General features: G+C 41.5%; 4 protein-coding genes and 1 pseudogene across 10 annotated transcripts in view; 2 read left to right on the top strand and 3 right to left on the bottom strand.

Annotated features, from left to right (window-relative positions):
* dennd6aa (DENN/MADD domain containing 6Aa) overlaps window positions 1-8957 on the top strand; it is a 21721-nt gene extending 12764 nt beyond the window's left edge. The window contains exons 15-20 of one of the 4 annotated variants that reach the window (XR_004632964.1): window positions 836-925; window positions 1213-1376; window positions 1803-1905; window positions 2595-2669; window positions 4313-4544; window positions 4701-5237. Coding sequence is in view for 1 of the 4 variants with exons in the window: in XM_034695603.1 (XP_034551494.1) it covers window positions 836-925; window positions 1213-1376; window positions 1803-1905; window positions 2595-2669; window positions 4313-4444 (564 nt within the window). In the remaining 3 variants the exon portion in view is untranslated. Of the gene's footprint in view, window positions 1-835; window positions 926-1212; window positions 1377-1802; window positions 2670-4312 lie in introns of all 4 variants that reach the window. The other 3 variants (XR_004632963.1, XM_034695603.1, XR_004632962.1) reach the window with 3 other exon arrangements.
* A 3666-nt stretch (window positions 8958-12623) lies between these two features.
* On the bottom strand, window positions 12624-23171 carry LOC117821395. 4 transcript variants are annotated; one of them, XM_034695624.1, is made up of 5 exons: window positions 22734-23160; window positions 20173-20583; window positions 16866-17161; window positions 14956-15083; window positions 12624-13326 (listed from the first exon to the last, which is right to left on the bottom strand). In XM_034695624.1, the coding sequence occupies exons 1-5, from the start codon at window positions 22903-22905 to the stop codon at window positions 13116-13118; spliced, it is 1218 nt and encodes a 405-aa protein (XP_034551515.1). In that variant the 5' UTR covers window positions 22906-23160; the 3' UTR covers window positions 12624-13115. The 4 variants fall into 4 exon arrangements, with proteins under 4 accessions (XP_034551515.1, XP_034551544.1, XP_034551533.1 ...); XM_034695653.1 differs by lacking the exon at window positions 22734-23160 and adding an exon at window positions 22648-22667; XM_034695642.1 differs by lacking the exon at window positions 22734-23160 and adding an exon at window positions 20682-20810.
* A 1820-nt stretch (window positions 23172-24991) lies between these two features.
* On the top strand, window positions 24992-34267 carry LOC117821413 (ADP-ribosylation factor 4-like). The gene is made up of 7 exons (XM_034695664.1): window positions 24992-24998; window positions 26863-26976; window positions 29097-29177; window positions 29271-29380; window positions 33302-33373; window positions 33497-33619; window positions 33739-34267. The coding sequence occupies exons 2-7, from the start codon at window positions 26910-26912 to the stop codon at window positions 33817-33819; spliced, it is 534 nt and encodes a 177-aa protein (XP_034551555.1). The 5' UTR covers window positions 24992-24998; window positions 26863-26909; the 3' UTR covers window positions 33820-34267.
* Window positions 34268-36971: 2704 nt separating this feature from the next.
* On the bottom strand, window positions 36972-56385 carry appl1 (adaptor protein, phosphotyrosine interaction, PH domain and leucine zipper containing 1). Its single transcript, XM_034695676.1, is given in 27 exon segments — window positions 36972-40174; window positions 41541-41630; window positions 41718-41768; window positions 41874-42014; window positions 42100-42136; window positions 42228-42402; window positions 43096-43148; window positions 44301-44480; window positions 44639-44730; window positions 44890-44946; window positions 45031-45073; window positions 45162-45350; window positions 45503-45664; window positions 45875-45957; window positions 46623-46769; window positions 48535-48593; window positions 48701-48743; window positions 49768-49842; window positions 49844-49873; window positions 51068-51082; window positions 51084-51140; window positions 51483-51521; window positions 51523-51543; window positions 51678-51700; window positions 51703-51766; window positions 51768-51776; window positions 56089-56385. Coding segments are annotated over 27 exon segments (2145 nt in total). The 5' UTR covers window positions 56143-56385; the 3' UTR covers window positions 36972-40018.
* A 3146-nt stretch (window positions 56386-59531) lies between these two features.
* LOC117812613 lies at window positions 59532-69624 on the bottom strand (annotated as a pseudogene).
* Window positions 69625-71216: the final 1592 nt, after the last annotated feature.

Raw genomic sequence — 71216 nt, 5'->3', positions numbered from 1 at the left:
TCAGACCTTCTGACTCCTTTATGCCCCCTTTCTGTAAGTGGGCATTTCTGCAGACTTAGCGTAAAGGAATTACCCAAAATATTAAGTTATATTATAATATAATATTAAATATAAATCTTAATGTGATGTTAAATATAAAACTTGAATGTTAAATCTAAATTTTACATCTAAATGTAAATGTTTAATGTTATATCTAAATGTTGATTGGAAAATGTTTAATGTTAAATATAAATGTTTAATATAAATGTTAAATGTTAAATATAAATGTTTAATATAATGTTAAATATAAATGTTAAATATTAGATATAAATGTTAAATGTTAAATCTAAATGCAAGATATAAATGTTAAATCTAAATATTAAATCTAAATGTAAGATATAAATGTTAAATCTAAATGTTAAATCTAAATGTTAAATATAATTGTTAAATGTTAAATATAAATGTTAGATATAAATGTTAGATATAAATGTTAAATATAAATGTTACATGTTAAATATAAATGTTAAATGTTAAATATTAAAAAAGTTAAATATAAATGTTAAATATAAATGTTAGATATAAATGTTCAATATAAATGTTAAACATTAAAATAGTTAAATGTTAAAATAGGTAAATATTAAAATAGTAAAATATAAATGTTATAAATCAATATTCAAAATTTAGCTAATATGCCAATTGCGGCCCAGAAGTTACTGCCAGAGTGGCCACTGTTTTCTTTCTGGAGTTTATCCCCTGACGTCATCCTTTATAGCAATGCAGTGTTTGTCAATGCTTCCTTGTTGTAGTTTGATGATTCTGTTTGTTGATGATATTTGTTGATTTTTTTGTTCTTCAGGGTGTTCAGCAGAAGAGACCATCGCCGGCCCAGAATGCAATTCTTCGACGCTACTTCTTAGAGCTGACACAGAGCTTCATCATTCCTCTGGTAACAACAGATCATTTATATCAGCACTTTAGGTCTTGGGCTTTAATAATCCTTACATGGACTGATACTGACTACATCAAAAAATGAACCATATCAGCCAAAGTAATAATAGTCTGTATTTCTCCAGTCTTTTATGACTAAAAAAACCTCTAGTACTCATTGAGGTTGAGTTTTAGCATTCCTTGACAGGTTAATGGAAGTTGGAAGTCATGATTTTATTGATTGTTCTGCTCCAATGTTTGCTGCAAAGCCCCTTTTACAACATTCCCTGCCTGTGTGTGTTACAGGAGCGATACGTAGCCAGCCTCATGCCTCTCCAGAAGTCCATCTGTCCCTGGAAAGCTCCTCCTCAGCTGCGACCGTTCATCCAGCAGGACTTCATGAAGACGCTGGAGAAAGCTGGACCTCAGCTCACATCCAGACTGAAAGGAGACTGGATAGGACTCTACAGGTGCACACACACATGCACATATTTATTTCGACATAGCGCCAAACTGGAGGACACCTGTCCTCACAAATCAACATGTTTTATCGTACAGTAGCCCAACGTGTTCCCAGCAGATGGCTGTTCACCATGAGTCTGGTCCTGCTGGAGGTTTCTGCCTATTAGAGGAAGTTTTCCCTCTCAGCATTACTTGATAAATGCTGCAAAGTGCTCTGCTCTCGGTGGATTAACGTTGGGTTTCTGTAAATAACACAACAAAGAGTCTGCACCTGCTGTTCTCATGTCGTGAGATGATGTTGAATATCAGCGGGTGGGAATGTTCAGGTTCACTTAGAGCTGTGTGGATGTGTCAGGAGTTAATCAGCTGTAAACTCAGTGGTGTGTAAATGTGTCTTCCTGAGCTTCATGTGGGCTCGTGTGTGTTCCCTTCAGGCATTTCCTCAAGTCTCCAAACTTTGACGGCTGGTTCCGAAACAGGAGGCGAGAGATGACCCAGAAGCTGGAGGCTCTGCACCTGGAGGCGCTGTGTGAGGAGGTGAGGAGGGGGGGAGGGAGGGAGGGTCTCTGCATTCCCCTCAAATACCAACACGTAATTCAGAACCTTACGGCCAAATTCCACCAGATCTGTGTCCAGTCCTTCCCGGCACCAGATCTGACAGGTTTCTATTCTAGTCAGTGTGTTAACTCAGGGATCCGCTCCGTTGCGTTCCGGCTGCGTCTCGGATCCGGTCCTCCAGATCAGATACGCAAGACTTCTATTTTTGCCGGATGCCGGAGCACGACACATCAATCTCAACAGAGCAGATGGAGCGGGACAGGAAGTCAGGCACCAAAACAAAATGAAAACATCCGGTTAATTTTCAGAATAAAACACTCTGTGTTATCACCAGATCGTATTTCACTTAACTACAACAACAAACCGTCATGATGAGGGGAGCCAGGCCTGGAGTCAACAGGTCAGAGGTTTTCAGAGGACCAGAAAGACAACATGGATGAGGAGAGGAGGAGGAGAAACCTTGATTCAGTGATTACTGCAGGGAAACCTCGGTCACATGACTCCAGCTGTCCGGTGGTCCTGCTCCGTGCTCCGTTCCAAAAAAGCAGCGGATCGGAGACAGACCGGACACGGATCTGGTGGAAGTTAAAAGTCTTAGCAGCAGTTCTATGTATTTATGTGTTACTTAAGAACTACTGTTTCCCCTGTTTGTGTTCGTCTGTTTGTAGGATCTGCAGCAGAGGGTCCAGAAGCACTCGGAGGTGGAGACGGTTGATCTGGTGCTGAAGCTGAAAGATAAACTGGTCAGTGTGAACTTATCCAAAGATCAGAACCTCTGCATCACTACTGCTGATACGAACACTGACTCTACTACTACTGTTCACACTGATAGTGCCTGACCTGCCTTTAACACCACTGCTCACATTACAACAATAATACTGCTAATATTTATAATAACTTTGATTTAAATCACACCTTTCAAAAGACCAGAGGATGCTCCACAAAGTAATAACAGCATCATAATTTATTTTTCTCACTTGAAGCTTCAGTTTGTGATATTTACAGCATGTGATCATGTCTCTAAAGGTCAGTGTGTTAAAAAGGCAAGGGCAAGGCAAGTTCATTTATTTATTTATTTTAAAACTGAGTTTTATTGTTTTTTGTTTTTCCACAAACAGAAGAGAATTTAATCAAATCACACATCTTGCCTTCAAACCACATTACACATTTAAAAAAAAACAAGAGTGGATTATATAGACATTTACATTAGAAAGAGACGAGAAGGAAGAAAAAAATAATAAAAATAAAAATAAAACATATAAATAAATAAAACAAAATAACGTACTGCCACCATATCATACCGTACATTCCAAACAAGGAAAACCCAGCCGCCAGACCACTCCCCCCCCCCCACAGGTCGATGTCATGCATATTGCCATTATAATACGTTTTCACATACCAAGTACAAGCAAATAGAGTTTATTTATAAAGCACCATTCATACAAAAAGCAATTCAAAGTGCTTTACAGAGTCTCTCTCTCTCTCTCTCTCTCTCTCTCTCTCTCTCTCTCTCTCTCTCTCTCTCTCTCTCTCTCTCTCTCTCTCTCTCTCTCTCTCTCTCTCTGTACTTATGTAACTTAACGTACATAGTAAATAGTGTTGGGTCTTATTATTTATATACATTACGAGGGATTATTATAAATGATCAGCCCCCTTCACTGCTCTGAAGTCCGTAACTTGCAGAGTCTTACTGTGGACACAGAAACATAACTGATCTTGTCTCAACGAAAATAAACCCTTTAATTATTCGATTCATCTAAGAACTTCTTCCAAAGGATTAAGACTCACACATTGAATCTTTTCTGTGTCGAGTCGCAGCCCGAAGCTGGCTCAGACCTCTCGACACACCCGCAGGGTGCCCGTATGCCCAACACTTAATTGTAGATCCAAATCAGGTTAATTCTATAACGCCATACCTTGTCAGAAAATATCCAATTTAAAATATGACATTAAACAAACATAAGCATGAAAACATAAAATATTTTAAAATCTAAGATCAAGAAAGAAAGAAAGTCAAATTAGTTACTAAACTTCATTCAAACTCAGTTTTTTAAGAGAAATTAAAAGTTTGTAGTTACAGAAATAAAAAGTAAGGTTTAAAAATAGGTTTGCATCCATTATTGAGCAGTGTAAGCAGCATGAAAGAGGAACGTTTTTTAGCCTGGACTCAAAAGAGGTCAGAGTCGGGGCTTGTCTAATACTCTCTGGGAGATTATTCCAGGTCTGTGTTGCATAATAACAGAATACTGCTTCTCCATGCTTTGTTCTGACTCTTGGGACGGTCAGTAGGCCAGCCCCAGATGTTCGTGGTGTCCTTGTGGGTTCATATGACACAAGCAAAATGAAGTGATGAGTAATCAGTCCACTTGTTCTCATCCTGCTGCAGAATCAGGCGGAGCGGGAGCAGCTTCCGGTGCGTCCGGGGACTGTGGCCAAACTGAGGGCCCACATTGACGCTGTCATTCTGTCATTACCGGAGGACCTGCAGGGGATCCTCCACAAACCCTCCACACCCTGACCTGTAGCCCCTGTGGTTTGCAACTCCAGCCCCGCGTTGAGCTTGTTTTAAAGTTTGGGGGACTGGAGGAGCCTCTGTTTGTTTCAAAGACCCTCCTCTGGTATGTGGAAAGCACATTTTTGTTTACTTAATCCAGTTTTATTTACTTCTTCTGCATCTCTGGCGGCCTCTAAGTCTCAGTGATCGAGAGGTTTTGAAACAACCAACAGGACGCAGCTGGAGCTTCACAGAATGAACCCAAGTGATCGTTTTTCAGGAGCCGAAGCAGCCGGCTGTGAGCTCAAAGAGGAAGCTGTCCATCACAGAGACATCAGCGAGTACAGGACGGAGCGTGTGATGCACCCGAGACTCGTCACACCTTTCTCCTCCAGCACGCGGCTCAGTGACAGAGGTTTATGTCCTGAACTCCTCAGAACCTCAGTGTTTGTACTTCCTGATGTTTTTAATTTTTACTTTTTTAACTTGAAGATGAAATGCTGCAGTGAGACGGAGCAGACTTTGGAGTTTTTCATCCATTTTTAATTAAGAAATGTTTTTAAAGAAGTGCACTTCATCATTCAGTGGACCGGAGTGCCCTTCACACACATTCAGACACACACTTTTTTATGCAAACAAACTGAACCGAGCAGAGCCAAGCAGTGCTTTATATGTAGATTAGACTAATATGTAAAAACACACACACAGCATTAAGCACCAGCGACCCGTAATAACTGACTGTAGAGGAGCGTCCTCAGGAGCCAATCACATCTCTGCATCCAGGTCACATGATCATAAAAGTCTGAGATAATATCCAGTCTTGTCCTGAAACGTTCATGAATCTGGATGTGGGTCGTTATTATCTTTGTGTCTCTCTGTTGACTGAACTCGTGTCATTCTTGTCATGTGAAAACCGAAATTTGATTTAACTGACTGATTGGAAAATCTTTTGCCTGCTGATCTTAAAAAGTATAGAGCCAAGTCAGCCAAGGGGGGAAAGGTGAACAGTTAGAGATTTAAAAAAGCATAACAGAACTTTTTTATTTTGAATATATGAGGTAAGGAGACTTTGTTTTAAAAACTTAGACTGATTTGATATGAGGTGTGATCCGGCTGTCTCAAGCGTTGAAGCATTCGGTTCCATTCTGCTTTGATGTGTTCCATTCTGTTCTGCTTTGATGTGTTCCGCTCCATTCTGCTTCTGTGTTCCATTCTGCTTCTATGTGTTCTGTTCTGCTTTGATGTGTTCTATTCTGCTTCTGTGTTCCGTTCTGCTTTGATGTTTTCCGTTCTATTCTTCCTTGATGTGTTCCGTTCTGTTCTTCCTTGATGTGTTCCACTCCATTCTGCTTTGATGTGTTCCATTCTGTTCTGCTTCTATGTGTTTCATTCTGGTCTTCCTTGATGTGTTCCACTCTATTCTGCTTTGATGTGTTCCATTCTGCTTTGATGTGTCCCGCTCTGTTCTGCTTTGATGTGTCCCGCTCTGTTCTGCTTTGATGTGTTCCGCTCTGTTCTGCTTTGATGTGTTCCATTCTATTCTGCTTTGATGTGTTCCAATCTATTCTGCCTCTGTGTTCCATTCTGTTCTTCCTTGATGTGTTCCATTCTATTCTGCTTTGATGTGTTCCGCTCTATTCTGCTTCTATGTGTTCCACTCTATTCTGCCTCTATGTGCTCCCCTCATTCTGCTTCTATGTGTTCCGCTCCATTCTGCTTTGATGTGTTCCACTCTACTTTGATGTGTTCCGCTCTATTCTGCTTTGATGTGTTTTGTTCTGTTCTTCTTTGATGTGTTCTGTTCTGTTCTGTTCTTCTTTGATGTGTTCTGTTCTGCTTTGATGTTTTCCACTCCATTCCATTCTAACGTCTTTAACACAGTGTCACCAGGCAGAGGGGGATTGTACCCGACTCCTCTCTGTGGGTTGATTTAATATCAGGTGTGATCAGGTCGTCTCTGCCCTCGCTCTTGTCTGTTGAGAATTATTCACTACTGTTATGGGGGTTTGACCGATCAGAATCAAGTATTTAACACAGCTATGCAGATAGTAAGAAAGCTGGGTAGTAGCATACTTAATAACAACCTGTTCGATCTCAAGAATATAATTTGAAAGTTGTGAAAAAGTGTAACCACAATGTCCCAGATTAAGGTAGAATCTTCACCTGGAACTCAAAGTCCGTTCTTTTGAGAACTTTGAACCACGAGCTGTCTATAAAGATGGACAATGCGCCTGAATCCCCTTCTGTTTACACAAAGCGAAGCCAAAAAGGAATAATTCTTAATAATCATGAGATAAAAGCCTCGTTATGTTTTTGAGTCGGTTAAAATTTAGACATATTAAAAGAAACTGACTCACCATCAGAAAACAGAAGGTTTACAGTGTTTTTTTAACTTCCTGTCATTTGTGATGTGACGATCCTTTTTCTTACTTGGCTTCAGAAAGTTTTTTTCTCCAGCTACTTAGATAAACAAGCTCAGTGCATCTTGCTTTCTTTGCACTTTGGAAGGTTTTCACTGGGCAGCAGTGACACAAGTTGACACAACTTTGTTTCAAAGTTAAGGATTTCAGCGACTTGACCTGGCGAGGTCAGCGGCTCAAAGTCATCAAATTTAATTTATTTCAGTTTATTAAGTTGATTTTGACGTAAATCTTTAAGCTTATATTACAAAGTGTGATTTTCTTTTTGCTGTGCACTAGTTCTTCATAGGACGATGATGTTTCAAAAGGGGGAAGGCTGATTTTAAAATAGAACATGGTTTACCACTAACAAATGTAAACGTCACAGCGGCTCCTTCACGCTCAACTGACGTGTTGAAAGAAAGACTTCAGATATGATGTGACGTTAGATTGTTGTCTCACAGGATGTTTGACTGTGTTTTTGTTTCTATGAATGTGAACCAATGTTGGGTGGCCTCTTGTTGCTGCAGTAACGCTGCGTGTAATAACGGTCACAGCAGGTTTCATCATGTTTTATTTAGCCTTAAAGAAGCTAACAATGAGTTTCACAAATTAAGGAGAGAAGATTTATTTGGGCTTAATCCTATAAAAGATTATGATGTTGTAATATCAGCTTTGACGTGCTCATAAAATGTCCAAATTTAACATAAAGAGTCAGGTATGGAAGCCTGTTCCTGACAGTGGAAAAAGGAAGCTATGACAGCAAGTTATGTTCATACTTTGACTTAAATAGTATTAATTGAAACTGTGTGTTCGATTTTGACAATTCAGATTCAGCGGGACAGGAAGTCAGGCACCAAAACAAAATGAAAACATCTGGTTAATTTTCAGAATAAAAGACTCTGTGTTATCACCAGATCGTATTTCACTTAACTACAACAACAAACCGTAATGATGAGCGGATGATAGGATTGTGCTTCCATACCTTTGAAATAGAAATGTATTGTGTGAGAAAAGTTCAAGGGTAAACAAACGCTAGAGAAACTTAATGGTGACGTTTCTGAGAAAGTAAAAAAAAAACACTAGTGTTGGAGCATATTCTTCAAAGATGGAGGGATGATTTGTTGTTTGGAGTTTTACAGGAATGAGAGCAGAACCATAGAAGAATTTGTCCCTATCTGGATAAAAGAAGCTTAAAACTTCAAATCTTTCCTTTCCTTACACTAAACTCAATTTCCTTCTGACAGAAAGTTCCTCTGACGGGTTCTTTAGAAGTATGACGTGTGTTTGTAGTGTTTTCTGAATGAATAAAGATGAACAAACCCAACATAGTCATCTCAAAGAAAGGGAAAGTTAGCATACCTGGAGCGATCAGAGCAACACTTCAAGCTGTCTTAAATGTGCTCTAATCCGCTCACACTGTAGATTCATTTCACGTCATTTTCAGGGTCTTCATAAACTTTTTAATATCAGTTCTTTAAAGAAAAAAAACAATAAGGAGGAAAGCAAGATTCAGAATGATAACATAGTCTTCTGGCAGCTGATTGAAATCATCAAATTAAAGGGCAATAACACAAATATGACACATGAACACGTTTGTCTGTAAAATGAGAAAAGACGTGATTTATGAACATTCCTGGAAACCTAAGCGTGTAAGAACGTACAGAAACATGTACTGACAGCAATAACAGCCCGACAGGTCACTTCAGTTATTCAGGTGTTATTGCTTTTTATGTAAGTGTGCAGAGTTTAACTGCACACTGATATGAAACCACTTGTTCGGGACCTGTTGTCGGAGTTATGGATTTTTGAATATTTGACTTCTTTGTGTAACATGATGTATAAACGCTTTGAATTTTGCCTTTTTTTTTGTTACACACATAATTGTAAAGACAAATAACAGAAAATGATGGTTGTAAAAACCTGTGACACCTGGTTGTTGGGCAACCAAGTTAGTTTTATATTTGTAAAAAAAAAAAAGAAGACGCTTATTTTAACACTTTGAATTTTATGGAGGGCTTTCCTCTTCTTCCTCTGCTGAGGACGAAGAGTTTTGTACATTAAGGTGCAAAGTGAAACAGTAGCCCAGATATGATGTACAATTATTATTTTGCTATTAAAACAGATGTCTTATGAAATACAGAGAAAAATAATGTTGCTCCACATCATGTTAATTTCTTTTCTGACACTAAATATAATGTTTTTCAACACCTGGACAGTTTGAGTGTGATTTCTTTCTCCAGAGGAATTAAACTGTTCGCTATTTATGGAAGTTAACTTTTAAAGGTGACATATCATGTCATCATATCATCAGTTTTCTGTGTTTTTCATTAGTCACAACGACATCCAGTCTGTAACAGAAGTCATAGCTCGGAGCTTGTTCAGCCCATAGACTGTATAAAATACAACTCAACCCCTCCTCCTTTTTTCATTACCTGCACACGTGTGTGCCAACAAGGAGCTTAGGAGGGAGGCATGCTAGTTGTAGGCTGTCTTAATAAACACAAAGGTCGGTTTTACTCCCCACGTCTGCAGATTTGAAGATCTAGTGGATGATTTTTATTTTTCATGAAAAAGTGCTAGCACATGTTCGTCGCTGTGTACCAAGACACACGTCAACATACTGACAAATAAAAAAACAACAAAAAACACAATCTGTGACCAATCGTTCAGAAAGGTCCTGCTGCAGGCGCCTCTCCGCCTCTATCCAGATTCTGGATCAAATTCAGAGGGTTGAAGTAACGCGGGTCTGTGAGCAGCCGTGTATATTCAGCCAACATGTAAACATTAGATCAACCTGCTGGAGAGCCGAGGCCACATCCACTCTCTAAACTCTAATTTAAAGGCACAGACAGAAAACAGCCTGTTCTGAGCAGGGCTGAAAAAAGAGGGGTTTACAGGCATGCCAAAATCTGATTTCAAAGTGTTTTTTTGAGCAATAAACTTTAAAGACATGTTTTGGGGACCTCTTAGACCAATATATTTTGATGAAAAAGAGCATAATATGTCACCTTTAACATTTTGGATGTTTTTTTTATGATCAGCTGTCTGGCAGAGGCTGATAGAAGAGATGTGTTGTTTCTGCAAATTTACTTAGGCCAAGCAGCAACCTCCGGTCTTAACCCTCCTGTTACCCTCAAATGTACTAACATCTTTTATCCTTGGGGTCAATTTGACCCAAACAATTTAAACCTCCAGAAACTGATTGTTACCCAGGTTTATGTGTCAGGTTTACTTTGTTTCTTTGTTGACTACCTAAATAAACCTTTAAATAAAATATAGTTCAAGCATAAACACAATTTAAGCATTCAGAAGGACTTTATTTGTAAAACAGAACATCAAACTGCTGCAAGTTTGTCATGCCCTCGCCGGCCTTGCCTTGTTTCTATGTTGTCAAAACATCTGACACAGGACACATCATTGAATGTCTTCAGAGACATGGTGGCTGGAAATATTATATCTCATTCTAAAGGTTGGTGGTTCGATCCCAGCCCCTGCAGTCACATGCAGAAGTGTCCTTGATTATAGTGACCTCAATATCATCCAAAACAACCAAAAAAAATGTGTGTAAAATGTTGATATTTCTTATGTTATATATAGCTAAAACCTCGTAGGCAAGCTGGATGCTGAGTTTATGGTAGGCTTTTTTTTATGTCCGTTATGTCGGCCAGTTAGGCAGGGGATATTTTTCAGGCCACATACAATTGTCTGACAGGAGCTCTGAATATCTGCTTACATTTTAAAACTAACCCATTAATAATTATTCTGATCTTGATCATGCACTGCAAGGCAGCGCATCACTGCCTGAAGAGGGCAAGGGGTTAATATAATCATTCACCAGTGTTTCCAGACTTGTAGGGCAATGGAGCTGAGTTTCACTCCAGCGGCAAACCTCCAGTCTCAAAATATGAAGCCAATGCAGAAGTGTTAAAAACTGCAGTTCCTCGAGTGTCCACTAGAGGCTGACTGCAGAAACACCTGAAACCACATGCATACACACCCATTCAAAGAAGACGATCTTTACCGCAGAAATAAACATGTTTACAGCCTGGTTCAGAAAACATTTTAGGTCTGAGTAGCTCATTTCTCTATCAGCACACGCTGTACGGGGTGATTGTTTTTATATCTCGTTATTTTTGAAGATTAAACTCACAATTTTTGCCCAAATAAGGGCATGCCTAACTTCACTAACAGGTGGGCACCCTGTAGCTGTTAGCAAAAAGACTTAAAGCCCGCCTCTTTACCTCACACTAGCTTGACAGAAGTTAGGTTGAGTTCAGCATTTCCAAGATGGCACCCACCAACAATCGACCTCAAAACGCTTCTGTATCCACGTAATGTTTTTTCTTATCAAACGTCACAGGAATGACTCTGTGGGGTGAGAAGCTCAAAATTAGAGCCCTTAAAGTCCTGTGAGAGAAAATTATAATCTTTTGCACATGAGAAAATAACTTGTGTTCATGTTGTGTGGTACACCAGGAGACTTTTTCTCAAACAGAGCCTTCATTCTGAAGAATGATGTTAGGTATCAAAATAATATAACTACCTCTGGGTTAGTGAACTACACTGAGGTTAAAGATGAAGCTTTGATGAGGCTAACCAAGCGTAATAATGTGCTGAGCAGAATCACTCCACAGCTTCTGAAACTTACACGTAGATAAAAGGCACTTTTAACATTTAAAAATCACTTCATTTAATATGTTTTATTGAGCTACAGGCGTTTTTCGACCACAGGAACTTTACCCTGGAACTATGTGCGTTTTGACCAGTGGACCCAGGGTCTAAATTTAGATAATCTCCCCCATACAAAGCGCCTGCCAGGGGGGTAGTACTTTTCAAAGGACCCGGGACTTTCGGGGGGCAGGGCCTGCAATGCTGAACATGTCTGATTGGTAGATTAACCGCAGTGTTTTTATTCTGCCTGCCGTCAACAATAACATCACACACATCTGTGATTCACTTGATTTCTCTTTCTTTCATTAGTTTTTGTTTGTTCTATCTCTTTTGTATGTGTGTGTACTTTTCAAAAGTAGAAGCTGTGATTCACTTATTTTTGCAGCATGTAACAGTAGTCTATTCTCAGCCCACCGCGAATGCGTCTCCCCCATTGTTACGGTTTTAAAAGTGACCCTGTAAAATGGCGACATTCAGATGAACTTGTCAGTGTTTGTGGAGTTTACACAGCTGTTGAAACACAGAGGGAGTTCCAGTTAACAGGGTTGCAATGTAAACCAACCGCTTATCTCCTCTCATTTGTTGATTCAGTAAAACCATCTGTGATGAAATACAGCACCATCTAAAACAGCTCCAGCTGAGTCTCTTCATGCTAACAGGCTAACTGTTGTGTTGCTCATAATGATACCTGCCTGTCAGTCTGCTTCCATGGTGTCATCTGTGATGGATGGCCTTTGTCTTTGTTTTACTGCCCTCTACTGGTCTGGTGGTGTAGTGCATTTACTTCTTTTTTTTGCATTTCGCATTTCCTTCAGCCCGCAGTTGAAATGCACTTGGGGCACAGGATCCTTTTAGTTCAGGGTTTAATAGTTCAGGGGGCTAAAAGACCCCGGAACTCTTGGTCGAAATGCACCTTTACTACATATCAACACAATATGGGGCACATCACCCAAGTCTGCAGGGGCCCAAGCAGAGGGCGCTCATGTAACACACAAGTAAGCCCCAGTGTATCACTTTTAACATTCTGAACACAACCGTGATATCAAATGATGGAAACTACAGAAACAATCCCATAATCCAGGGCCTGGCTTCTCAAAAGGTTTACTTTAGAGGAGCATAATCCAGACTTCTTTCATCCAGGATCAGTTCATCCAGTTTATTTCAATCTGGGTTTTCAAAGAGAAACTGATCCAGACTTTTAAAGACGAACAAATCCAGATTCTTCAAGACAAAAACCAAGATTTGATCCCCTGATCCAATCAGATGTCTCTATTCATGTAGTTTTTTTAATTACCCATTTTTTAAGAATTCATCCAGTTCAATAAATTTATCCAAAAAGATTACATTTGAACAACCAAGCCCAGATTTCAAACGGAGAACAAGGAGGTTTCATTTCTAACAGTCGACCTCCGAGCTGCATTTCAATTAAAATGTACATTCAATAATAAAATCAGTATCCCTTCATTTCTATTCAGTTAATAATATACAAAATTTCAAACTAGATCAAATAAAAACAGTTGCTGACACTAGTTTTTATAAATTCTTGGTGATTAAAAAGTATTGATAACTGATCGATAAAGACATCACAGTAACCTGCTCTCAGTGTCCACCCTCAGTACGTCTCATTTAAACCACTGATTGTTGTTCTCCTTCCTCTCTCCCTCTCCCACAAACTCTTTGGTCCTCCTCTCTCCTTTTGGGCGTCGCCCTCTCCCTCGTCCGCGGCTGCTGATTGGCTGGCTTGCCTGCTTCTCGTAGACGTCCTCCAATAGTGTGCTTCCTCTAAGAGAGTAACCGATGGAGGACCAGGTGATGACGGAGCCTCTGTACGAACTGAAAACACAATTATATATATATTTATTATGGATTTGACACCACTCTGAGAAGTTTTATAGATACTGTAAAAAAGAAATCATAATGTTAATAATTTTTATGGATTTACATTTAAACAGGTTGTTTCTGCCTATTTTCATGCTGGAATTTTTAACATACGCAAAGACATATACTGTGTTACTTCATTTCCAATGTAGAGTAAGGTAGCATTAAATAATAAAAAAAAAACAAGCTGCAACTGTTGAACAATGAAGCCAGTGCAAAAGTGTAGAAACTGCAGTTTCTGAAAAGGTGTTTTTCAACCAGAGGAACTTTACCCCTGAACCACATGCGTTTCGACCGGGGACCCAGGGTCTACATTTAGTTCTGGGGTAGATAATCTCCCCCCTACAAAGCGCCTGCTAGAGGGGTAGTACTTTTCAAAGGTCCCGGGGCGTTTGGGCGGTGGACCTGCAATGCTGAAAGTGTCTGATTGATAGATTAACCGCAGTGTTTTTATTCTGCCCGCCGTCAACAATAACATCACACACATCTTTGATTCACTTGATTTCTCTTTCTTTCATTAGTTTTTATTTGTTCTATCTTTTTTTGTATGTGTGTGTACTTTTCAAAAGTAGAAGCTGTGATTCACTTTATTTAGCAGGTTGTACCAGTAGTCTTCTCTCAGCCCACCGTGAATGTGTCTCCCCCGGTGTTTCGGTTTTAAAAGTGACCCTGTAAACTGGAGACCTTCAGCTGAACGTGTCAGTGTTTGTGGAGTTTACACAGCTGTTGAAACACAGAGGGAGCTCCTGGGAATGCAAACTAGTTTAGTTTTTATTAAGATTTCAAAATATCCTCATCAGATATTTAATGATCGTCTAAAGACGTTTATGAGGGATGCATTCTGGTTAAAGTCTCCAGTTAACAGGGTCGCTGTTTAAACCAAAACACTGTCCGATCTCTGCCACGGCTTTTTGAGTTAAGAAGGATTTAAAGCTGTGTTGAAACGTCTTTGCTACTCGCGCTTATCTCCTCTCGTGTTGATTCAGTGAATCTATCTGTGATGAAATATAGCACCATCTAAAACAGTGCCAGCTGAGTCTCTTCATGCTAACAGGCTAACTGTTGTGTTGCTCATAATGATACCTGCCTGTCCGTCTGCTTCCATGGTGTCATCTGTGATGGATGGCCTTTGTCTTTGTTTTACTGCCATCTACTGGTCTGGTGGTGTAGTGCATTTACTTCTTTTTTTCTCCATACATCACTGGCCTGATTTTCACAATCTACCCAGGACTTCAGCCCGCGGTCGAAACGTAGACAACAATGGGGACACAGGAACCTTTTAGTTCAGGGGAAAGTAGTTCTTGGGGCTAAAAGACCCTTGAACTCTTGGTCGAAATGCACCTAGATATCCACTTGGGGCCAACTCCAAAAGCAACTCAATCCCTACTAGGCCCCGTTATAAAGATATGCATTTTGTCCTAAAAAGTAAACAAAATGAAACAATTCAAAAATTAAGGATGTACAAAAATAAGATGACACCTGTGCAAAGTGAAATTAGACCTAGACACTAAAATTTAAATAAAACCTGAGCAGATATTAACGTTAAAATGGTCGAACATTATAAATGAAAAAGAAGATACGTACGCATAGACCCCATTGGTCATGTAGTTGAAGACTTCCTTGTAGCGGAGAGGATAATCCCACACCTGGACGTCTGTCACCTGACCATCAAAACCTGGAAAATCAATCACAGGCTCACCTGACCACACGTACTGAAAACACACACACACACACACACACACACACACACACACACACACACACACACACACACACACACACACACACACAGAAACACAGAAGATTAAAATGTTACTGGCATTTGTCATTCAACGCTTCTTTTCCAGGAAGTTGCCCATTGATTGAGGTGAAACTGCTTAGAATGGATTCTTAAGAGCGTTATACTAGAACAGTTTTTTTTGTGTGTAACATTAGCGCCCTCTGCTGGTCAAATGACTTTCTTTCTAACGCGACGGTTCTGAAGATATTAAAATTACGAGTTTTGCCTGACTGACTTGACTGACCAGCGGGAACAGATAGCTGTTGGCTAGGAGGCTCAAAGCCTGCCTATTTACCTCACACCAAGGCTGTATTCGAAACCGCCTACTATACTAGCAGTACGTACTGATTTGACCAAAATTCAGTATGTAGTATGTTAACAAGAGCAAAATCTGCAGTATACCAAAACTACCCGGATGTCGTACTGATTCAGGAACATTTTTCAGACTACAAGGGGCCAGTCTCCCACACGTAGTGTTTCCCACAATGCACAGCGCTAACGTTACGCTTCTTCCTTTTTTTTTTAAGGGGGCACTCAGTTTTTAGGTGCTGTGAGAATTATCAAATTCTATATAAACCACTTCTTAACTTTTTTAATCATAAGTGATGCTAAAGAACAGTTTATCGATCAGCTTCGTCGTTGTCTACTTCCGCTTTCTGAAACGGCAGACCAGATCCAACAGAACAGTCATACTACAGACTACCTTTGTAGGTAGTTTGTAGCAGGCGGTTTAGAAAACAGCCTTTGTTAGGTTGAGTTCAGCATTTCCAAGATGGCCCCCCGCCGACGATTAGCTTCAACACAGCGCTCTGGAACAGATGGGTGACGTCACGGATACTACGTCCATTATTTATACAGTCTATGGTTGATACGTAGTGAGCTCTACTTATATAGGTCAAATGAGTAGTTGTTTCCCAGTGAGAGAGATATTTAAACATGTGGTCGGTGTGAGAAAATCTCTGAAATGTAATGTCAAACTTTGCTCTTATACGATCAGAGTAACTTCAGCTCATCACGTGACCGCCCACAGGTCACTGACTCCCTGCGTTCTGTCTTGAAGCATTAATTCAACCAGAGAGGTCTGAAATGCTTTTGTCTTTATCAGAACAAACGGCTTGTTGGAGCCAAAGTAAATCTATAAGCCTGGTTCATCAAACATGGCAAGAGACAGCAGACACAACTGCCTCACAAACACGTTATTATCTTGTGTGCACAAGTTATAACTTGGCAATTACCGTTTAACTTCTGCGACTTTCAAATATATTAGCAGTTTGGTTGTTGTGATAAATACCAAAGCCTAACAGACCCAAATTCAAAAAAGCCCCTTTTCCACCAAGTGGTTCAGTGCAGTTCGTCTCAGTACGGCACGCATTTTGTTGGCGTTTCCATTGACTAAAACCGGGACAGGTCCCCAAATTACCGAGCTGTACCGTCCCACTGTGTACCATGATGTCATGCTATTATGTAGATGACGCGGCTATTGGCATCCGGCTTACACGCCGCCCACCAAGTAGGGCACGGTTGGCTGTGGAAATGCAAACAGGATCAGGCATTACCGATCCGACCCGTACCAAACTGTACTGATCCACGCCAGACCGCTTGGTGGAAACAAGCCAAAAGTGAGGATCTGAGAAGTCACCAGAGACTTGAACCACAATACTTTGTTTTCTGATGAAAGCTAAACATGTGTAGTTGTGTGCGTCGTGCTCCTCACCCTGTAAGGCATGATACTCCTGGTGCTCATGTTTGAGCCGCTGAACACCTGGGCCACGTTCTTCGTGTTGTCAACAATGAGGCAGACTCTCGTCCAGAACTCTTGATCAATGTTTTTCCAGAAGCGGATGAAAGGTGTCATGTACATGCTGGCATAATAATATCTGTTAAAGGGCAGGATGTATGTGTTTGGGTAAGAAAATGTCAGCGTCAGAGGGTTTGTGGATGGACTGAGAGTGAAAAGTGGGATCTGGTTTCCGTTTAAGTTGGCCAGGTAACGCAGACACACAGACACACCTGCAGGGGAAAAGAAACGTACATTAACATTTTAGTTCATCAATTAAGAACAGTCAAACTAATGTGTTCTATGTAAGAGATAATGTGTAGTCGGCAGGTTATTATGGGAGAAAGAGTCCCGACAAGGTGAGACAAGACAAAGGAGGAAGGTCTTGACCTCCCTGAAGCTGCTTTACTGTTGTGCTGTACAAGGAGAACTTTCACTGAACAGTTAAAGCTCCATCCTGTCTCCTGTCCTATGTGTTCTTACCGACACCCCAGGGAAAGTGCTAGCCTGCAGTGTTTCAACCAGTAACCTTATTTTTCAATTTTTCTGAACTTTGATGAGTCAGTGGAAACTGAGATTTGTTCATAATCTCTGATTGAAAATATCCAGAATTATTGCTATTTTTTTTCAGATTTCGTTTGGCTTTTATTTTGAAAGGACACATCAGAATGACCTGGGATTGGCAGGATGGTCCGTTTCTCTCCGTCATAACAAACCGCTCACTCCATCGCTTCCTGATCCCTTCCTGTATTTGGTACATTCCTTCCGGTAGGATCTGTCGTTTGTAAAAAAAATTTGCTGAAAATGTTCCGTCTCTTTAAAAGTGTTTCTGATTTAGTAAATGTGTTTCGGTCTTGGTAAAAGTGTTTAATGTCATTTTGTTTTATAAAATGTAAACTTGTTTCCAACTTTGTAAAAGTGTTTCATCTTTTGTAAATTTGCATTGCACTTCCCAGCCAGGCGAGTTCACAACAATAGCCTGTACAGAATCAGAATCAGAATCAGAAGAATCAGAATGATATTGTATTAGACATGACTAGTGCTGGGCAATAATTTGACAATGATAATTATCGTGATATAATTTTTCTCAATATAAATATAAAAAATGTTCAATGAAAATTTGCTATAAATAAACATGTAGTTACACCCCCCGGCCACTTAAAAGGAGCTAATGAGCCTTAAACGCTAGTTGCCACCAAGGGGCAACCTCCGGTCTAAAAATATGAGTCCAATGCGGTAGTGTTATAAGCTGCAGTTAATCTAGGATCCGCTTGAGGCTGGCTCCAGAAGTACCGTAAGTCACATACACATGAATGGGAAAAAGACGATTTTTACAGAAGAAATAAACATGTTTACAGCCTGGTAAAAAAAAAGAGTGAAGTCTGGATGGCTTATTTCTCGATCAGCTCACACTGTGGGTGGGTGAATTTTTTTCTAACGCGGCAATTTCGAGGATATTGAGAGTCTTCCAATGAGAGGCACAGCTGATTGCGGGAACACTGAAGCTGTTGGCTAGGAGGCTCAAACTCCGCCTCTTTACGTCACACTCACTGGACAGCAGCAATGTGGCTGCCGCTGACGATTGGCCTCAAAACAGCTCTTTAGAAACAGATGGGTGATGTCACAGATACTACGTTCATATTTATACAGTCTATGATTGCCTCCCAACATTAAACTGAAGGAGAAGACGGCAATGAACAGCCAATCATGACGCGGGATGAGAGGTAGGCGGGCCTTAAAAATGTTTGGAGCAGAATGCAAACATACATATTTGTTGTGCATTTAAACGGATTCAAGAAGTTAAAATGAAAACTAAATATAGATACAAACTAACAAACCATCTTAAACTTTCACTAAGGACCAAAAATCTGCCTGTAAATGTAAATGAAATAATGATTTAATATTTATCATGATAATTATCAATATCGACTGATATGAAATATTTTATCGTGATAACATAATTTTCAATATTGCCCAGCACTAGTCACGACTTTACTTTTAGCTGAGGGTTTGAAAGCTGCATTTGCTTTTTAACACTCTCTCACACATAACCCAGCCGGCAGAGCTTCGGCGAACTAACAAGACCAACAGGTTGAGTTAGAATAAATAAGCTTGACATCAACATCCTCGCTCTTGACCACAGGCCGCCAAAAATAACCCGGTGTGTGAGAAACTATAAACAAGCTGACAGAGCCGGTATGGTGAGCTCACACAGACACCTGTATCAAAAACAAAACAATGAAGCAATAAAAAATACAGTCTGACAGAGCATCACTCAGAGGAAATGCCGAAGCTCAGACTTCTTAAACAGTCTGTTGGATTTTTTACCTGACAACGAGACAAGTTTTCATCTGATATAAAGTCAGCAAAGACAACAAACCATGAAAACTTTACGCTGTTGTTTTACTAAACGGCAAGTTATTTTAAAAGATGCTGTTATTTAGTAACAGGATTTTAACATGTTGAAAAAGTAAAAGGCTCCTAATCAAGCAGCAACCTCTGGTCTTACAATATGAAGCCCATGCTGAAGTATTAAAAACTGCAATTCATCGAGCGTCCACTAGAGGCTGGCTGCAGAAACACAGGAAACCACATACACACACATTCGAAGAAGACAATCTTTACAGCAATAATAAACGTGTACAGCCTGGTTCAATCAAACATTGTACGGGGTGAACTATTCTATAAGTCGTTATTTTCAAAGATGGTAAACTTATGAGTTTTGCCCAAATAAGGGCGTGGCTGACTTGATTGACAGGCAGGCACCCTGTAGCTGTTAGCGAAAATGCTAAAGGCCAGCCTCTTTACCTCACACTAACTCGGACGAGGTTAGGTTGAGTTCAACATTTCCAATATGGCACCCACAGATCGAACGGCCATTTTTTATATCGTCTATGGTCGTAATGGGAACTGTCTCACCTTTGGAGCCAACATCAAGTGGCCACTCAAGGAACTGCAGTTTTATGCACTGTCATGATTGAGCCGCTTGGAAACAAAAAACAACAACAACAACTAAAAGTAAACTAATTAAACTGTGAAGAGCTGAAACAGGACTGACAAACAACAAACGTTAGCTTACTTCCTGCGTAACAGAGAGGATTATTTTAGCCTGCAGACAGAAGAGATTTAACAAAGGCGCTTTGGAAATTGATAAAAGGAAAATATAAGACATGTTATGAGAGAAAGTCTCTTTGTATCTTAAAGATGGACACTGTGTTTCTGTCTGGTTGCAGAGTTTACTCACCTCCAAAAGGGGGTGTTGTGGTCCAGGAACGGGTGGTCCAGGGACGGGTGGTCGGGGGACGGGTGGTCGGGGGACGGGTGGTCGGGGGACGGGTGGTCCAGGAACGGGTGGTCCAGGAGCGGGTGGCAGGGGTTTTGGTGGTGGCTGGTCTATTGGTAGTAGTGGTGCTGTAGGATCCAGTATGGGTGCTGTAGGGTCGGGTGGTGCTATAGGATCCAGTAGTGGTCCTGTAGGGTTGGGTAGTCCTGTAGGGTCGGGTAGTCCTGTAGGGTTGGGTGGTCCTGTAGGGTTGGGTGGTGGGGCTGTAGGGGTTTCGGGTAGGATCACTAAAATGTGGGGGATATAAGCGGATGCCGCCTCCATTCAAAGACAAAGTGAACATCTTCCCCTTTAAATCTGTTCGAGAAGGATCTGGAGAAAATAGAAGACATCATCAGCATATTGTTAAATCTTGTTACTAAAGCATGCTGGGACGTTTTCTCTCCATTATTTATACTGCTCAGTCTTACAGGGCTGCAGGAGAGCTGTAGGTGACCCCTGCTCTCACATCTGTGCTCGCTAACGGTCATTATTTCCCCACTTTCGAGACCAACCTTAGACCACACTAACATTTTTATTACAGTGTCAACAGGCAGTGTGCATGAATCATCGTTGCTATGGTTTTGACCAATTTGAAATAATCACAAGGAACTTGCCCCAATGCACATTACACCCTGATCCTTATATTTATGCTCTACTGATGTGTAATAAGACCAAACTCAAGGCCTCTAATGTTCCTCCCAAATACTCCTTTGTTTAGTTATTAATAAAATGATAAAATATGTTGCTCCGTTCACAAACCTTTGAGTGCAAAACACGACAACAAATAAGAAAACACGACGAGAAAATACAAGACACAACAATAATTCCCAACAACAAATCATAACAAATCTTAAAACACAACAAAAAAACACAAACATGACTACAAATCACAAAACGCAACAACACGACCCACAAAAATACATCACAACAAGAAAATACAAAACACAAAAAGAAAATACAACTATCCTAAAACAAACCAAATTAAAAACCATAACAAAAAAATGCAAAATTCAAAGTGTTTTCTGATTTGTTGTGTTTTCTGATTTGTTGTGTTTTCTGATTTGTCGTGTTTTCTGATTTGTCGTGTTTCTGATTTGTTGTGTTTTCTGATTTGTCGTTTTTCTGTTTTTTTGTTATTTTCTGATTTGCTGTGATTTGTCATGTTTTGCTCTTCAGGGCCACCGTACATCACACCTGTATTAAAGACAAATCTAAAGAGGCTTTTGTCCTGTACTCCTGTTTTCAATAGAACGTCTCCATGTAAACAGAGTCACTCTGTAGACCGTAACACCTGGGGGGTATACTACGAAGCGAGTTCAATATCCTAGATATCTTCTCCTGATCCGGCTTCACTGTACCCAGCAAAGGAGATCGCGCTAAACTGTCACGCGAAGCTGGTTATCAACATGTTGAGTCGATCCAGAATTACCCTGAGCGCGTTCACATGAACGGGGCGGAGAAGGCAACATGTGACCAATCACAGACATGGACAGTCTGCCGTCAGCACATCGAAATGAATTTTAAACACTGCACTGATATTAGAAAAATATGAAGAAGTTAAGCATATAGGCTTATCCAGATTAACTTCAACACAGCCGTGTTTGAAACATTAAGGAAGAACCATAAGGCAAAAACTGTCTGAATGCGCAAATGAAGTATTATTTCTCATCACTTAGTGCAGATAGATCTGACTATAATAACTCTGTTTATTCATCATTAGATATATCTGCCTATAATAACTCTGTTTATTCATCATTAGATATATCTGTCTATAATAACTTTGTTTATTCCCTGACAGTGACCTCTCTCTCTCTGATTTAATCTTGTGTCGTGTGTGACACTTTTAGACGTAATATTTCAGCTGCAGTCCTGACGGTATCAAACTGAGCGCTGTGGTTAAAGGACTAATAACAATGAGAACATGATTCAAAGTAATACGCGCAGTTGTATAATTAAAATAGTAGCCCAAAACGATTTAATCTGAATAATCTGACTTCAGACTCTGTTTAAGTATGATGTCAGGAAAGATAATCAATAACTGTCATCAGTATTTTATATATAAAATCATACAGGTAGACAAAGTGTCCTGCCCGTCTCCTCTCCACTGCGGGCATGACCACAGTTCTCCCCCCTCCCCTTGCGATCAGCTCACAGAGCTCCGTGATCGAGCGAGCTGATTGGTCAGTGGGCGGAGTTTTCTCCAAACTGATCTCTGATCCTGGGCATAAGGAGTTCAGCATGAGTAACCATGGTTATATACCTTGGTAAGACGGCAAACACCTTCGTAGTACTGAAAATCCAGAGTTAACCCTGAAGTTACCTCGATAACCGCAAATCCGGCTTCGTAGTATACCCCTTTGCTTCACCAAGACAAGAGGAAAAACAGGAACTTACAGATGATTCATCGCCCCCAGTGTTCTGTGTGTGTGTGTGTGTGTGTGTGTGTGTGCGCGCGCGCGCGCGTGTGTTTGTGCGTGTACCTGCTGTCGTCCATAATGCATCAACGCTACGCTCAGTAGCGGGGAGCAGTCTACTCTCTGCACGAGTTGTGGTCTGAACTATCAGACTAAATCCAGACTTGTTCATGAGCAGAACTGCAGACATCAGCGCCATCGCCATGATAACAAAAAGCAGCTTCGTGGCCTTCATCATCCTCACAGAGTCTGCAGAGAGGAGTCTGAGGTATCTGGTAGAAGTGTAGTTGTGTCTGAAGTTGTCCTCTCTGTGTGGCAGTCTCTCTGAATCTGCAATTTCAGCTCGACTACTTTCGTTTCCTGGTCATCACGTCAGCAGGAATTTTAAGTTTCATTTCTTAGTGCAGCCTCCATGAACCCAGCTATGGAAAGCCAAAAGGCCTAAAATAAGCATCTCCACTGTATTAACGCGGCACATCTGAAGTCCCTCTGAGTGCACTAGAACTCATGTATATTTCTCTCCTCGGTTACACACTGTCAGCCTTTCTCAGTCTTATTTGTAAATGCAGCCCTGAAAAACACAAAGTATGGAACACCGACAGGGCCACAATTTGCCTCCATATCCTGATTTTATACAAGCACCAACACTAACATTTATAAAACAGTGCTTCTGATTGTTTTTTATTCCTAAGCCTCCTTTGTACACGTACAACGAAGGATGAGGAACGTCATTGAAGTGTAATTTAAATGATTTAAGAATGCAACTAAAGAGATCAACTTCAGCCTTAATAATTCTAACTACTACTATCTGTCTCACCACTATAATCTCTCTCTCTCTCCATCCCCCTCTATCCCTCTCTCCAACACGGTCTAAGGGAGGCAGACACCCTCTCTACTTTTAAGAGTAGGCTTCAAACTTCCCTTTTTGATAAAGCTTATAGTTAGAGCTGGCTCAGACTTGGACCAGCTCTTAGTTATGCTGCTATAGGCTTAGACTGACACACCGGGATCTTGTATTTCCCTCTCTCTCCTCTCTCTGCCTGTCTTTCACTTTAACTCTTCCTGTCCCATTAAAGTTACTAACCATAGACCTTTCTGGAGTCCCTGAGCTCCCTTGTCTCATAAGTCCCTCTGGATCTCTGCTGCTGTGGGCGTGCCAGACTCCAGCTGCTACAACTACTACTATCCGTCTCACCACTATCATCTCTCTCTCTCTTCATCTCCCTCTATCCCTCTCTCCTCTCTCAGCAGATGTGTCTAACATGAGTCTGGTCCTCCTGGAGGTTTCTGCCTATTAAAGGAAGTTTGTCCTTGCCACTGTAACTTGCTAAAGGCTGCAAAGTGCTCTGCTCATGGTAGATTAAGATGAGATCAGACTGAGTCCTGTCAGTAAGATGGGACTGGATCTGATCCTGTCTTGATGTTGGGTCTTTGTTAATAATAGAACATAGAGTACGGTCTATACCTGCTCTGTTTGGAAAGGGTTTGAGTGCTGTAATCTCACCTCATTTCGACACAACATAAATACAATCCTCAGAATCTTCTCAACATAAAACATTACAACAAATTAAGATTGATTCTTCCTCTTCTGAAGTATGAACTTCTCTTTTTCATTAAAAAAAAACACAATCACAAAACAGAACTGAAACTAACACCATAATGAGAAATCATTGTGTCGACTAGTCTCACCTCTCACTTCCTAAATATGTTATTTTCCTGGTGTGGTGCAAGAGCTTGAGGAGCCACGTTTTTCATGATTTGACCACAGATGGTATTTAGTAACCCCTGACACAAACACACACACTGAGTTTATCTGCTCATGGGTAATGAAGAAACACAAAACGTGCCACATAATTCAATTCAAAACTGAAACATACAAATAGAGATTTCAGTCAAGAGCAGGTAAAACATGATTTAATACTCATAAACAGTGGATAAATATGAATGCTTCACAAACCCTTCAAAATAAAGTAGTTCAACACTTCCCATCCTCTTTATCTGCTTCATACATCAACAGTAAATACATTTTAATACTTTTTAAAGTCGACACTGTTTGAACCTTTCAGACAGTGAGGACACAAACCTGACAACGTCATACCTGCCAACGACAACAAACCAACACTTCCTGTTTACAACACCTGAAGGTGGCACAGGAAACAAGATCTGACTACTAAAATAAACTCAGAACAAAACAAAATTTAAAAAACTACAGTATATATTCATTACTCTATCATTGTTTGTTATTTTTTAAAATCTGTTTTCTTAATAACACTATGGGGCCGAATTATTTATTTTTTTTAAAGGTAAAACAACCATAGTGCACATCCAAAGGTATATCAATCTGTTTTTTAAGGTTTCATTTTAAGTTTTTATTGCAGTTTTTTTGGTTAACACTTTTAAATTTGTAAGATATTAATTTTCATTCAAATTATAAAACAGGCATCTTTCTCTCTTTCTTTCTTTCTCTCTTTCTTTCTCTCTTTTTTATTCCTAACCATTTTGGCCATGCTTTTTTAATCTTAATTTTGTAAAGCATTTAACCCACATGGTTGTACTCAGAGTTGGTGTATATATTATTTTTTTTATATATTATTTGAATGTACAATTTCTGTCTAAATCCTAGTGAAAGAAATATCTTTTAAAATTATTTTTAATGCATTCTTTTGTTATTGGACACTGAAATGTGTACAAAGTTGTACCCAGAAAATAAGTCAGGTGTTTTGTTTAATTTCTTTATTCATAATAAACATCTGAAGAATCTAATTTCTTAGTCAATCTTCAAAAATTTTACTGAACTTTACCTTAATTCACTTTTTTTTAAATCAAAAAAATATTTTCTAAATTAATCTGTAATTCATGCCTCCTAACAAGCCTTAGAAATTACAATTAACATCCTAAAAGAGTAATGAAGTGAAAATCAGAATTCAAAGCCACCTTTATTTTGGAGGGTATATCACCGGAAGTTCTGTTATGTGAGTGTGTGAGGCATAGGGTGCATCTCAGAGCTCTAAACTGCAGTCTCCTCGCTCCTCGGTCGAACCGGAAGTACCTACTGACGAGCCATTTTAACTTGCCACCCAAAGCTCTAAACGCTGCTGGAGGAGAGAGGAGCGAGGAGCGAGGAGACTGATCCGAGGAGGGATAATCGAGGAAACACGAGAGCAGACTTTGCGGAAGTCTTTTCTCTGACAGACACGCCCCCTTATCGAATATCACTCACCGATTGGACGCTGCAGCGGCTCGGACTTAACCGAAACTTAACATCAGCTGAGTTTAATAACAGAGAAAAGATGGACCTTAAAACAGTCATTAAGGGTGCCCTGAAACAGATCATAAACATCCGTCGGTTTCTAAACAGTCTGTATGTGATGAGCTGAGATTGAAAAGTGTTTAATGTGAATTTTAAAAACCAAATACTGATCGTAAAATCATAAATTCAATATAACAGAGGATGGATTATGTTATATCTGATTGTTTTTGTCAGATTCACTGTCTAATGAAATAGAGTAATAGAGTCTTACATCATTGATAGAATATATATCAATGATCAGTTATTCCTCCTGTTAGTTTCCCCATTTGTTCTCGTTTTCTTCATGAAGAGAAGTCTGACAGTAAAGTTTGTCTGTTAGTAAAAACACTTGTTATATTTCCTGTCAGGTTAATAAAGTTTCATATGAGACTGATCATTAATGAGCACAGGGTTTGAAAAGAGTTGCATGGTTTCTATTTTCCCTTAAAGTAATAAATAATTTAATAATGAGACATTTTACCGGTGAATCGATCCGCGATGCTTTAGGACAGAATAATCAGAGAGCTGATTCTCTTCATGTGCAAGTGTGTGTTAAACATGTAAACACAGAGACAGAGCTCTGTCACTGTTTATATTTGTCAGAGTTATTACAGTGAACATGTGTGCAGACACAAACAGCTGTTAAAGCCGTCATCACAAATCGACGTCGCTGACGCGAGGAAGAGACGCGAGGAAGAGACGCGAGGATGGACGTTTAGAGCTTTGAGAAGCACCCGTTGTATACGTGTATATGTGTGACGTCGATAGCAGTGTTGTTGTTGCTGCCAACGTTTCCGCTGCCACCGTGTACCGAACTGACAGCAGCCGGTGTGACACTATGGAGAACACATCAAACACACACTCCCGCTGCTCTATAAATTCACAGACTCTCACACACACCTGCAGAAACAGCACGAGCCGTTCACCGCGAGGAAAAACTTTCAACCACGAACATGGGAGGCATCATCTCACAGATCTTCAACAGGTTCACCTACAAAACACCTGTTCGGATTTTAATGGGTGAGAAATTATTTTTTTTAAGTCCTTGTTATTATTATTATTATTATTATTATTATTATTATTATTATTATTATAATAATCATCATTATTGTTATTATGAATATTATTACTATTATTAATATTATTATTACTATTGTTATAATGTTATCATTTTTATAATTATTGTTATAATTATTTTGTTACATTATTATTATTTTATATTTAAATTGCTGTTATTTTTGCCATACTTTTTTTTTTTTATGCTGTTAAAATAAAAGTCTTAAAAGGACAGTGATAGGTGTAGTCCTTAAACCTTCAACTTTTTTGTTAATTCTTCAGTCAAATGAATTAATACCAATTTTTTCAGCATTTATCATCTGGTTAAATACGTCAGGGATTAAGCGTCAAATATTTGAGTGCACAAGTTATTATCAGCTTTCACTGTGATGTTTATGTACATGAGTTGGTTGAATGTTGCTCTAATCCCAGACTGAAGAATCCTAGAAGTCATTAACGTTGTCCTTTGTTTATGGCGGGAAACCAGAAAGACGAAAACAACAACATAGAAAAGTCAAGCTATGAAATACATCTCTAAATTTAAGATAATGGTTAAGGACACACTTGAGGACGAGTTATTGATTAAACTTCTAGAGTCTGTGATCAGCGGTCCTAGCAACAGTCTGTTCTTCATTGGAGCAGTCTGCCATTGAGGAAAAACAGACCTACAGACTACTAAATGTTACAATTGTAGTATATTTTACGGAGTCCTTAAAGTGAAATGGGCAGAAATAATTATTAGATATGATCTCGTGGGCACCAGAAACTATCCTGTGTGCACAAGAAACTTTCTCGTGAGCACATTGTAATTTCCAGAGAGCACGAAAAGGTATTACGTGCGCACGTGAAATAAACTGCATATATCCCATTGGGCAAAACCATAGCCTGTATAAGATATGGACGTAGTATCCGTGACGTCACCCATCTGTTTCTAAAGAGCTGTTTTGAGGCCAATCGTCAGCGGCAGCCATATTGCTGCTGTCCAGTGAGTGTGACGTAAAGAGGCGGAGTTTGAGCCACCTAGTCAACAGCTTCAGTGTTCCCGCAATCAGCTGAGCCTCTCATTGGAAGACTCTCAATATCCTCGAAATTGCCGCGTTAGAAATAAATTCACCCCCTCACAATGAGAGCCCATCGAGAAATGAGCTATCCAGACTGCACTTGTCTTTTGTACCAGGCTGTAAACATGTTTATTGCTGATGTAAAGATCGTCTTTTTCCCATTCATGTGTATGTGACTTCCGGTACTTCCGGAGCCAGCCTCCAGCGGATGGATCCTCAATGAACTGCAGTTTTAGCACTTCCACATTGGACTCATATTTTTAGACCGGAGGTTGCCGCTTGGGCAAAACACACTTCACCGAGGTAGAATGTACGTTTTAGGTTCCGTTCTGAGACAATAAAGCGGTGACAATGTGCAAACAATGCCGTAATATTCTTGTAATGAAGCCCAAGGTTGAATTAAAGCTCAACTAATTACGGTCATTTTTAGATTGAAACTGGAAGACAGCAATGCACTGGTTGATCTCCAGTGCCCACTTGGTAACTTATACACATGGGAAACTTTGTTGTGAGCACAGTAAACTTTCACATGAGCACGCAATAATATCTTGTGATCTCAAGAAATGTTTTTGCGTGAGCACGGAAAGTTTCTGGTGCGCACGGGAACATATAAAAAAATAAATTCTGCCCATGTCACTTTAGGGGCTCCGTAATATTAACGATTTTTTTGTATATTTAGTTTTTTTTGTTTGTTTGGTGGTTAAGTTATACTGTGGGTACATGAGGTTATTTAGATACCCAGGACGCTGATCTTTACATGGACATTGGACTTCGTCTGCCTGCTAGCATTACATCCCCATGATGCATCAGTGACCATTTGATTATGTTTCATTAAAGTTTGAGTTTGATATTTTGATTATTCTTTGAGTTTATTATGACAAATGGTCACTACAGCTATGTGTTGACCAATAAGAGTGGAGTACGTAGCAGCTGTGTAATTAGCTATAACTCTAGCTAGCTATTATTATTTCTAATAACAGTCACTGTCTTATATGTCCATCCTATTTGTGTGTTTGTGTGCAGTGGGTCTGGATGCAGCAGGTAAAACCACTCTGCTCTACAAACTGAAGTTGGCCGAGGTCGTCACCACCATACCAACTATCGGTGAGTCATCATTTTTGTGTGTTGACATTGATTTAAAGAAAACAACAACATTAAAATGAACTTCTGTGTGTTTGTGTGTTTACATATTTGTAGGGTTCAACGTGGAGACGGTGGAGTATAAGAACATCAGTTTCACAGTCTGGGATGTTGGTGGTCAGACAATCATCAGACCTCTCTGGAGACACTACTTTGTAAACACACAGGTGATAAAACTACGGCCACTAACAATAACAGTTATGAGCCATCAGAAGGACGTTAACGATAATAATAATAATAATAATACATTTTATTTATATAGCGCTTTTCAAAAACTCAAAGACACTGTACAATTGTTAAAATCAATACAAGCAAAAAAAAACAAACAAATAACAAATAACACAGATCAAACAAAACAACACAACAGTACAATCACAAATGAAAAGCTAACTTAAAAAGGTGAGTTTTTAAAAGAGATTTGAAAGCTGGAGGGTCAGAGCAGTTTTGGATATGGGAGGGGAGTGAGTTCCAGAGGGTGGGGGCGGCTACTGTGAAGGCTCTGTCCCCCCAGGTTCGGTGCTTGGTTCTGTGAGGTGGGGACAGGAGGTTGGTGTGTGAGGAGCACAGGTTACGGGAAGGAGTGTGATGGTGGAGGAGGTCAGTGAGGTAGGAAGGGGCCTGGTGGTGGAGGGCTTTGTGGGTGAGGAGGAGGATTTTAAACTGTATGCGGTAGGGGACGGGGAGCCAATGAAGATGTTGGAGGACGGGGGTGATGTGGTCACGGGAGCTGGTGCAGGTGAGGAGGCATGCAGCAGAGTTTTGAATGTATTGCAGTTTATGGAGGACTTTGGATGATGTGCCGTACAGGATGCTATTACAGTAATCTAAACGGGATGTGATGAATGCGTGGATAAGGGTTTCTGTGGCAGAGAAAGAGAGGAATGGACGGAGGCGGGCTATGTTTCGGAGGTGTAAGAAGGCCGTTTTAGTGAGCTGGGTGACGTGGTGTTGAAAAGAAAGGTTGCTGTCAAAAGTGATTCCAAGGTTACGGATGTGAGGTGCAGGAGATAGAGTGGAGTTATTTAAAGTGAGAGTGACATTTGGAATGGGATTTGTGAGGGACTTCGGGCTGATGATTATGAGGTCGTATTTGTTGTAGTTCAGTGATATGAAGTTGGTATGCATCCATGTTTTTATTTCAGAGAGGCAGTTTGTGATAGTGGAGTGTGTTACAGTGGTTATGGATTTGGTGGAAATATAGAGCTGGATGTCATCAGCGTAGCAGTGAAAATGAAGGCCATGTTGACGGATGATGTTACCAAGGGGGAGCAAGTAAATGATGAACAGGAGGGGACCAAGCACCGAACCCTGGGGGACGCCTTGAGCCAGAGGAGCGATGTTAGAGGTGCAGTTGTTGGTGTAAATGAACTGTTGACGGTCAGTGAGGTAGGATTTCAGCCAGGAGAGTGCAGTTCCAGTGATGTTGATGGTGTGCTCTAGGCGGGAGAGAAGAATAGTTTGGTTTATTGTGTCAAATGCAGCAGTGAGATCGAGGAGGATGAGGATGTTGAGGTGGCCAGAATCGGAGGACAGGAAAAGGTAATTCGTGATTTTGAGGAGTGCTGTTTCTGTGCTGTGCTGGGGACGGAAGCCGGATTGAAATGGTTCAAAATGAATGTTATTGGTGAGGTGGGATTTGATTTGAAGGGCGACAACACGTTCCAGGATTTTTGAAAAAAAGGGAAGGTTGGAGATGGGCCGAAAGTTACTCATATTGTCAGGTTGGAGTCCAGATTTTTTCAGAATGGGGGTAACGACTGCAAGTTTGAGATTTTTGGGGGCTGAACCAGAATTGAGGGAGGAGTTGAGGATTTTCGTTATGACGGGGGAAACAGCTGGGAGACAGTTTTTAACCAGGTTGGTTGGGATGGGGTCGAGAATACATGTTGAATTTTTAATGCCTGCAGTGATGGAAGACAGTTCAGTCGGAGTTATGGGGGTGAAGTGAGACAGTGGCTGGGTGTTAAGACAAGGAGAGTCAGGGATGGCAGTGTGGATGGCAGGGAGAGTGGTAAAACTGTTATAAATTGTGTCAATTTTAGTCTAGAAGAAGGACAGAAATTCATTGCATTTATCAACTGTGAAGGATGAGGAGATGTCACTGGGTTGAAGGAGTTTGTTTATTGTGGAGAAGAGAGTCTTGGGGTGTACCTACAACTGTATTGTTGTAAGTAGTCTGAGTATGCTTGGTGATGAACCGTTAAACCGGATTTCTTGCATAGTCTTTCGAGCTGGCGTTTACGGGATTTCATTGTACGGAGTTCGGGGGTGTACCAAGGGGCAGAGTGAGTGAAGGAGATGGTTTTAGTTTTGATGGGGGCTAACTGATTGAGACAGTGGGAGAGTGTATCATTGTAGTGGGACAAGAGTTCTGAGGGACTGTCAGACAGGAACAATGGGGAGGCAGTGGAGAGACTGGTGATTGAGAGAGCTGAGGGGGAGATTGATTTAATATTTCTAAAGGTGATAATGCATTTTTGTTTAGGGGCTGGAAGAGGGATATCAATGTCCATGGTTACAGCCAGATGATCTGAGATGTAGAGGTTATGACTTTCCAGGTGATGAAGTTGAAGTGCCAGTAGAGCAGACTAAATCCAGGGTGTGTCCATTGCTGTGGGTGGGAAAGTTTCCATGTTGGGTGAAGTTAAAGCAGTGAAGCAGGTCCATAAATTCATTGGCAGATTTGCAATGGGTGTCATCGATATGGAAGTTAAAATCACAGAGGAGAAGAATGGCAGATGAAATGGTAAGTAGATGTGTTAGAAAATCTGCAAAGTCCGTAAGAAATGAGGTATTCAGCTTGGGGGGGCGATAGATCAGAGCAATGACTGGGGAAGTGAAACCGGAGAGTTTAAAAGCAATGTGTTCAAAGGAAGGGGCTGGAGGAATGGGGATGGTGGTTGTGTTGATGTCCATCCTGTAAACAGCAGCAATACCACCCCCCCCCCCCCCGCCGGTCAGGATGGGGTTTGTCGATGTATGAGAATCCGGGGGGTGCAGTCTGATTTGGTAGGAAATAGTCCAAGGGTTTGTGCCAGGTTTCGGTGATGCAGAGGAGATCCAGGTTGGTGTCAGTTATGAAGTCATGGAGAATTTGGGTTTTTTTGTTTAGAGACCGAGTATTAAACAGTGCCAGTTTCAGGTGATGAGAAGATCTGGGTGAGTGAGGAGGAGGAGGGAGAGCTAGACAAGGAATATGTATCAAATTGGAGGAATTAGCAGATGTTTTTGTGATTTTGTTGCGTTTCTTATGACTGACTGTAATAATGGGCTCTATTGAAAAGGTGGACACAAAATGTGAAAGTAACAGATAAGGCCAGCAGGGGGAGCAGGAGGGTGTGAGAGCTGAGGTAGCAAAGGAGCTGACAGTTGGACTGTAGGGGGGGGCTGGTGAGTGAGACAGTTGGCTCGGATCTAATAGTAGAGCCAACTCTACTAGACTTTAAAATCCTTCTGATGGTTTATAAAGCACTGAATGGTTTAGGCCCAAAATACATTGCTGATCTGCTACTACTTTATGAACCACCTCGACCTCTGAGGTCATCAGGTACTGGTCTGCTTTCAGTCCCTAGAGTCAGAGCGAAACATGGTGAAGCAGCGTTTAGTCATTATGCACCACATATCTGGAACACACTCCCTGAAAGCTGTAGGTCTGCTCCAACTCTCACCTCTTTTAAATCAAAGATTAAGACTTTCTTATTTGCCACTGCCTTCCTATCTTAGCTCATTTTAACCCACTTTAAATTAAAATTTTAATGTAATTTTTAATATATTTCTGCATGATTTCTGCAGACTGCATGGCCAGGATCCTTTTTGACTGAGAAGCTGACATGTCGATGTAGCTGTTTAGCATGTAGTCCTTTTTCTGAAGCTCTTCAGAGAGGCGACGGATGTCCACTTTCAGGGTGTTAACCTGTCTTTTAGTGCGATTAAGTGTCAGGCAACCATCACAATACACAGTTCTAGTGGTGTCCAGGCTTAGGTTGCATGTGAGTTCAGCTGTTATGTTGGCGTGCTAGCTCCTAGCTTCGGTCAAGCCAATCGTAGCTCCTGGCTAAATCTAATGACTTCTATCTGTTTGTCTTCAGGGTCTGATATTTGTAGTTGACAGCAACGACCCCGAGAGGATTAAAGAAGCTGCTGACGAGCTGCACAAGATGGTACATGTACATATACATATACATAAATATATATACAATATAATATCACACGTTTTATTATAAAGAAGTAGTTAAGAGTCACAGCTTGTTTTTTAATATCTGAAACCGTTCTTCATCCTACAGTTGGAGGAAGACGAGTTGAGGAACGTGGCCGTACTGGTGTTGGCGAACAAACAGGATCTGCCGAGAGCCATGTCAGTCAGTGACATAACAGAGTCTCTGAGTTTATCAGCAGTCTCACAGCCGGTGAGTGTTTATACTTCCTGATAGCAGTTCAGAATGAAGATGATTTAAAGGTCTTCAGCTAACACCCCACAGTCAGAGCTGCAGCTGACCTATGTCTCTCTCCCTGTGTCCCCCCGCAGTGGTTCGTCCAGGCGTCCTGTGCTGTCAACGGTTCAGGTCTGGCCGAGGGTCTGGACTGGCTCTCCAACCAGATCCAGTAACAGTGATTGGACTCCCTGGTGTTCTGCTTTATTCTGCTTCCTGTTGAATCTTCAGGTGGTCTATTATGTCCTGTGGCCTGTTGCACCATCTCTGCATAAGTTGAGTCCTCAGTTAGGGTGTAAAGTCGTCACTAAACCAAACGTTGAACGAGTTAGTTTGTAACTTAAGTTGTGTCGTTGTTCTGTTTCACCTCAGAGACGTAAAGTTCTTCTTAACTAGCAGACCGTAACATCCAAACTAAACTTAATAATGTCACAGATATGACGTTTTCACCCTGTTCGGCCAATCAGTGATCAGCTTTCTCCTTAATGGGGTGTCTAAGTGCTAACTCACATTAGCCTCATTGCCTCCAATCCAAGCGGCAACCTCTGGTCTAAAAATATGAGGCCAATGCGAAGTGCTAAAAACTGCAGTTCATTGAGGATCCACTTGAGGCTGGCTCCGAAAGTACCGGAAACCACATACACACTGAGGGGGGTGAATTGTTTTCTAACGCTGCAATTTTAAAGATATTGAGATTACGAGTCTTCCAATGAGAGGCACAGTTGACTTAATTGACAGGCGGGAACACCGTAGTTGTTGGCTAGGAGGCTCAAAGCCCGCCTCTTTACGTCACAATCACTTGACAGCAGTACGTTTATTATTCATGTAATCTAACATGTTGTCGACACATCGCAGCTGCTTCTCCTCATCCTTCAAATGATTCCATCTTTGAAAACAGAGCGCCATGAAACTGGTCTGTTACAGAGGACTTTACAACGACTCAGAGCAAGGTGTCAAATTTAAAATGTAACTCATTACAACGTTAGAACGATCTCAGCTGCTGCAACGCCCAAACATTAGTAGAGAGTAAACTCCATCCTAGATTAGAAATCACATTTAAACTAGGTTACGTTTGAACTTACACAGAGCTGGTGTGACCCAGTGCTGGACCTTAAATCGGGAGAAACACATAAACCTTTGTTTTTATTGTTCTATGAAGGAAAACAAAGCGGTACTACCTCTGATTAGTGCCATCACAAGACAGGAAAATCAAAGTGAATAACAACCAAACATAACGTCAGCAGGTCTTCTGACACCTTTAAATAAATGGATATTTTGCACTGGTAAGAATGAAATATTAATATAATAAGCGGTAGAATAAATGTGTTGAATGAATGTTAGTATTTAATAGATATAAACATAGCATGGGATTATTTATCAATTATCTTTGCACTAGGTTCTTCTACGATGAAAATCATACTGCAGTAAGACGCTGATGAAGAGTGACCGAAACACTTTAACACTTTATTTATCAGAAAAAGAAGTGAAATGCTCCTTTAAATGTTATTTTAGTATCTGTATATTATCTAATTGACTGTTTTTTGTATCTGAATGATGATTTATGTGCTGCCTTTATGAAGCACTTTGTGACTCCATTGTGAAAGTAAAGGTTATAGTTGGACGTCATCCTGAAGCGTGTCTTAGAGTTGTGTTTGGAGGATCTTTGTTCTTTAAAAAAAAAAAAAAGTTACTGCACTCGTTTTATTCATCTTTTCACATGTTTACAGTTTATTACACTACAGCTGGTAACACCTGTTTTTTAAGTTGTCTGTTTTTAACTTATACTTGAAATAAACATCATAAATATCTCACTCTACGACTCACCTCTGTATTTATAATCCAGGTCTTGCAGGTTTTGTTGGGTAGATTACTTCATGTATTTCTACACGTCAGTTAAAATCTGTATTTGAGATTAACTCGTGGTACTTGTGCTGAAAGAAAGGATTAGCGCTCAGTGAAGAAACCTCCCCACTATTCCCTCTACTAATAAGTCTAGTACCCTACCCCATGGCTCCTGATGTCCCCCAAAGCCTGAGATAGAAAAGACAGATGGGGAGCGAGCGCCAGGACATCACCAAGGTTATCAAGTGGGCTCCTCCCTTCACCGATGTTTCCTCTAGTTAGACCCACGACACCTCGGAGAGTTAACTCTGCCAGCTCCCACTGTCCATCATATCCAGCAGCAAAACCTCCCAATTTAATAACCCAACCCATACAGTACTGCCACATTCAACAGACCCAGGCTCCGTACATGCAAGCTCCAGGTAGTGATAACACTGATACTACCTACTTTACCACCTGCACCACCCAACACACAATAAGAAGAGTCTGCAGCCAGATATTAGAAGACAGGGGAAGCATAGCCAAGATAATGCTGGTCTAGGCTGTGTGCTCTACCTCCCCTCTTCTGAATATTTCCTTAAAGGCGTTTTTCAACCGCAGGAACTTTACCCCTGAACTACGTGCGTTTAGACCAGTGGACCCAGGGTCTAAATTTAGTTCAGGGGTAGATAATCTACCCCCTAAAAAGCCCCTGCTAGGGGGGGTAGTACTTCTCATAGGTCCCGTCCACAGTAACATCACACACATCTGTGATTCACTTTTCAAAAGTAGAAGCTGTGATTCACTTGATTTAGCAGCTTGTAACAGTAGTCTTCTCTCAGCCCACAGTGAATGAGTCTCTCCCAGTGTTATGGTTTTAAAAGTGACCCTGTAAACTGGAGACCTTCAGCTGAACGTGTCAGTGTTTGTGGAGTTTACACAGCTGTTTAAACAGAGGGAGTTCCTGCGAATGCAAACTAGTTTAGTTTTTATTAAGATTTGAAAATATCCTCATCAGATATTTAATGATGGTCTAAAGACGTTTATGAGGGATACATCCGGCTGAAAGTCTCCAGTTAACAGGGTCGCTGTTTAAACCAAAATACCGGCCGATCTCTGCCACGGCTTTTTGAGTTAAAAAGGATTTTAAAGCCGTGTTGAAACGTCTTTGCTACTCACGCTTATCTCCTCTCACATGTTGATTCAGTGAATCCATCTGTGATGAAATGATCGGCTCGAGCACCACCACACATCACCCAGCCCAGACTGAGACCTGACATCATCTTGGTCTCCGAGGCCACAAGACAACTGATCCTGCTGGAGCTAACAGTGTCCTGGGAGGAAAGGATGGAGGAGGAGGGAGAAGTACCAGGAACTGTTGGAGGACTGTCGGAGGAACAGGTGAATGCCAGTGGAAGTGGGCAGTGAGGGATTTGCCACACAAGTACCTATGCGTCTGTAGCTGGAGATGTGTTTAATGTGTAATCAGCAGACGGACTCAGGCGGGTGGAGTTAGTGCTTTATTTATCACTGAAAAGCCTTTTTTCATTACTCATGACACATGAAACAATTATCACCGAAACATATTTACACTTTAACATCAGCGATGCTCGTCCTTTCTTTTTTTTTTTTTCCCTGCGTCAGTAAAGTGCAGCTCCGTCGACACGAGTCTTTCACCTGCTCACAGCGAGAAAAACATCCTCCCAAAGTAATGGAGATCAGTAACTGTTCATTCAGAAGTGTCTTAAGGGCGGACACATGAGGACCTTTAACATCCCGTCTTTTGATGTGGGAGTTTAATTCGGTTACACGTGATCACGCTGTGGATCACTCTGGATAAAAGGCATACGAATGAATGAAAAGCAGTGAAATAAGAAAAGAAAGGCCCCGAATAATGACCCCGATAATCAGCAGACATCACAGATAAATGTGACAACAAGCAGAGAAAACATGGTCCTGACATGCAGCAAGATATAATGTGTTCGTATCCCTCAAATGTAAAAAACACCAGAAAAAAAACCTCCTCCAAACATTTAAAATTATTTCATCTTAATCTAGTTTTCTTCTTTTTAAATGTGTGTTTAAATAAAAGTTACTCCGTCTAATCTCAGAGGGATGAAGTCATAAAACTGCTCGATTAATCTCTTTAATCCAACGTACAAGTGCAGAGTCTGAACACAAGAGACTCAATCCAGGGTCTGAAATGTTCTAGTATTCATCTCTTTAAGTATTTATTTATTTAACGACTCAGTTTTGATATTTTTATTCTCATTAATCATCTGTTCTTTAAATGAAACATGCTCGTGATTTCCTTCTGCTCTGGTGTTTCTGTTGAACGACAATAAAAGAAGTCTTGAATAAACAAATACCAGTGTACAAGTGCAGATCACACTCAACTCAAACTCTGCTCTTTAATCTAAAGTTGCTAAAGTTGGACGGAGAGAGAGATCTTGGCGTAGATATGACGACTTTGTCGGCTCCAACAAAACATTTTTAGAAGTTGTGTTAAGACTGACGCCTCAGTGTTCTGAGCGCTCTGGTCTTTAACTTGTGTTAAAAGCGTTTTCACTATTCAAACATGTTTTAAAGGAAGTTAAACGCGGTTTCATTCCACTCTACAGTTCAACCTGGAAAGAGTAGCTAAACAGTGAACAGTTTCTAGATCTAAGGTGCCTTGGTTTCAGGATATGATCTGTCTACACCCCAAAAATATCCTCCAGGAGGCTTTCAAGTCAGCAGAGCCCAAGTTGTTCAAAAGTTTAAATCCAGACAGGAATAATCCAACTTTTGGAATCGGATTGGCCTGATCCAGATGCAGAGTTTGAAATATAACCAAATCTGGATCACCAGAGCTCTTATCGGGATGATGCAATGTATACTTTGTCCACAGGGGGGCGCCAAAATCCAAACAAACTGAAAGATTCTGAAAGTTGCTTTTTACATAATATTTTATGTAGGGGCCCATAATATTTTATGGGCTGTAGCTCTGGTTCATGGCTACCATCATATCGCTCTAAAGCTCTACTACCTGGATGTAAACAAGAACAGGTGATGATGTCTCATAGCGCGGCGTGGTTTCTCAGTATGTTGATCTAGTAAATGGAGATAAAATTGTATGTAGGCTGGTTAAACTGACATATAACCACTCCACCAGAGCGAGAGGAACCAGCACAGACATGAGGACGCTAACCTGAAGGCTGGTGGTGCTGGATCTGCTAGTGGTGGCCACACTGAGCCCAGCCCAGCCCAGCCCTCTGCTGAGATCAGGCTAATCCGGGTTTTTGGACTTACTCAAAAGTTTTCATCCACACAAACTGGAGGTTTGATCGAAGCCGGGATTACTGGATCCACTTCCACTTGGCAGTCTGTTTTTTTTTTCGTTTGAACAACCCGATTTAAAGATTTGATCTACTTTAATCTGATAGGATTACTTTTGAACAACTGGGCCCTGTATGTAGATGATATGTTCTGATGTTGGCGTTTCTTTTGTGATCTGAACTTCTGGACTCACAGGTCACAGGTGAATAGAACACGATTCTCACATCCTTGAAGCCACTAATCCGAGTTTAACTGGCTGGAATCGTAGACGTCTAATACCGCAATAATGATCAAGGATTTTCTGACCCGTAGTTTGACACCTTCAGGGTCTCCTGCTGTGGTTTGGTGAAATGTGGCAGCCATGTTGGCTCTGGTCCTTACAGCATGGGATTGCACAAAACAAACAAAGGCCGTGAAATTTTTTGTGTCGAATAAACAGCTGAAAATCAGAGTACACATAAATACAGAGTTAAAGAAAATCTAGTGACACCAGACTCTGTGAATGGAGTTTCGTTGACTGCAGAGTTACTGATGCACAGCTTGATCAGTAATCCTTTCACAATAAAAGCTTCTCGTGGGGCCGTAATTTAAGCGCACAGCTGTGTTTTGTTGTGTTTTTTTGCAGAAAATGAAGTCAAACTTTTTGCGAGGGAGAGAAAATGTGCGTCACTGCAGGATGCTTTCAGAATGGTCCGCTAAAGAACACCTCACACAGGAAGACCCTTTCAAAATAAGACTCCCTGCCTCTCTTCCTGTGTCTCTCATGTTTCACCCACAGCTCTGCAAGGTCCCTCTGCTCTGTGGGACCTCGTGGTGACCTCCCCACTCTCTCATGTCTCCGTCAAGTCCTAGTTTGTAATTCAACAGGTTCTGGTTTGACCTCTTCTGTTGTTAGCTCTTTTAATATAAAACAAAGATAAAAAACAGAAACTTACAGGTTAATGTTTACACGTGGAGCCATTATAAAAAGCAGCATCTGTTACCGGAAGTTCCCACGCTCGCTGCCCTCCTCTTCTTATAGCGAGGGTGTGTTAAGTTTATCCTCCATTCACAGAGTGACGAGCTCCTCCACAGACTTCAGAGTCCAGCAGCGAGGGTGCACATGTTTTTGTTCCCAGGTATCCTGGACGGACAGACGGGCGGGTGGTGTTCCCCTCCTCTGACTCCTGAGGTGTTGCTCTGACAGTACCAGCTGGGATCTGCCTGGGTGGTGAAACATGCGCCCTCTTCGCTTTGTTAGGCTTCAGACTCGCCTTTCTTCTTACCCTCCTCTCCACCGGCATCACTGTCCTCTGATTGGCTGTTGCTTAGCACGAGGAACTGTCCATCAGGGGCAGGCGGGTTGGCAGGGCGACTCGAGGCAGCGATCAAACGACTCTGCTCCTCCAGATCCTGAAGAGAAATGTAGGATTATTAAGTTACCCACAACGGATCCAGTCAGCTCCGCCCCTTTAAGGCGTTTTTCGACCGGGGGAACTTTACCCTGGAACTACATGTGTTTCGACCAGTGGACCCAGAGTCTAAATTTATTTCAGGGGTAGATTGTCTTCCCCCTAAAAAGCCCCTGCTAGGGGGGTAGTACTTTTCAAAGGTCCCGGGACTTTCAGGGGGGGGCTGCAATGCTGAACGTGTCTGATTGGTAGATTAACCGCAGTGTTTTTATTCCACCCGCCGTCCACAATACATGATTCACACATCTGCAAAAAACACAACAAAACAAAACTGTGCGCTTAAATTACGGCCCCACGAGAAGCTTTTATTGTGAAAGGATTACTGATCAAGCTGTGCATCAGTAACTCTGCAGTCAACCAAACATCCATTCACAGAGTCTGCTGTCACTAGATTTTCTTTAACTCTGTATTTATGTGTACTCTGATTTTCATGTACACACATCTATGATTCACTTGATTTCTCTTTCTTTCATTTGTTTTTATTTGTTCTATCTTTTTTGTATGTGTGTGTACTTTTCAAAAGAAAAAGCTGTGATTCACTTGATTTAGCAGCTTGTAACAGTAGTCTTCCCTCAGCCCACAGTGAATGCGTCTCACTCAGTGTTATGGTTTTAAAAGTGACCCTGTAAACTGGAGACCTTCAGCTGAACGTGTCAGTGTTTGTGGAGTTTACACAGCTGTTGAAACAGAGGGAGCTCCTGGGAATGCAAACTACTTAAGTTGTTATTAAGATTTCAAAATATCCTCATCAGATATTTAATGATCGTCTAAAGACGTTTATGAGGGATGCATCCGGCTGACAGTCTCCAGTTAACAGGGTCGCTGTTTAAACCAAAACACCGGCCGATCGCTGCCACGGCTTTTTGAGTTAAAAAGGATTTTAAAGCTGTGTTGAAACGTCTTTGTTACTCGCGCTTATCTCCTCTCACGTGTTGATTCAGTGAATCTATCTGTGATGAAATACAGCACCATCTAAGAAAAGCGCCAGCTGAGTCTCTTCATGCTAACAGGCTAACTGTTGTGTTGCTCATAATGATGCCTGCCTGTCCGTCTGCTTCTATGGTGTCATCTGTGATGAATGGCATTCCTCTTTGTTTTACTGCCCTCTACTGGTCTGGTGGTGTAGTGCATATACTTTTTTTCCCTCCATACGTTACTGGCCTGATTTACACAATGGTCGAAACACAGACAATCCGGGAACAGGGGCCTTTCAGTTCAGGGTAAAGTAGTTCTGGGTGCTAGAAGACCCCGGAACTCTTGGTCGAAATGTACTTTTATTAAGAACCTGGCAGAGAACTGGTGCTCACCTTCTCGATCTGCCTCTGTTTGCTGAGTTCTTCCTGCTGTTTCTCTTTGGCCTTGTCCTGCTCCTTCCTCTTCTCTGAAGCCTTACGGTCCTACACGAAAAACAAGAAGAAGAACGATTACCTCCACAACACCTGAGGGAGATAGTTGACTTCAGCGTTATGTAGCAAGGGTCTCACCATCTCCGAGTGGAAGGCGATCTGCTTAGCCAGACCGATGCTGTCGCAGATCTGAAACACACGAAGAAGAGAAACAGTCAGACGGGGAGAGGAGAGCAGAGAGGTGGAGGACAGAGAGGTGGAGGACAGAGAGGCGGTCAGATGAACACACGCCACCTTCTCTCCGTCGTCGTTGGACTCGAAGATGTAGCAGACGGCTCGGCTGTCGCCCCGCCCGCCCGCTTGCTGCAGAACGAAACCAAACAGCCTCTTGTTGTCCTGATGGGACGAGCACTGGAGGACAGTGGAGAGAGGGAACTGCAGGAGGAGAGAGAGACGAGGACCCATTAGAAACACGGCTGAGATCAAAACCTGCTGATCTGAGAGACTGAGGTCAACTCACCCTGAGACGAGTGACTTGAGTCTGCGGATCGATGAGCCTGAAAAACACAAGGACGCATTAAGATGTTAGTTTAAACTCGTGTCTCAATCCAACACACACAAACACACTACACTCTCTGTGGTTCGTACTTGAGGCAGTCGCAGGTGACCAGCAGGTGAGACTCGGTCATCCTGAAAATGTTGTGTATGGCTCGAGCTGCCAGGATCTGCCTCATGGTCTCAGAGATGATTTCACCTGACTCGCTATTCTTCACCTCCATGGAGCCCAGGAAGCGGACAATGAAGAGCTGGTGGAGGATCGAGTCTGAACGCACACACGCACACGCACACACACACACACACACACACACACACACACACACACACACACACACACACACACACACACACACACACACACACACACACACACACACACACACACACACACACACATTGGATTTGGAGCACAGGGGGGAGAGGAGCAGCTGGTAATCCAGATCACTGTGACTGCCCTTAAAGCTTAGAGCTCCCCCTGGTGTCTGGCTGCAGTACAGGTTGTTGAAAACTAAATCAAACGCCACATAAATGGTTCTCAAACCTGGTTTCTGTGGTTACAGTTAGCTTTTATCGCACTGATTTATCTCAGTGTTCATTTTCCAGACAAGTTAAGTTTAATTCGCTATTTGATGCTTTAGAACAAGGTCATGATTGACATGTCTGTTGACCAATGAGGCTCCTGCAGCTTCAGATGATCAGAGTAGAGGAGGAGACGTAATAAACGCTAACACAAAAGTCTTTGAATCAAGAATCTGTGACACAGTATGACTCCTCTCTCAGTGTCCGGCTCTGTCCAGAGTCCTGTCCTCTCTATAACAGAATAAAACCCCCCAAAATAACCTCCCTCCCTGCAGTCTCAGTCCACCAGGGGCAGCAGTGTGTCCAGACCCTTTTTAACAAGTCTGCAACAGAAACCCTGAAAAACATGAAAGCATGAAGATATAAACAAAGACGGTACCTTCACTGTCCTCTGATGTTCCGTCCCCTGACTCTCCAAATGGATTACTTCTTCTTTGAGCACACACACACACACACACACACAAAAACATATTTATGGTATTCATCGTCAACATTTTGGGACATGTTTGAAGAGTTAAAGACCGATTGATCTAAAGTTTGACGCTAGATTATAGCATATACGCCACTCTGTATGCAAAGGACTTTTTATGCTTCAATTCTCCTTTGGAATCATCTACCAGTCAGAGTCCGGGAGGCAGACACCCTCTCTTCTTTTAAGAGTAGGCTTCAAACTTTCCTCTTTGATAAAGCTTATAGTTAGAGCTGGATCAGGCTTGGACCAGCTCTTAGTTATGCCAGGGGAACTGACACACTGGGATCCTGTCTTTCCCTCTCTCTCCTCTCTCTGCCTGTCTCTTACTTTAACTCTTCCTGTCCCATTAAAGTTACAAACCATAGACCTTTCTGGAGTCCCTCAGCTCCCTTGTCTTATAGGTTCCTCTGGATTTTTGCCGGTGATTCCTTTTTTGGGTCTGTCATTCATCCTTTCTTTCCTTTTCCTTTCCTTACATTCTTCTTTCTTTCTTTCATTATTTCATTCTTTCTTCCTTTCTTTCTTTCTTTCTTTCTTTCATTTTTTCTTTCTTTCTTTCTTTGTTCTATTCTTTCTTACATTCTTTCTTTCTTTCTTTCATTCTTTCTTTCTTCCATTCTTTCTTTCTTTCTTTCTTTCTTTCTTTCTTTCTTTCTTTCCATGTCACTTCATCCTTTATGTCTCCTTTTCTTGTCCAGTCCTTTCCTTCTGTCATTGTTTCACAATTTATTCTACTCTTTTTCTTTCTTCTGGTCTCCCTCTTTTCTCTTTTCATAGACCTTTCTGGAGTCCCTGAGCTCCCTTGTCTCGTAGGTTCCTCTGGATCTCTGCTGCTGTTGACGTGCCAGACTCCAGCTGCTACAACTACTACTATCCGTCTCACCACAATCATCTCTCTCTCTCTCTTCATCTCCCTCTATCCCTCTCTCCAACACAGTCTCAGCAGATGTGTGTCTAACATGAGTCAGATGTGTGTCTAACATTTGTTGTGATTTGGTGCATTATAAATAAAGATTGATTGATTGGAAGTCAGGCTTTTATATGTTCCTACTTTTGATATTGAGTTTCGTTAAAGATGATTTTTCAAAACCTTAAATCTTCTCGACACCAACCTGCCAGACGGAGCTGCCGTCTTGCTCTGCCCCGAGCTCTCCTCGCTGACGGGGGAGATGATGTCAAACTGGATCGGTGTTTCAGGAGCAACCAGAGCATCCAATGAGAGCACAGAGAGGGCAGGTGACGGCTCCGAGCCCACGGAGCTGATGCTGCCCGCTCGGCCCGCTCGGCCTTTACTGGAACAGAGAGAGAGAGAGAGAGAGAGAGAGAGAGAGAGAGAGAGAGAGAGAGAGAGAGAGAGAGAGAGAGAGAGAGAGAGAGAGAGAGAGAGAGAGAGAGAGATGTTTCTGTCTCTGCTGTTTATTCTGATTTATCTGTAGACACACACACACACCTGCTGGGTCTCATGCTCTCATGTCTCTGTTGGAAAGATGGCGATGGCGTCACGGCTTCCAGAGCTGATTGGTTCACTCTGGCTGCCAGCTCCTGCAAAGGTTCAAATGCACAAACTTATAAACTGGTGCTCTTTTAATTTCTAAACATCCTGTTCCACTGAGTACATCCGCATCTTTTACTTCCAGCTCATCACATCAACACATGATGCCATAACTCATCATCAGACATCTGTTCTGGTTGGACACTGACCTCTGCGTTCTCACTCAGGTAGATCCTCTTGGAGATGTTGTTGATGGTGGAGATCCACTGAGGGAGGAAGAAGCAGAGAGACAGGATGAGAGGGCTGACATTAAAAACAGAGCAGGTCATGTGACAGAAGAACCTTCTTACCTCCTCGCAGTCCTTCCTGCTCTCGGCCTGCAGCGTCACCACTCTGACGAAAAACACGGGAAAGAAGGTGAATCTCAGAACGAGGGAGAAGCAGTGTTTCAACAAAGACGAGAGAGCGACATGTGACTAACTTTTTGCCGTCGAAGGACGTGACCTGGAAGCAGAAGCGGCGGTCATCGCTGTCCACCGCCATGACGGAGCAGTTGTCGAGGTCCGTGACTAAGCCGCCCGCCACCTCTCCTCGGCCCTGTTGCATCAGGTTCCCGCCCTGCGTGAAGAAATACTGCCGCTCCCAAGATGACGACACCAGCCCTGTTTTACTGAGAGACACAAGAAGAGCTCCTTCAACTCCTCGGAGAACTACACAAACAAACTCATCGGCTCTCGAATCGACCAGCATCAGTTTCACCCAGAGTGCTTTTTTTAAAAATACCCAGCGGAGCTTAAAGTATAAAACTTGAGTTGGTCCTACTTGCGGATGTACAGGTAGCCCTGCTTCTGGGTCAGGTTGCGGCACACAGGTGAGTGGGCGGGATCAGGGTCACATGGTGCATACAGCGGGTCACATGATCTCTCCATATCCTGGATGGTCTGCTGCATCTGCCCAATCTCCTCCTCCATCTCTCGACGCACACTGAAAACACACACACACACACACACACACCACACACACACACACACACACACACACACACACACACACACACACACACACACACACACACACACACACACACACACACACACACACACACACACAGAGAGAGAAACTCTCCTTTAACTTCATGGATTAGTATAAAGGATTGAAATCCTGATGCGGTTTGAAAGATGAAAGCGGTCTTACTTTTGGACACTGGTTCCAATAGTCCCCAGGAAGTCCTCCCACTGCTGGGTGAGATTTTCTGAACCCAGCTTAAAGAAACTGATCTGCATGAAAAGAACAGACACAGACATGTAATGCATTCATGACACAGGACTTCCACCAGATCCGTGTCCTGTCGTCTCTGATCCGCTGCCGTCTCCATGTTCTCTCATCCGTCAACACCCACCGTTTGCTTTTTCATAACGCAGCACGGAGCAGGATTGCCAGACAGCTGCAGTCATGTGACTGAGGTTTTCCTGCAGTAATTACTGAATCAAGGATTTTCCTCCCCCTCTCCTCATCCATGTCGTCTTTCTGGTCCTCTGAAAACCTCTGACCTGTTGACTCCAGGCCTGGCTCCGCTCATCATGACGGTTTGTTGTTGTAGTTAAGTGAAATACGATCTGGTGATAACACAGAGTGTTTTATTCTGAAAATTAAGCAGATGTTTTCATTTTGTTTTGGTTCCTGACTTGGTGCCTGATCTGGAGGGCTCCGACCTGCTGGATCAGAGACGCAGCCGGAACGCAAAGCAGCGGATCCAGTGGAAGTTAACACATTGACTAGAATAGAAATCTATCAGATCCGGTGCTGTGACGGATCGGAGACGGACTGGACACGGATCTGGTGGAATTTGGCCATGAGGCATTTCATCACTGTATACATAAAGCTTTACTTATTAGTGTGTGTGTGTGTGTGTGTGTGTGTGTGTGTGTGTGTGTGTGTGTACCTGCGCCTGCATGTATCCCAGTAGCGGCTCCAGCAGCGCCGTCTTCTTCTTGTACTGCAGAGTGTTGAGCGAGCAGAAGTAGTGCATCATAGTTTGGTGCTGCTTCTTACGGGAAGTGTAGACGTCCTCCACAGCCTCCGCCCGCAACTACGACACACACACACAACCACACACACAAAACACTTTGCTCTTACCTCAGCTTCAAGGAAACACTATACCGTGGAATAACACACTTTGACAGGATAGTCACGTCAAGATAATCCAATCAGGAGGCAGAAAGAAACCTCTCTCTTATCAAAGAGCTGGAAGATGATTTAATGTTCACTCAAAAATCACTGACTGAAGCTTTAAAAAGGAGTCAGAGCTGTGCAGAGTAGATTCAAATCATTCTACTTAGAAGTGTTTAATAAAACAAGTGCACATAAATTAGAAAATTACTTGAAATAAATGGACTAAAAAAACTCAGAAATCAGACTTGATGACAGGCTGGTAATATTTGATTTAATCAGTTAAATAAAATATTTTAAACTTTTAAAATTCAAGATTTAGAAAATGAACTCTCTCTCTGTCTATGACTGCTTCTTCTTCTCATAGTGGTCTTCTTGTAGATCCAGGGGAGGGGATCAAAGATTTGAGGCCTGTTAGCTCTAAGAGCCGGATCTCGTTTGAGAGCTGGTTTAAAAGAATAATAAGATTTAATTTGAATGTTTTTATACCAAATCTCATGTGGTATAATAGTTAACATTATTTTAGCATCATTTTTGTCTATTTTATTTTATTTTGTTCTCTTATTATTACATATTTTATTTCACTTTTCTGATATTTATCTGATTGATTTTATTGTGATAAGATTTTTTTCTTATATTTCTTTTATTTGATTTTATTTATAGAATTGAAATGATTTTATTTTGTTTTTCTGATATTTCTCTGATTTTACTTTATTCATTTTATTTTCATGACTTTTTTTATTTTCTGAAATTCCTCTGATTTCATGGTATTTATAAAATTGAAACGATTTTATTTTCTTTTTCTGATATTTATCTTATTTTATTTTATTGAGTTTATTGAAATGATTTTATTTTATTGATTTTATTGTAATGATGTCATTTTATTAAGTTTATTGAAATGATTTTATTTTATTGATTTTATTGTAATGATGTCATTTTATTAAGTTTATTGAAATGATTTTATTTTCTGAAATGTGTCATTCTCCAATCATTCTCCAATCAAAATCAAGAAGGGGCGGGACTTCTGATGTCAACTTTGTCCAGAGATGCGGCTAATGCTGTGACATGTAATGGTTCCTCTCAATAGTTTTATTTAAGTTATCTTTAGGGATGTCCCGATCCCGCTCTCAACTATTGGATCAGAGCTGATCTGGATGTTTCTTAATTGATCGGTGATCGGCATTTGAGCCAATCTTCTCATCTGATCATTTTATTTTATCCATTTTATTGTAGTGATTTTATTTTATCTTTCTGACATTTCTCTGATTTTTATTTTATTGATTTTACTGAAATTATTTTAATGATATTTATCTGATTCTATTTTATTGATTTGATAGTTATAATTTATTTTTTAAGTCATTTATATCCCTTTCATTTCCACTTTTACCTTTTACTGTTGTTTTCTATCTCTCTGTTCGTTTGTGAAGCACTTTGGGCTGCATGCTTGAACGTATGAACAGTGCTTTATCAAAAAAATGAGTTGAGTTGATATAGTCAAGGAAAAATGTTTGATTTAATAAAAGCCTGAATGTTACTGAAGAGCTATCTTTGAGCTGACAGTCGGATCTGGATCTTTCCTCGTGAGATTAACACTTAATGCAAACTAAAAAACAGGCGTTCCAGAGGTTTAGAATAGCGTGGTTAGGTGATGATGTTGTTGAGCTCACACGAGCAGCGTTTGTTACCTTGTCGTTGTCTCTTCTCTTGGAGAGGCGGCTGTATCTGTTGATGGCTGTGTCATGATCTGCAGACAAACGGTCACGTGTTCTTTATTATTTACTTATTTATTTTTCCTCAGTAACACGGGACTGATCTGATAGTCTTAATAAATCAGCAACAGTAAAGACTCACCATCACTGGCTATTTGGAAGACTTCTTTCAGAGTGAGGATCCTCTAGAAAAGACGAACAGAAGATCTTATTCTGCATTGTAGGAAGAGATATTTTCCTTGTGTTATCATCGTCTTCCACTCACTCATCTCTATTCACAGATTCTGTTATGAGTTTGAGTATCATCTAGAGTTTCAGTCTTGATCAGACATAATCTAGTCATGGATCCCCTCAGCAGACATCTGGCTGTGATTTATATTGTTATCAAACACAATGAACACTCATCTTAAAGCTCCCGAGCTGAAAACTTGCTCTTAGATGTCACCTCTTAACACAAACCCCGTTCTCACTTCTTCAGTTGCTAGTAATGTAGTATGGGAGGTAGAGCCTTCAGCTCGCAGGCCCCTCTCCTTTGGAATCATCTACCAGTCAGGGTCCAGGAGGCAGACACCCTCTCTTCTTTTAAGAGACGGCCTCACTCTTTCCTTTTTGATAAAGCTTATAGTTAGAGCTGGATCAGGCTTGGAGCAGCTCTTAGTTCTGCCAGGGGAACTGACACACTGGGATCCTGTCTTTCCCTCTCTCTCCTCTCTCTGCCTGTCTCTCACTTTAAACTGTCCCTGTCCCATTAAAAAGTACTAACCATAGACCTTTCTGGAGTCCCTGAGCTCCCTTGTCTCATAGGTTCCTCTGGATCTCTGCTGCTGTGGACGTGCCAGACTCAAGCTGCTGCTACAACTACTACTATCCGTCTCACCACTATCATCTCTCTCTCTCTTTATCTCCCTCTATCCCTCTCTCCAACTCGGTCTCAGCAGATGTGTGTCTAACATGAGTCTGGTCCTCCTGGAGGTTTCTGCCTTAAAGGAAGTTCGTCCTTGCCTTGTAACTTGCTAAATGCTGCAAAGTGCTCTGCTCATGCTGGATTAAGATGGGATCAGACTGATTCCTGTCTGTAAGATGGGACTGGACCTTATCCGGTCTTGATGTTGGGTCTTGGTTAATAATAGAACATAGAGTACGGTCTAGACCTGCTCAGTTTGGAAAGAGTTTTATGTGTTGCAGGGTTTGATTTCAAGTGTTTTGGACGTGTGTGTGTTTCTTACCCTTCAGGTCTCTCTCTTTAAACTGAGTGACGGGAAACATCATGGCGTCGGCGAGCTGGGGTGGACAAGACTGCATGACAAGAACTCAGCTGGAAAAATACAGAGAGAGAGAGAGACACACAAACGTGTCTTTCACACAAGCACATCTGAATATTTCAGAAGCTCTGCACCTAAAAGTTTGGATGAGTTGTTTTATTTAGAACAACTTGTCGAGAGAGAGGGGGAATGACATGCACCAAGTCATGCTGAGACCAGGAATCCATCCTACGAGCAGTGTGACGAGGGCTGCAGCCTCTGCACATGGGGCGCTACTTTACCGTTTTCAGATGTTTTTATTCACCCTGCTACCTATCGTTTTTCTGGGTAGCACCCGGGACATCCACATGATCTGTGTCTGGTTCATCTCAGATCTGCTGCGGTCTGGCTCCGTGCTCTCTCATCCGTCAAACACCACCGGTTACATTTTCAGAACGCAGCACGGAGCAGGACCGCCTGGACAGCTGGAGTCATGTGACCAAGGTTTTCCCACAGTAATTACTGAATCAAGGATTGTCCTCCTCCTCTCTTCATCCATGTTGTCTTTCTGGTCCTCTGAAAACCTCTGACCTGTTGACTCCAGGCCTGGCTCCGCTCATCAAGACGGTTTGTTGTTGTAGTTAATGTGAAATACGATCTGGTGATAACACATAGTGTTTATTCTGAAAATGAACCGGATGTTTTCATTTTGTTTTGGTGCCTGACTTCCTGTCCTGCTCCATCTGCTCTGTTGAGATGATGCGTCGTGCTCCGGCATCCGGCTGAAATAGAAGTCTTGCAAATCTGATCCGGAGGGCTCCGACCTGCGGATCAGAGACGCAGCCAGAATGCAACGGAGCAGATCCAGTGGAAGATAACACATTGACTAGAATAGAAACCTATTAGATCCGATGCTGTGACGGTTCAGTGATGGACCGGACACAGATCTGGTGGAATTTGGCCATCATAATAAAAATGTAATCACAGAAGAAACTTCCTGATCCTGCTGTGTTCTCATGTCGACTCATCCTGACTTGTTGCAGAAATGTTCCTCGAGGTTGGCAGGAAAACATCCAGCTAAAGTCAGGGTGCTGTTTGCATTAACACGTACAGCTACCCTCCAACATTTCTGAAAGGTTTAAATATCCCTCTCAGATTTATGTAAAGGGATTTAAATGTGATTTAATATCATGTCATGCAGAAACATACAGACATATCATGTCATGCAGAAACATACAGACTTCCTCACACAGAGCTCTCTCTCTTACCTCATCGATGACTTTTGGCAAACTGCTGCAGTGTTGAGCTCATCACCTCATCGTCGCCCCCCAGAGGAAAACGCTGCAGACAACAGCGACAGCATGAAGTAAATGGATTAGATGATTTGATTTTAAGCACACAGCAGAGGGACCTGTGGGATCCTGGTTATTAAATATATTTGTTATGACACTTAGGTTCACAAACAGTGACTAAAAAAGTCTACTTTAATGCATCCTGCCTTAGATTCTTACAAACAGCCCTGCAATCAAGCTGTGCAATAACTCTGTGCAACCGTTTCCTCTCCGCTCTGCAGCATTCAACTCATCTTTGTCGTATTATAAAGCTACACAACATAAGTTTAATATGTAAGTGTAATGTTCTGTTTGTAATGTTTTTGATGCTATTGTTGTGACTTTTTATTACCTGTTTGTCGTACTCTTTCAGGAGTCTGGAGGTCAGGTTGTGTCGCAGCACTCAGCTCATTCTGAGACACAAAACATAACAACATGCAGTGAGCAGACTGAGACTTCACACAGCACACTCTCTGTAACATACATGTTTGCTCTGTCTTTACATGCAAAGCCAGGGGCAGCACACCTGACTATCACACGTGTGTACCTGTGCATCATAGATCCTGTGCAGGCCTGGTAGAGCTGCGTGCAGTAGTTGGAGATGGCTGCAGTGTCCTCCTCGAACACTCCAAGAATGAGAGCGAGTCTGCAGACAAAACACAAAGTGAGAGAATGAGGACCTCAGCAGATCACGACCAAGCGGCAACCTCCGGTCTTAAATATTGAAGCCATGCGGATGTTCTAAAACTGCTGCAGTTCATGGAGCGTCCACTAGAGGCTGGCTGCAGAAACCACAGGAAACACATACACACCCTTTCAAGAAGCCGATCTTTACAGCAGAAATAAACACTGTTTACAGCCTGGTTCAAAAAACAGTTTAGGTCTGAATTCTCACTCAGCACACACTGTACGGGGGGTGGATTATTTTTAAACTCGTTATTTTCAAAAACATCAAATTATGAGTTTTGCTCAGTGTGGATGATGCGCTAATTTTACCCCTGCAGGCTCTTGTGCAGCCTCTGCTTCATGTGCAAGCAAATAGTGCTGCAAACTACAGAGTTAGAGTGACCCTCTGCAGGACACTCTGTGATAGAGCTGTATTGGTTTGTATATTAGAAGAAGAAACATACTTTATTAATCCCCATGGGGGAATTCAATTTTCAACTCGTGTATTTTTGATCATGCTACACCCCAGAGTTTACGGTAGACTTTTTTTTATGTCGGCCAATTGGCCGGTGATATTCCAGAATTCCGGCCATATAGAATAACTGTCGGACATCCGCTCTTGAAGCCGATCTGCTTAATAACTTACATTTACCAGCAATACAACACTGAAAACACTAACATTTGAAATCATCAATTAATAAATATAATAAGATCAAGCAAAAGGGGACACCGCGTCGATGCCGACCTGCTGCATGGAGAAAGAGGGGGAGGGAGAGAGACTGTATCATAGCGTAACGGACCCAGGCACGCCCGGACTTTCTTTTCTTACACTGCAGTTTGATAATCCAGTTTACATTCACATGGACATTTTAGAGCGCTTCATGATCTAATAATCACTGACATTTGAGAGTCCCGCACTTTTACTCTAACTGAGCCCTCTCTGGTACGGGGCCAACAGGCGTGACTGTTATGTCAGTCCGGTGTCCGCTGTGCGCCTCTGCACCCAACTCCGCCTCGAATTACGGATGCCGGTAACGGGTGAATGTTTGATAATGTCCTTCTGAACACTGTGCTGAAGGGAATAATCCACGTGCACGCTATCTGTTCCCATAAGTGTTTTGGAAGGAGGACATCACCGAGTATGTTTTGATATTCCTATCTCATCATGCTGGGAGGCTAAACTTGATTAAACTCTTCATAAATAGACCATAATCTTCTGTAAACTTGTCAAAGTAGAGGAGCTCCTGATGTTTTTGCGCATTCAGATCCGACTGTTTTCGCCGTGCCGCTGTCAATCAGTAACGGGACGTGGAGTTTGGGGGACACTCAAAAAAATCTGCTGCTTCACTGCACGGCATGAACAAATGTTTGTATGTAAAAGTGTAGACTCTGAATATAAGATAAGACATTTTGGCCCGAGGATGTCTCTACATACCGGACAACCTGCGCGTTGAAACGGAGGAAAAGCCGGTAAATACTAGCTAATGTAAACCCTGCTACATACATAGTTTGATATATACATACAAATTTAAGCACAAACATGTTATGGACATGCACTTAGGGAGAGAGATGCAGAGTAACAGAGTGAAGATGCTGCCATCCAACCAGCGCACCTCGAGCAGTTTGGGGTTTGGTGCCTTGCTCAAGGGCACGCGGGCAGTGCCCAGGCAAGGTGAACCAGCACCCTCTCCAGTCACCAGTCCACTTGCAAACTTCGTCCATACTGGGACTTGAGCCGGCAACCCTCCGGTTCCCAAGCCAAGTCCCTCTGGACTGAGCTACTGACGCCCCCTTACACCCATACTGCCAATAATAATAAAAAGTAGGGCTCTGCTCTACTCTGATTGATGGTTGCTCACTGTTACAGATGGAGGTAGTCTGTGACCTCTAGGGCTCCTCATCCCCTAGCCAATCATTGAGAGCACCTGCCCTCATTGCACCCAGCTTGAGCTCATCAGCCTGGTTGCTCCATAAAGGAGCCCCTTTCCCTCAGTTAGGTGTGCAACAGAGAAGACAACACCTTCAGTTGTTTTCTCTGGGTTTTGTTTGAAGAGTGTGTTGTGAAAGAGTGTGTATGTATTCCACATCAGCACTGTAATGAAATTCAACTGTCACTCTGGACTCTGCAGTGGAGTAATGTTGCATTACAGTGTTGCAGAAGCACGAGAGGCATGGCGTGCTCCACACATTGCCAGTGTCTCCCTCCTTTATGCCTCTGTTACATCTGATGTAAATATCTGGCCTTGGAGAGGTAGTGTGTGAGAGCAGAGTGTGGGAACTTAGTTGAAAAGAGAAGTATGAGCTATGATATCAGATTACTCTCAGCTCCAGCCTCTAGCGACGGTCTCAGGATGAGCTGTGTGGGTTTTGTTTATGATGATGGTTGGTGATATTGGTGTTGCCAATAAGTCGAACAGGAAAACCCTGAATGAGTGCTGCATGTTCACAACCTTCCTCGTGAACAACATGAGATCAGTGACGCTAGACGAAAATGATCCATGAAGAGGACTGAAAAACTAAACTACAGGATCCAAAAGTATGGAAGCCTTGAGGAGGCATACATCTGTACATTTGATTTACTCCACTTTCCCCTGATAATGAAGAATATCTTGACCTTTGTATCTCAATAGAAACTCTGGTTTTACTGTGATGACCGGTACAATCTCTTAAAGCTGGTTTTCGCATTCAAATGGATTTAGGGCCAAATGTCCACAGCTGTTTCTGGCTGAAGTAGCTCAGAGTCTTCAGCATCTTAAGCACAGAAACACCCCTCGCTCTCAGCTTTTTGAAGCAGCAGTTCAAATTAATTCAACCTTTAGAACTCCACCACACTCGTTCAATGTCATATCTCACTCACCGACCAATCAAAATCAAGAAGGGGCGGGACTTCTGATGTCAACTTTGTCCAGAGATGCGGCTAATGCTGTGACATGTAATGGTTCCTCTCAATAGTTTTATTTAAGTTATATTAGGGATGTCCCGATCCCGCTCTCAACTATTGGATCAGAGCTGATCTGGATGTTTTTTTAATTGATTAGTGATCGGCATTTGAGCCAATCTTCTCATCCGATCATTTCCGTCGGCTGTCACTGAACACAATTTGCAACGAGACACAAATGGGGGGTTGAAAGATTTCTTCCAGAAAGTTTTTTTTTTTTTTTTTTTGATTATCGATAAATAGTAATGTGACCATTATAGTAAAACAATATCTACAAAAAATAGTAGTAACTTATAAAAAACCTTGAAACTAAATGTAGTGAGTTCTTCTGCCTTTTCTTTTTGCCAGATGACTCCTAAGTTTAGGGTTAGTGAACAGTTCATTATCAAAAGCATCAGTAGCAAGTAGGCTCATTCTAAGGAAACAGGAAACACAGACACCTGCTCATGTAGGTAGGGTCATTTTCTGCAGCCCAGCTAAATGAAGCCACATTATAATAACTTCTGAGGGACAGTGGGCGTCGCAAGTCTTTGGCACCCTATATTTTGGGGGTCGCAGGCTGAAAAGTTTGGGAACCCCTGATCTAGGCACAACACAAAGTATCGGATTCGCTATCAACGAATATTCAATACTAACGAATCAGATAGGGAATCCCTAGAAGGAAATTAAATATGAACATACAGCGCATTCTAACAGACTTAACGGTCACTACTAATGGAAATAATGGAAGTGGTTATTAATAAGACATTGTTATTTTTATTATTGTTGAAAGCACATTATTCAGTCTTTATAAAGTCAATGCTGAGACTAAAACAACTGAATGGACATAAATAAGGAAATGTATGTATGCGAGTCCTTTGTAACATCTACTCTGGCCAGGCCACGCCCCGACCCGTGACGGTCGCAGCAGGTGTTTCTCCCCTGTGTGTGTGTGGGGGGGGGTCTAATCTGAATCGGAGCAGCTGCAGCTGTCTGCTCTGTGTGACTTCTACATCTAACAATAGCATAAAGCTGCTGCGGGGCCAGAAGAGAAACAGATATAATGAAAGGAGGGAGAGGAAGAGCAGCCTCCATGCTAAGGAAGTAACCGGCTAACTCTTCATTTAAGCAGCTCATTCCTCTACAAACACAGATCTGAATGTTGGACTCTGTGATCCGGCATCCTGACAGAAACCTCCTCCAGCTGTTGGGTTCAGCTGCTCACAGTGGGAGGCTCCGGTGTTAGATTTGGTTAGCAGGGCCGTTAGCTGTTAGCATACTTCATGAAGTTAGTGTCACTGAGCCTGCAAAGACAGTTAGCATAGTTAGCATACTATAAAAGCTAGCTGTCGTCTCCAGGAGAGAGAGCCGTTACCTGCGGGCTGTCCTCCAGCGTCTCCTCGATCGGCAGCTTCTCTATCCCGGGCATGGCCTGCTGCTGCTGGCGCGGTGCTAACTGTGCGGATTCACGGAGAAATCACACAACAAATCGGTCCGATAGCTCCCACTCGAGATTTCTTATCTACACGGATTCACAACACCCCAAAACAGCTCCTCCTGGTTCTGCACGTCCCGCCCCCCCCGAGGAGCTTTCATTGGATGGGGACGACTTCCGTGATTTTGATTGGTTTCTTGTTTAAAGGGAAACGGCGCCATTTTGGCTCTGACGAGAATCGCCCTTTCCCTGCAGTCGTGTACAAATCAGAGCCAGAATGGCCGCGGTGTGTTTGCTAGCTGTGCCGTGGGGGGTTATTTTATATTTTATAAATTTGAAACTTCCCTTTGGTATTATTGAATTAAAAGTGTTTATTTCGAACATGTGATAAAATAACAGCCCACAAACCAACAGAGAGATAGACACAAACAAGCAAACTTAACTATACAAAAAAATGCCTAAATCTGGCAACCTTAGGTCTCGAAATATGAAGCCCAAGCAGAGGTTGCTAAAAACTGCAGTCCATCAAGCGTCCACTAGAGGCTGACTGTAGAAACACCAGAAACCACATACACACCCATTCAAAAAAGACGATCTTTACAGCAGAAATAAACATGTTTACAGTCTGGTTCAAAAAACAGTTTAGGTCTGAATAGCTCATTTCTCTATCGACACACACTGTACGGGGGGTGAATTTTTTTATAACGCGACAGTTCAGAAGATATTGAGATTAGAGTTTTGCCCATTTAAGGACATGACTGACTTGACTGGCAGGCGGGAACCATAGACTGTATAAAATATGGACGTAGTATCCGTGACATCACCCATCTGTTCCTGAGCGCTGTTTTGAAGCCAATCAACGGCGGCACCCATATTGGAAATGCAGAACTCAACCAGGCAGAGTGTGATGTAAAGGGGTGGAGTTTGAGCCTCCTAGCCAACAGCTATGTGTTCCCGACCAGGTGTCCAGTCAGTCATGTCCTTATTTGGGCAAAAAGCTGGTAATCTTAATATCTTCTGAACCGTCGTGTTAGAAAAAAATTTCACCCCGTACAGTGTGTGCAGATAGAGAGCATAGCTTCGTAGGGCTGAGCGTTTTTTTGAACCAGGCTGTAAACATGTTATGAATGCTGCAAAGATCGCCTTTTTCCCATTCATGTCTATGTGGTTTCCGGTGTTTCTGCAGCCAGCCTCAAGCCAGATTCTGATGTATTGCCGTTTATAACACTTCCGCATGGGCTTCATCGTTTGAGACCGGAGGTTGCCGCTTAGCGGAAAAACTGTAGCTGTGAGCGAGGAGGCTAAAGGCCCACCTCTTTCAGGTTCAGGTTACTTTATTTGTACCCGTAGGTAAACTTGTTTGCAGCCAGTGATATGTTAGGTCGATACAAAATTACAAGATAGACTTCAGACAGAACAATCTACTTAATGTGCAAACATACAAAATATCCTAAAAACTAATCTAACACTAAAAATGGTAAAATGAATAGACATGATAAGACAATCTGTGCTCAGTCATAAGATTGGGGGCTGACTGTGTGAGAAAATAAAAGCTATGTTTGTTCAGCTCAGTAATAGCAGCAGGAACAAAGCTTTTCTTGTGACGCTGCGTCCTGCACCTTGGGACTAAAAACTGTCCGTCCAGAGTGTAGAAGCTGGAAATCACTGTGCAGAGAGTGTGAGGCATTATTTAAAATAGAGGTGGCTATCTGCTGTAACTGATTAGTGTACAGGGATGCTGTGGATGCCTGTGGCTCACGAATCAACTTGCTTGACCATTTAACTATCTGGTTTTAATGAGTTCCTTTCCTTTAGAGTGATTTGGCCAAACCATGACACTAAAGAAAAGGACACAACAGATTCGATAAAAGCATGGTAGAACATGGTCATGATTGTTCGATCAATGTGAAAGAAAGCTAGTTTTCTCAAGCAATGCAGACGCTGGTGAGCCTTTTTACACACTGCTGCACAGTTTGCCTCAAAGTTCAGTTTCATGTCAATGACGGTCCCAAGGTATTTATAAGTTTGCACAGACTCGATAGGCTGACCCTTGATTGAGTCACTTCACTCATGTGATACTCCTTCTGAAATCAATAACCATGTTTTGGTTTTAGAAACATGAGCTGAAGGTAAGACTCCTCACACCACTCAACAAACTGATCAACGACTGGACCGTGGCTGGTTTCATTTTCATAGAGCGGACTACAATGACAGAATCATCTGCATACTTTATAATGGATCTGTTTTCATGTCTGCTCTGACACATATTAGTGTAAAGGATAAACAGTAGAGGTGACAGCAGCACCCTTGTGGAGAACCTGTAGAGGAGCATCTCCGATCAGACCGCGTGCATTACTCTAACTCTCTGAGTCCTGTCTGGTAAGGAGTCAAGAATCCAGCCCATATAATTGTTACTTAGCTCAAACTGCTCCAACAGCCTTTTGATCAGAGGTGGGGCTGGATTGTGTAAAAGCAGAAGAGAAGTCCACAAGAGAAGTCTAGCATGAGTCCCATTTCCTGTCCAGATGTTTATAAAGCATATTAAGCAGGGTTCTAGTGGCATCCTCCCTCCTCTTTGAGGCCTATATGCAAACTGCATGGGGTCTAAAACATGTTCAGTTTGCTTCATAATCTCAGACCTGACCAATTTCTCCAAGATTTTCATTAAAATCGAGGTCAGGGCAATTGGCCTGAAGTCATTCAGGGTCATTCACTAATTGGATGCTGCAGTGGTGCCAACTTTGAAACTGAACATCACCAGAGTTTAGTAACAGACTAAAGTTTATATAATACCACACACAAAGGTTATCCAGTCTTCTATTCCCAAGTTCTATTTAGTTATATTTAGTCACTTGTTAGACAATAAACACAAAAGCAGAATAATTTAAGACAAAATATATTTAATTACCTGATTTATTTACAATTCATCAGTCAGCAAACATGAGATGCTGATTTAACCCATTTCTTTTCACATCAGATTACCTTAGGCCACTTTTATTTATAGTTTTTGTTCAATGTTTTATCAAACATTCTAAGTCTCTATAATTGTAAAGAGTTATCTGATTCCCAGCCTGAAAACTTTCTTCAAGGGAGAGTTTGTTATTTGAATGTATAGTCTTTTATTCAGTCATTTATTTGGTGAGTAAACACACACCACACACACAACACACACACACACACACACACACACCACACACACACACACACACAGGATACAGTAACAAAGATTATACATTAAAACTAAAGACAAATTACAAAGTAGTTCATTTAAATAATTCTTAAATCCATGAGGTAGAGCGTTGAGAGTATTTACATGTTACCATAGAGTACTTATCCACATAATAAGTAAAGGTTCAGGTATGAATTAGACCCGTGAGAGCACCTTTTCTTTTAATATGCATTTATTTTTATTAGTTTTATAATGATGTTAGATGTTAGTTGGCAGGAACACAGGCTGAGGGTCAGCTGGATCCTCCTGCAGCCTCCTCTACAGCTGAGGACGAGGGAACAAGCTCTTGTTCAGTTCGTAGTGTCCGGTCAGCACACAGCAGCTGAGACCACTGCGGGGCATCTCAATGGGAGCGGCGCTAACCCATATCCTGGCCTCCTCTTCGTAGCGCTGGACAGTTAGCATAGTGTTGAAGCTGTCATATCCGCCGATCACAAAGAGCTGGTCATCCACCACTTCTACGCCAAAGTAACTGCGTCGGGTGGAAATGCGTGGCATTAGTTGCCAGTTGTCGTTGTGAGGGGTGTAAACCTCACTTTTGATCACGTAGTTGTATCCTCTAATCAGGCCGCCAATCTAGGAAAGAAAGACGGAAATGTAAGTCCAGCGTTTCAATTGCCTGAGGAAACAACACTCACACCAGGAGTTCAAAATTAAAGAGTGAAAGCTGGGGTTAGTAGTCAGATTAGATACACTTTTTTTTATACTGCTTAAAATGATCGTTCTGTCCCGATGGCAATCAATACAAAATGTGTTCTTAAAAAAGAGGTAAAAGCTAAGAAGACCACGGTTTAATTACTTTAGAGATATCGCTCTCATAGAAAGATCACTGGCTGTAATTCATAAGGCACGAGCATCCACTGTTGAGTCTTGGTATCTCCTTATTACTTCTCTTTTAAATGTAAAGCTATGACTGATGGGTTTTTTTTGTTTTTTTTTTAATTATTTAATATATAGAATATGTACGACGGCAAATTAGGGCCATTATGAAAAAAAAAAGTAAATTTTCGAGTTTATAAAGTTGAAAATTTTAGAGAAAAAACTCGAAATTTCTGAGATTATAAAGTCGTAGATTTTCAAGAAAATACTTAAAAATTTCGAGTTTTTAAAGAAACGCCTGCAGAGACAATAACAAGTCATATTTTTGTAAATAATGAATCCACGAAGTCCAAAATATGAGCAGACAGCAGGTTGTGATTCTACAAAAGATCAGACACTAACTTTATGGGTTGATGCATAATTCGGCAATACTGATTTGTCTGCCGAAAGATGCATCCACCTATTATTCAGCTACAGAGACAGAGTTTTAAACTGTACATTGCCGTGGACAACTCTACTATGAGCGGTGCGCGTTCCTGCGAGGTGCATGCAATTCTCGGCGTGCCGGCGTTTCTCGGCACGACACCTGTAATGTCTTAAGTCCAGATGCTTATAATAATGTGATGATTCTGGGCTAGAATCAGTAGTATATCCTTATTGCTGAGTCCAAGTAGGAAGTACAATTTGATGAGGCTGTCAAGTAGGTCCATGATGGAGTGAAATGGTCAAAGGGCTGCTTGAGTTTGATTTCTCACAGATTTATGTCTTTAAAAACTCGAAAATTTTAAGTATTCTCTCAAAAATCTACGACTTTATAATCTCAGAAATTTTGAGTTTTTTCTCGAAAATTTACTTTTTTTTTTTCAGAGTGGCCCTAATACGCCGTCGTAAATATGAAACCTACACACATGAGCTATCTTATTGATGGATATATCCTTTCAATCCTCTCCCTCTTCTGCTTTGTTTATTTTTATTTTTATTTTTTTAAACCAAATTTTATTTATTTAACATTTAAAAAACAGCAGTATGACAAACAGAGACAGGCAAATGAATACATTTACGCAAAGTGAGTAACAGAGAGTGCACCTAACAACAAAAAAAAAAGAAAAGAAAATATAATAATAATATCAAACAAACAAAGAAGGACATCGTGTTATCAAGAATCAACATGTTCTTCCTAGATCACTAGTGAGCATACATAATCATCCTGCCATGACTTTAGTTCAGCTAAATAGATTGCATTCTTTGAAAGTGAGAGATGAGAGGCTGCCAACACCTGTAAAATTTATCTGTTGAACCACGAATAGTGTATTTGATCTTTTCCAATTTAAAAAAAAATAGCAGATCCTGAAGCCAGGATGTGTTTGAAGGAGGTGAATGAGTCTTCCAGAGAAGGAGAATCCGACGACGGGCTATTAATGAAGCAAAGGAGAGGACATTAACTTGCTTGGAAGTTATCTTAGTACCTTATTCAGGGATTCCTATCTAAACAAGTCAGACTGTTGAAGGTTGAATGTAGAGCATAACTGTGAAAAGCTAGCAAAGACACCGTTAACAGATAGGTCCCCTAGGCAAGACAGGCCCTGTCTGCTCCAGGAAGCAAACCTTGAGTCGATCTTGGCTGGTTAAATAGCTGATTATTACAAATAGGTGTGGCTAATGGTAGGGAGGTCCAGTCGAATTGATGTCTCACCTGCTGCCAGATTTTCAGAGTGTTAATAACTATGGGGTTGGTAGAATGCAGTCTAGGTTTAAATGGAAGACTGCTACATACCAGAGCTTTTAGGGATGAGGAGTGACGGGAGCTAGCTTCTAGATGGACCCACTCACCATCCGTGTCCGAGATCCAGAGTGCAACTTTGTGCAAGTTAGCTGCCCAATAGTATAACTGAAAGTTGGGTAAACAGAGTCCTCCCTGTGATCTCCTCTCTGGAGAAGAGATTTGCGGATTCTTGGGTTTTTACCTCCCCATAAAATTTAAAATCATCGAATCCAATTGAGAGAAAAACTTTTTAGGCAAAAAAATGGGTAAACATTGAAATAGGTATAAGTATTTGAGAGCACATTCATTTTAATGGATTGTATTCTACCTATAAAGGAGATAGGTAGGCTGCTCCATCTTTGTAGATCTGACTTTGGTTGAAAGAGATGTAAAATTTTCATTTGAAGAGAGGAGAGAATGTAAGATGAGATTTATTTTGGTCTAAGTGTCACCAAATAGTCCTTATTTAATTCTAATTTATTGGTATCATTGAGTTCTTTAATGAAGTCCAAAAGACTTCTATTTCATATATTGCACTGCCTCTTTAAGGTTTTGAACCAGTCACGATCATATGGTAGTGAATCAGCAGCGCTTGTGCATGTGAGCGGGGGCGTCGTTTTGGAGGAGGGGGGAGGGGTTAGACGGAGTTCTGAGGAAATGCTACATTCAAATTCATACTAGTTTTTCGTGACTACCAACCCTAGCTTTAAGTCAGTTTGCCAAGTAAGTCGCAGTTCAGAGAATCCATGCAAATTCAACCACCTTAATCATGACAATGCATTTTTGGCCTGTCCCTGCAACTGGACTATAAATGTGCCCAATCCATGGGAAACGTCAATATTAGTTTGAGGCAATCCAGCCTCAAACTACATTATAGAGCAACAACTCTATACTCTTTGTCCTTAGCTGCCTAAGCTAACACTTCCTCATGCCTTGTGCTGAGTCCATTGACCAACCAAGTGGGACTTGGTAAAAACAGTACTGAATCAGATGATACCAGTGGTTCACAAACGGCTGCAGTCTGCATCACTCACCATGCAGAGTGCCCTGCAGCCTCGCTGTTTACCAGCTTTCTTCAATTTTTTAGAAGTTACAAAAGAAAAGCTGAATGGAAGAGCATGTTTTTTTATTGCATAGTGACACAACCCATAGTGCGTTTGATGTGTTTATCTCATTAACACTCACTGTGTTAGCTGCTGAGGGGAAAACTGAGCTGCAGACATTACTGTGACCGCCTGATAACGGTTTCAAACACCTTCAAATAGTCACCTGTTATCCTCCAGTCAACTTAAACATGGTGCACTGAGAACATGTGTGCCACATATGAGTCACACACTTACTGCATAGATCTTGCCATGGTAGGCAGCGACCCCGAGGCCACAGCGGGCGGCTCATGGGGGCAATCATACGCCAGGTGTTGGTCTCTGGGTCGTAGCATTCAGCCGTGCAGACGCTGCAAACTCCGTTATAGCCCCCACAAATGTACACCTGCACACAGGTTAGGGACAGTTATTCTGACTGTGTACTTAAAACCCTCAGATGGGGAAACAACAAGCAGCAAATCTGAGTCAAGAAATTGAAGTCGTAAGCGCAGGTCTGGATCTGTTTCCAGGTGTGAGTGCAGGTCTGGCATGTGTGACAAGCAAGTTCATGAAAACATGGGCCCTGACATGATCTAGTACATCTAAGGAGTTTATGTGTGAAAGGGCATGATGTCGTTCCTGTGTCACCCACCTTGCCGTTTAAAGTTGTGGCACTAGCCCCAGACCTCTTTGCATGCATGGGCGCTACAAAGACCCACCGGTCAGTCTCAGGGCTGTAACACTCAACAGAGTTTAAGTAGTATCGTCCAGTGAAGCCTCCCATTGCGTAAATGCATCCGTTCAGCACTGCGATGCTGACGTAGCAGCGGGGTTGGCTCAAGGATGCTATCTGGTGCCAGGTGTTGTTGGGGAGGTTGATCTTCACTACAGTGCTCAGGTAACTGTCAGCGTTGCAACCACCGACTAAGTACACAAAGTCGTTGAGGACAGCGGCGCCGTGATGAGCGCGCAGAACCCCCTCAGTGCTCATGGTGACCCAGCGGTCGGCTCGGGGATCATACGCCTCAAGGGTGAGTGCCGGCGTGAAGGCATCTTTGCCTCCAGCAACCAATAAGATGGAATGAGGCATACGTGGGCAGCTCAGCAGGTTACGGTAGATGATATCTGAGCGTCTTAGGTCTCTGAATTCTCTGTTTGCTGCAGTTGCATTGCGCAGGATCGGGATACATTCAAGGTTTCCTCTTACAAACGTGTTAAGAAACACTGTGAACCGCAGGTATGTGTCATTCAACAAGCCAAGCCGCACCTGCACATATATCAAAGGGAAGGGGTTAGAAACAGCCATAATAGACATGGTACAAAGCCTGTTTATGCACTGTTGTCTGTTCATTGAGTTATAGATAGCTGTGTTTTCAGACTGCATTCTGCCTTGTTCTTGAGTTCGCCCTCCTTTAAGCTACTATTGGGGAGAAAATCAAAGTTTTCCAAAACCCTAATGATTGCTCTACCAACAGAGTCTGTAGAAGATGAGAAAAACGTGGAATGCATGTATGTTTAGATTGGTCTAAAGTGGGAGCATGTAAATTAAAATAATTTCTATGTCTATTTACGTCCCTCCTGAATCCAAACCAAAGCCAAAAAGCAGTTGTTTAAACTCCTATTTGGCACCAAATAATCTGAGGACAGACGTAGGGCAGCTGTGGTTCAGTGGGTAGAGTCAGTCGTCATCAATTGGAAGTTTTTGGGTTGTTTAGTGGTGTATGAATGAGACTGTCGTTCGAGGCAGATGGCCATCTAACATGAGTCTGGTTCTGCCTTCTGAGGTTTCTTCCTGTTAAAAGACAGTTTTACCTCGCCACTGTAACAAGTTAAATACTGTGAGGTGCAATGCTCATGTAGGATTAAGTTGGGGCAAGACTGGGTCTTACCCTGTATTGGTGTTGGGTCTCTGTTCATAGTTTGAAATATTGAGTTACCTTGGGCAAAAGCTGAGCGATTAACCCTCGTCTTTCATCAGGCCGGTGGTTGATCCAGCGGAGGACAGCCTCAAACACTACGGACTCATCTTTCACGCTGAGGTAATCGTTCTCGATGATGAGCCCCAGCAGATACACAGAGACCTCCAGGAACTCCTGAGAGACCAAAGTGATCTCCTCAAAGTGTTGCAGGACGTATTGTAAGACCTTGTCCCGGAGTTCAGGGCAGTGGTAGAAATCCACCACTCTCCAGATGGTCATACAGTTTAACAGACACAGCTGGTTCTCCAGGAAGGAGCAGCACTTCTGGACCATCCCCGGGATCAAGAACTGGTCTGCTGCTTCTAAAACATCCAACACGTTATCGTTGTTCAGGGGGATGGACGCGGTGTAGGCGTAGTTGATGATGAGGTGCATCATCTCTGGTGACACTCGGGATAGTGTGCACCTGCTTCCCTGAGGACGCCCAGGCACCAGTGAAGAGGGTGCTGTGAGATTAAAAAGAAATGAGGGTTTAAAGAGTGAACATTACAGAGCGACAGAGCTCTAATTTAAGGTTTCTCTTTCTATGGAGAAAATGAGCACTACTTCTTTAGTATTTGATACAAAACTGGCGTGATCGAGTCGAATCCGAGCAAAAGTTTTGTAAACACTTTACAAAAAACTCACACGTGGTCTTCTTGAAATTTCCTGACCTAATTTTTTATTCTGCTCCTTTGTTTGGTCAAATTAAAAGTCTGTCCAGCAACATTGGAGCACATATTTCAGGTTTTCTATATTCAGCACTAACCCTGTAAAGCCTGAACTATCAAATAACTGTCAGAAAATTCTAATTCTTTGAATATGGATTGTTTATTGGGTCTTCTGACAAATAATAAAAAAATAAATTAGATAGCAATTTTCATATGAGTTTTAATTTGCATCATATTTGGTACATCAGGCATTTTGGTGTCAGATTTTTGCTCAAAGTTTCTTATTTTTTAAACAAACTAAAGCATGTAAAAACAAAACTTTACCCTATTAAACTTCGAGTTTCATTCAAATGAAAAAATTTTTTAATTTCAAACCATTTTTTTGTATATTTCTTCTCTGAATTGTTTATTTTTTAGTGGAAATCAATGAGCAAAAGATAATTATTTACTTGGGAGCCATGGCAAAATCCCACCAGTCATCAATCATCATGATTCATCAGGTTGCATATATAAAAATACAATAAACGTTATAAATATCTCAATTTTCCTCTAAATATACCTATTTATGTCATGTAAAAGTTTTCTTAAATAATAAAAATACTGTATGTTGCTTTATGGAATGCATAATGTATGAAATTTAATAGAGTTAATATTAATAATATTAATATTAATATTAATAATAATAATAATAATAATGATAAAAATGATAATACATTTATTTATAAAGCGGCGATGAACGGGCCCTCGCACACCCGCAGCCGCCGCCTACGTGAACCGCCGCCACATATAAACCGCCGTCTGATATTTGCCACCACACGATGCGAAAGCTAGATCTGAGAGTATATACTGGCTTAGATGGCGCAAATGTTCAAAGTTTTTGGCAGATTGCCAAGAAAACCTCCAAACTTGACAGAGTGCCACGCCCACAATTTTAGTCTGAGCGTTGTTCTTAGTGTTACTTTGGATAAAAATGATGTGAACCTTATAGTGTTCATATTTATGTATTAATATGTTTCAGTCAGAGATGATATGAAACAGACAGATTTTTAGAAAACAGACATTTATTACCAATTATAAGAAGAACTCAAAGGAAATACAAATAAGAGCATTTGAAGATATATAAAAATGTAGCCCAAAAAAAAAATATAACACATTAATAACAGTAATTGACATGTCCAAGAAATAATATATTACCAACAATTAAGAAACAGCTTTCTACACAACAGTATTTGTACATATTTAAATGAGTTCTGCAGGGCTTGTTTCTCCTTTGCATCTTGATTCCCCGCCTCAACATATGCGGGGCAATTTTTGTCAGAACAGAATTCCTTTAACACTAATTTAATCGTAAATATGTCTGCTATAGAATGTGCCTTGTTTGGACTAAATCGGAGAAAAGCCCTAGGAGTAGCTCTAAAAAGCATGCACCCTTATTTGGGCGTCATTCTTCACATTCAAAGCTGTATGTGCGTTTGATGCCCCCCCTCGACGGCTTCCACGCCCACAATTTTTGTCTGAACAGAATTCCTTTAACAATAATTTAATCGTCAATATGTCTGCTATAGAATGTGCCTTGTTTGGACTGAATCGGAGTAAAACTCTAGGAGGAGCTCTCAAAAGTATGCACCCTTATTTTGGCCCCGATTTTCACATTCAAAGCTGTATGTGCGTTTGATGCCCCGCCTCAACGCATGCCACGCCCACAATTTTGGTCTGATCAAAATTTGTTCTCATAATTTTTTCTCGTCAAGGTGTCTACTATAGGTTGCCCTTGGTTTGGACTGAATCGGAGAAAAGCTCTCGGAGTTAATAGCGTTTGTATGCACCATTGTTTTGACACCATTTTTCATGTTCAAAGCTAGGTGGCGCTCTTCCTGTTGAGTTTGGGATATGGGTGCAAGAGGCTTTTTTGTGCGTCCTGATGCCATGAATATGTGTAAAATTTTTCAAGCATGTAGCTTAAAATAACCCCTATGTGGAGGGGTTTTTGAAAACTGTAGGGGGCGCTAGTGAGCACATTTTTTCGACTTTTTTTGCGAAACCCATAAAATGTCGCAATTTTTCCCAGCACTGACGAGCGTGTTGGATGAGGTGAAATTACGTGCATTTTAAAGTCACAAATATCAATTTTCCACCGTTTTTTTTTTATGCCCCGCCCCAAAGTCCGACACGCCCACATCTTTCGTCTGAATGGAATGCCTTTAATTTGTATTAATCGTCAATGGGTTTACTATAGAATGTGCCTAGTTTGGACTGAATCGGAGAAAAGCTCTAGGAGAAATTAGCAAAAGTATGCACCCTTGCACGGACCCATTTTGGCCCATTTTTTCATGTTCAAAGCTAGGTGGCACTCTTCCTGTTGAGTTTTGAATATGGGTGCCACTGACTTTTTTGTGCGTCCTGATGCCATAAATATGTGTACCATTTTTCATGTATGTAGCTCAAAAAACTCGATGCGTAGGGTGTTATTTTTACCTCTAGGGGGCGCTACAGATTTTTTTTTACGAGACCTATAATAACTTGCAATTTTCACCAGGCCCGATGAGTGTGCAAAAATACTTGCGCTTTCATTAACGTTCAGGGGTCCAAAACTGCAATCTCCTATAATATGAAACCCTTAGGGTTACAATAGGGCCTTCGCCACCTTCGGTGCTTGGGCCCTAATAAATCAATCAATTATAGGTCAAAAGCCTTTCTAAATAGGTGGGTTTGGAGTCCGGATTTGAAGTTGGTGAGTGATTGACAAGTCTGCAAATAAATACCTCCTGTATCAACTTTGATACACACATTTTAACATGATTTGACAAAAAATTAAGTAATGAAATATGTATTAGTTTAACATTACATTCCTCTTGAAGTTTCAGGAACAATTTTAAATTTTTTTTCATCCAAACTTTTTCAAAATTGGTAAAAATATCCCTGAAATGCTTAGAGGGTCTCTGATCCACAGCTGATCCACAAGTGACGTCCTTCTGGTGCAAGAATGACTCACACCTGGTGGATTATGGTAAATGGTAAGTGGACTTGTACTTATATAGCGGTTTTCTAGTCTTTCTGACCACTCAAAGCGCTTTTACGCTACTCGTCACCTATTCATACCCATTCACTCACCGATGGTAGAGACTGCTATTTAGTACCATTAAGGACCATTGGTATTAGCTGATCTCATTCGTTCACATTCACACACCTCTGAACAACAGAGGGAGCAATTCGGGGTTCAGTGTCTTGCTCAAGGACACTTCGGCATGTGACTGCTGGAGCTGGGATTGAACTGCCAACCTTCCAATTGATAGACGACCAACTCTACCCACTGAACCACAGCCGCCCCAATTATCCGTGCACTGCATGTATCTGATTGTTTACATCAGTTTTTTCGAAAGAAATATATTACACTGATGATGTAGAGGTCTCAAAAATGGATGTACCAAATATGATACGCTTGGCGTTATAGGGTTAAAACCTTGCAACCTTTAGGAGGGCTGTAGACATGAGGTTATGTTTCTTATATAACTAACTTGGTACAAATATTGCAAATTCATGTTAAAGAAAATCTCCTCAGTGTATTTGTAAAGATGCACTTCATACTCTATGTTCATATTGGTGTTTGCACCTGTTTGCCTGTGTGCGTACGAGTTTAGCGTCACAGTCTTTGCCTTGCAGAGGTACCCTACTCACCGAAAGTACGAGCTGCAGCCACACAGGATGATCTTGTGTGCATTAAACTCAACCTCCTCCGTCTTGATCACAACATCACACAGCTTCCCCTCCGTACGGAGTTCAGTCAGAGCTGTAGACATCTCCCTCATCTTTCTGTCCTGTTCAACTTGTTCAGAATTCATTCTCTCTCTTTCTTTTGTTTTGGACACAGTGGTCGATATCTTACACGAGGTAGTGTGAAGTGTGTGTGGCTCTGTCCTCAGACAATGAAAAGTGACTCAATTTTGAGTCTGCTCAGATTTTGTGATCTGATTTCAGAATGTCTCATTGTGATCTCACAGAACGTGGATCCGAAGCCATTGTGACTCTAACGGAACCATTTAACTTTGAATGTAAACAACTGTATTCACTCACTGACCTGTTAAACAGAAACACCTGGACAAACTGAATCCTGTCTAATATAAGATCCCACAGTTGACAGTGCATGTCAGAGCACAAATCAAGCCATAAAATCAGAGGAATTCTCTGTAGACCTCCAAGACAGGATTTAATCGAGGCACAGATCTGGGGAACAGCACACACAAAATTTCTGCCGCATTTATTCTTTATTCTTTATTTTTTATTCGGATCCCCATTAGCTTCAACAACGTGGTCGCTAGTCTTCCTGGGGTCCACACATAACAATAAAAAACAGTAATTTACAATCACAGTTCAATACATCTTAAAATATATAATAAATATTGCTGAACATGAATAAGCCATAGCAACCCTGAGAAAAATAATCTAAAAGAGAAATAGAAAATAATACAAAGAATACAGAAACAGTCAGAAGATCACAACAGATAATAATTGAGTCTATCTCAAGCTTAAAACAAATCTTTTGATGACTTTTTTAAAAGAGATTTTGTCCTTGAGTTTTCTGTTTGCGATGGGAAGCGTATTCCAGGCATTAAAATGTTGATATAACTGTCACACATCACAGGATTCTTCAAACCTTCACACATTTAGAGACCACACACTTGATGATAACAAAAGACAGATCGCACAAGATCTCTCTCTTCTGATCTCATAGTGTCCATAGTGTGTGGTGTGCACTATGGACACACATTCTTTTCAGCAGAGAATCAGGTTCTTCAAGCTCAATATTCCAAATCTCGCTTAGTAAAACGTGACTTCGGTGTAAACAAACATGGCAGACCAACAGAAAGAGGCAATGATGATCGTTTTCAGCCTCTTACTTTCCGTGGCTTCATAGGCGCTGTGGGTCTGATTGATGGGGAGATCTTTCAGGATCGTGCGTGACAGCTCCAACACGATGATTTCACAGGTCAGTTGGTCCCAGTTTTGGAGTTTGGTGGTGTGGATTGTTGGGGTACTGCACGCTCAGGTGTGGATCGTTGGGGTACTGCACACTCAGGTGTGGATCGTTGGGGTACTGCATGCTCAGGGGTGAATGTCACGCTCTTCACTCTTATGTCAGTCTTAGGTGTGATGCAGGTTAAAGTCTCTGTCTCTTCTTCCGGAGCACTCGTTTCTTCTGGCTGAATGCTCACAACCTTTGAGATCTGTGTCACAGCCATACTAATGTTGCCCTTCTTTCCTTTGCACTTTCGTACCTGCTGATTGAGCCAGTTCCTCATCCGCTTCATGAAACGCTCTACTTCTGTCCTGATATCCACCTGAGACTTTACTTCAATGTCTTCTTCAGGCATCAGGTGATCAGCCAGGGTTTCACTCAGCAACTCAGCATCATTGCCGCTGGAAATGTAGCTGGCAAGTTTCTCAAACAGGCAAATTTCTGTTGAACTGCTTTCGGATTCCAGACACCTTTTGAGATCATGTCGTTCACAAGTTCATCAACACTGTCAAGAACAATTTCCACTGATGATT

This window comes from Notolabrus celidotus, chromosome 1 (assembly GCF_009762535.1).
Source record: "Notolabrus celidotus isolate fNotCel1 chromosome 1, fNotCel1.pri, whole genome shotgun sequence".
In the NCBI taxonomy this organism is placed as follows: Eukaryota; Metazoa; Chordata; class Actinopteri; order Labriformes; family Labridae; genus Notolabrus; species Notolabrus celidotus.
This window is presented reverse-complemented; position numbering and strand designations above follow the sequence as displayed.

What these genes read in the sequence shown, in the direction of transcription:
- LOC117821395 (XM_034695624.1), bottom strand. Translation starts at nt 22,905, where the DNA reads ATGATGAAGGCCACGAAGCTGCTTTTTGTTATCATGGCGATGGCGCTG. An exon ending in TGCATTATGGACGACAGCAG is followed by an intron (nt 20,584 to 22,733) that starts GTACACGCACAA and finishes TATTTTCTCCAG; the next exon opens with ATCCTTCTCGAACAGATTTA. An exon ending in ATGACCAATGGGGTCTATGC is followed by an intron (nt 13,327 to 14,955) that starts GTACGTATCTTC and finishes TTGTGTTTTCAG; the next exon opens with TTCGTACAGAGGCTCCGTCA.
- LOC117821413 (XM_034695664.1), top strand. Translation starts at nt 26,910, where the DNA reads ATGGGAGGCATCATCTCACAGATCTTCAACAGGTTCACCTACAAAACA. An exon ending in CACCACCATACCAACTATCG is followed by an intron (nt 29,178 to 29,270) that starts GTGAGTCATCAT and finishes ACATATTTGTAG; the next exon opens with GGTTCAACGTGGAGACGGTG. An exon ending in TATCAGCAGTCTCACAGCCG is followed by an intron (nt 33,620 to 33,738) that starts GTGAGTGTTTAT and finishes GTCCCCCCGCAG; the next exon opens with TGGTTCGTCCAGGCGTCCTG.